The sequence below is a fragment of the Aplidium turbinatum genome, chromosome 16 (assembly GCF_918807975.1).
Source record: "Aplidium turbinatum chromosome 16, kaAplTurb1.1, whole genome shotgun sequence".
In the NCBI taxonomy this organism is placed as follows: domain Eukaryota; kingdom Metazoa; phylum Chordata; class Ascidiacea; order Aplousobranchia; family Polyclinidae; genus Aplidium; species Aplidium turbinatum.
In genome coordinates this window covers 17,561,878-17,615,574 of record NC_137487.1, presented here as the reverse complement: position 1 = coordinate 17,615,574, position 53,697 = coordinate 17,561,878, and the positions used below count along the sequence as shown (strand labels likewise).

At 36.5% G+C, this 53,697-nt stretch overlaps 1 protein-coding gene across 1 annotated transcript; it reads right to left on the bottom strand.

Annotated features, from left to right (window-relative positions):
* Positions 1–14,760: 14,760 nt before the first annotated feature.
* On the bottom strand, positions 14,761–51,414 carry LOC145785274 (uncharacterized). The gene is made up of 38 exons (XM_082596951.1): positions 51,399–51,414; positions 50,617–50,835; positions 49,858–49,998; positions 49,111–49,287; positions 48,643–48,840; positions 48,113–48,298; positions 47,320–47,516; positions 46,917–47,046; positions 45,948–46,076; positions 45,699–45,775; positions 45,148–45,289; positions 44,021–44,166; positions 43,717–43,849; positions 42,208–42,332; positions 40,662–40,857; positions 39,148–39,298; positions 38,449–38,602; positions 36,311–36,479; positions 35,608–35,751; positions 34,789–34,962; positions 34,008–34,199; positions 33,401–33,592; positions 32,367–32,564; positions 32,082–32,273; positions 31,410–31,604; positions 29,516–29,707; positions 28,878–29,075; positions 28,325–28,516; positions 27,992–28,183; positions 27,729–27,920; positions 27,396–27,587; positions 27,039–27,184; positions 26,632–26,764; positions 25,555–25,679; positions 23,861–24,083; positions 16,787–16,940; positions 16,051–16,201; positions 14,761–15,620 (listed from the first exon to the last, which is right to left on the bottom strand). The coding sequence occupies exons 2-38, from the start codon at positions 50,669–50,671 to the stop codon at positions 15,447–15,449; spliced, it is 6,057 nt and encodes a 2,018-aa protein (XP_082453077.1). The 5' UTR covers positions 50,672–50,835; positions 51,399–51,414; the 3' UTR covers positions 14,761–15,446.
* Between the last annotated feature and the right edge of the window lie 2,283 nt (positions 51,415–53,697).

Below are 53,697 nucleotides of genomic sequence, written 5' to 3'. Positions count from 1 at the left end.
TTCATATTTCTTATGCTATCACTCATTTCTATCAGTAGCATAAAGGAACTAAACGTTAATAATAAGCATATGTACTCTCACTTGGCTTAAAAATAACTAAATCTACTGTATTTGAGTGCTTTAACAACGAACAACTGCAACAGCGTATTGAAAGCTGGGTTTGTCTCTGGCAGCCTGTGTACAAAATTCTATGTTATATCGCCTGGAAGTCTATGTCAACAAGAAGTCTTTATACAAACATTACGATAACTCATTATAGGCGATGTTTATCTCATCTTTATATCATATGCTAACCAGTCGTGTCTATTGTGCAGCAGAAAAGATGCGTACATTAATTCGTACTTTTGCGGAATTATGAAGTAAGTACATAATAATTAACGAAAGAAATTACTCAAGAATGTCTTTGTTTCGTGTGTGGTACAAGTTGGATTATCACTCTGAATTAAAAAGCAATCGGAAGTTTCTTAAATTTGCGGCTTGCCATAAAAGAAACACAATGTTGAAAGTTAAAAAAAATTTACAATTTTTTTTCAACCACCATCTGAAGTTAAGCAGGTCAGCCGATGCTTCTGCAACCAAAAATTGGTAAATGCTGATATAAACTATCATGTGCAAAATCACTAGAATTTTAGTTAAACAATTTATTGCAAACGTTAAAAAAAAAATATACTACTAACAATTTATTTTAACATTTACAAGTTAGATCCGTATGATTTTACAAACCAGAAATACATCTTGTCTGTAGAAAGTGAATACCACTTGCCAAGGCCAAGCTCCATCATTGGCAAACGAACCACCGATGACTTTGCCAACTGCGACTCGGTTTTTAATTTTCTCAACATCTCCTGCTGTTCCACACTTAGTAAGATCTAAGAAGTATTTAAAAATATGCTGCTAAGTTATTCGGAATTGCTCAAATCTTGAACTCTTTAACTGCTCCGGGCTTTTCGAAGAGCCCAGATCTTTAAAAAAATCCGCACTGTTTGTGATCATCATAACTCTGGTCTTTGTTTACCAAAATGCACATTGCACAGGTCTTACTTTTTTTGAAAGAGGAAAACTTGTATATTCTAAACATTAAAAAAATTACAAAGTTTGCATTTAATTTTTTTAACTTAGAACATTTAAATCATTTGCAGACATTTTTTTTGTGCAAAGTGAAGTTTATTCTGTTCTTTTTTCCAATAACACATAAACACCACTGTCACAGCGCTTATGTCGAAAGCCTGAAACTGTCCTCACAACTGGCCGTTAGGTTTAACGAAGGTTTGAAGATTTTTTTAGATGTTTAAACTTAAACGAAAAAGATCAAAAAAATGCAAATTGTTTGCAGTGTGTCAAACATTTTAGTCATTGGAAGCATTTACAAAATACATAAAATTTGTGAATCAAATATAGTAATAACTATATTTGATTTAATTCGCTCTGCTTTGCTTTTTTGCTTGGCATTGAGCACTTTTTGTAGTATTAATATTTTTCATTGTTTTAAAAGTTGTGAATATATTCAAAAAGACCGTTATAAATACAACTTTCATGTTGATTTTTTTCTGGCAGTTACCGTTATCAAGATACAGCCAACTTTGGCTGGCATTGCTCCTGCTCATGTCCGTAGGGAAGAAGCCTCTCACAAACTGGCTTTGCATGCAAGACTCGATCCTCAGCACCTTCTCCACAGTCACTCCCAAAGAAATGGACTAGTCAGACTTCAACGCCTATCATCAAGACGCCCATTCCATCGATATGCTACACAGCTTGTGGATAAGAACTTCAGCTGGATGGAGACATGGGCCCAGGAATGGAACGAGCTGCCACATATCCCTCCCCAGTTTTCAGTTATACCAGCACTCTCCATCCCTCCTGGAGCAGACCTCTCAAGAAAGGCATGGGTCACATTGAACAGGATCAGATGTGACGTTGGCTGCACTGGAGCTAATCTGTTTAGGTGGGCGTTGCATAATACGCCGATATGTGTCTGCGGAGCGGTAGAATAAACAATGCAACACATACTTCACAAATGTTCCATCTTACGGCTCCCAAGTGGAATCATTGGTATTCGACAACTGGACCCAACTACCGTATCATGGCTGCACGATGAGGCATTGCCAAGTTAAGCTACCGTACTACAAGTCAAACGAGAGAAGAAGAACCCTATTGATAAAAAACCTTGATAAAAGTTACCAACAGAAAATAATTTTTGATACCGGTTAAAAATCTTTGTTTTAAGACAGTATTATTAATTGAAAAAATGTAAATGACAAAATATATCAAGTGACTCTGCAAATGGACGATAACGAAGAATGTGCATTGAACTTTAGACCTGAAATGTTTTCCATTCTTGCTAAAGGCCGTTCTTCGTTCCACCTTGCAGTATTGGAAGCAATTGTATAAAACTCTCGATCAAGTCTTATGCGGCCAGAAAGAATTCATGTGTGCCTTAAAACTGTTTCATTACTCTGCATTACTCTGAATAGACAAAATTTATATTTATTTTATTTTTTCTTTACTTCTACTGTTAATACTTCACCACAATTAAGTTTATTTTATTCTGATGATAGCTCCTTATGAGAGTCAGACGAAAAGCCGCTTCGAGCAATGATCAATCTTTTTTCCGCTATTTTTAGTATTAGCCTGTTACTATGACATTAAACAGTGACCCCGTAACATCTGAGATCTCATATAATATAACGGTATTACAACTGGCCGATTTGAGTCGTAAAATGTTGCTCTTTTGAATAAACACTCAGTCAATGATGTAGAGCGGCTCTCAACCTTTTTTCTCCCGCAGACCGGTCTTAAAATAAAAATAGCCTCGAAAACCGCCAATGGAAAGAACGAAGTTTGACATCTGGGTTACCTACCGCTCTAATGTTGTATACGTTTGAACACACTTTAACAAGATTCGTAAAATAAAACAGAAAATGTAAAAATTGAGGTAAAAAAATGAAACTGGTTTAGCAGGGGGGGAGGTCTAGAAGTATTGCTTCCCAGAAAATTGTGACTAATGTAGCGTTGATGTGATCGCTTTTTGTGCAATTTTATCCCCAGTAATGAATTTTTGATCAAGACGCACGTCTTGTATTTAGCCAATATCATCAAATTAAAATTGCATTTTTTAAAGTTAAAGTTACTGTTTAAATATATTTTCTTTAATGACTACAGAAGGATTTCAATATATTACAGTACTTGCTAAATGTTTGTATAGCATTGTGCAAGCTGAAAGAAAAATTTCGGAAATCTATTTGAAGTGCCCCCACCTTTCATATAGGCCAACCCTATATCTTATAGAAGGAAGATTTCAAATCATTCCTGAAATAGGTCAATTTAATTGTTAGGTGTTTAACCAGGTGTTTACTTTGGAATATTTCATTAGTATTTTGGTTTTTGAGGAGTCTTTAAACATTTATTGGTGCTATTTTTTAAATTTACAGCTGAAACCATAAGTTTCCAGTGCCACCGGTCGTTAATGAGATGGAATTGAGGCAGAGACAAAATATTACAGAAATGTAGAAAAATGTACTTGTTTTTTTGATTTTGTGGGGAGGTACGTGACCTAGTGCCACTTCCTTGGATTCGTTACTGCTTTAGTGAATATACAACAGATAATATGTAATATTCATTTGTACGAATTTAGTGCATGGCTGCAATTGGTTCCATCGTAACCAAAGATATACTTTCAAACAACTCGCACTCTTGATGGCCATTTTGGACGTGTGTTCTCGCGACTGGGTAATAACCTTTTTGCGACCCGGTGCTGGGTCGCGACCCGGTGGTTGGGGAATTAAATCACTGTAGCTTAGAATTATTATACCAAAGCAACTTTTATTCAACTAGCCTGTTTTATTTATAACTGATTGAGATATTTCAATTAACTGTACAACAGGGTTTGAAAGGAAGTTTCCTTTAGGTGCAAGAGATCGAAGTTCGTTCATTGTTCGATGATTTCTGTGTTGATCCCCAAAGGCAATGACATAAATCTGAAAAAAAAAATACAAGTATAAATCAAAAAATCAAAACTACAGTACATGTGGTTTTTGACACCTAAAGACACATGCAATGAAATTACACTTAGCTGTATCATATTTTATTATTTACAGGTTAGTTGTCTAACCTCCAATAAATATTTTTCATAAATCGATCTAACTTCATCCATTGCAGCTGCTGGTGGGTCTCCTTCTATGTGAGGCCCTATACAATGAAACAACAGGGTGAAGTTAAAGTAAACTTAAATAGAAATCTTAGACATCCAGAACATAAAGTGAATAAAAAAGTATCAGTACGCCTACCCTCTCAAATACATGTAGCTCTACACACAAAGTAAAATTACATGACCTATTGACTCTTTCTTATTAAAAAAAATAATAGTGTCTAAAAAGAAAACTAACTTTGTCTGGAGCCACATGTACTTGAGAGGTTATTGATATTTGTTTATTTACTTATTGATTTATGGCTTTATGCATATCAGTTTGTATCCACTGTGGATCTTTTTGTTGTATCATGGGCCAATCCTATAGATGTTTGCTGGTGCATGCCTTCATTTTCTTTGAATATTAATGCAGAACATAGTTTTAGTGTTTCAGGTCTTTGCTAGAATTCAGTTGTTTATTTTATTTATTTTTTCCATTATTTATTATACACTGACTTTGTCACAACCGTTGTTCTTGTGGATTCATGATTGCGTCTAAGCAGGGCCGTTGAGAGGATAGTTTCGGTTCGGTACCAATGAGACATCCAAAAACAGCGCACTATATTCAAAAAGTACACAGGGGCTTCTTCAAGTTTCTAGGCCCATTGCAAAGGTTAAGGATTCTAAAATAATTCTGTATCCGAGTCCAAAATTACTCCAGGACTTTCCTGTCAACACTCTTGCGTCTAAGGTGAGAATCTTGATTCGAGTAGGACACTTCTTTTAAGCAAAGCAATTTTGTGTAAAAATTAGCATGTTTTATTAAGAGTAACGGTCAAATTTTTACAAATAAGAGTTTTCCTTACCGTTAATAAACAGAAACACATATCTTATTAGGTTGGGGTCGTCAGTAAATGAAGAAGAAAGAGTCGAATTGAGTCTTTCGATTGCTCGGTGAGTATTTCGTCGAGTATAGATTTCTTCCAAAATATTGTCTTTAATAAATTATGATAATTTTTATTAGAAAAGCGTGTAGAGATAGCCTATATAATCTAGGCCATAAGATATAACCTACCGTAATATATAGTGCTTATACATAAAATCGTATGCTAAAGTTTAACTATTCAACTATGTACATTGTACAGTATATTAGTGGCATTGCTCAGATTAGTGTTCAGCTATTATATCAAGAAGTCATACATTTTATTTATACTGTTAAATTTGTCCTCACTTCTGCCAGACTTTTCTGAAACATAACATGAAACATAACGAGATAAATGGAAAACGTTCAGAGGAAATGTATGTTTCAAAATATAAATTGCTCACTTTTCATCAAAAGGAGAAAATCTAGTAAACTACCAGTAGCCTACTGATAAAATGAAATTTCAAAAAATTTTAAAAGTGGCAAATGTACTTGTTTCAAAAAGTGGTCAGAGATTATTTCTTTCATGGATTTGTACATTTTTGTTGTGAAAATGTGCAGTTTAAATGGGAATTCTGCAACGTTTCATCGACTGAAAGATTTATTAAAAAATAGCATGCATTGTCAAAAAAAGAGCTTTTAGAGTACAGAATTATTACAGTAAATGACGATTAAAACTCACTTATTCTACTGAACTTCATAAATAAAAGGAATGCTCTGTCATTGCATCACAAATAACCGCTTTATTTCATCACAAACGTCTGTGTCATAAACTACTTACGGCGATTGGTCTGAGCGCTATTCAATTTCTCTATCGCTTCCTCAGTTGTCGTGGTTCCAAGGTCTAACAACACTGCACGATCTGAAGCAAATGCCGATACCTCGCATCGGATTCTCCCGTTCCTTGACATCTGCAATCGACAGTAAAAGTAAAAATCTTAAACAGTTGCGGTTTTTCCACCTTTTCCGTTTCTTTTTTATTTGTGCCATATGTTTATTATGACATCGTTTCCTTTTTCTTGCATTTCAAAATCAAGAATAAATTGAATTGATATTCAAGAGCCAACTTTGATCTTTACATTTTGCAGTTGGTTGCCGAGTTGTCTTAGGAGAGCATCGTTTCTATTGTATGTTTCATGGTTCATGGCCCTGCGTCAAAAGCCTCTAGAAGAATGCGGAACTACCAGGAATAACTTATCAAGGCTTTGTCAGTCCGAGGATAAAGATTCAAAACCAAACAACCAACCATGGTTGGGTAGGCTGGAGGTGGACAACGTTTAAAAATGCGTCAGGTCTACACCTCCAGCAAGCAAACGTTTCTGTTTTTGGCAAGACACTTATTGAAATGCTTGAAGGTGGACACAAAAATTGGCTTTCAGTCCTTCCCGTTTATTAGTATAACTCTTCACAAACCAGATATGAGCCCAGTTAGGACAAAAAATAAGTCTCACATTTCTTATTCTTTCATGTGCAAATTTCAAAGAATCACGCAATGCATCATCTCTGACATCATCGGATATGTCGATGACGAAAAAAGCTTCAAAGTTTAATGAACTTTGCACTACGATTGACTTCCCAATGGAAGGGACTTCAGTCGCGTGAGTTATTTCATCCACAACTTTATCATTATTGAAAGGATGCTTAGGGTCTGAAAAGAATAGAAATTGTTTTTGACAAACACTTTCTGCAATCGTCGAGGTTTACTCATGAATTCTTTTCTTAATTGCATTGTCATACACAAAACTAAGCAAGTTAACACGAAAACACAATCACTGCATAGAAAAAGCATCTAAAAACAACGCAGTTCAAAAATAAACCGTACTGTAAACAGCTACTTTTGAATAAATTTAAGCAACGTTTGCAAAGTCACAATATATATTGACCTCGTCAGCACGAAATTTTATGCTTGATGTTGGTCTCATTATTGTGGTCCCAAACTATCCCAAGTCACCTCCACACTCCACAGTCTCAAAGTTGGTAAAAGAGAAAGTCCTCTAACCCTCAGACTGGCGAAAAAGGTTTGTACGAAGAAGATTAACTTTACAGCGATATTTATCGATTGTTGCTATCATTTTGTAGTTTTCATGGATTTATATTCTTACTTATGCATTTCGGAGCTCCATCATCGCTCCATTGAAGGAAATAGAGGCATTCCTGTCTTCCATCCCCATACATTGAATAACCCGGATCGCACTGAAACTCAACAAAGCTTCCAACTTCCAGGTTGTTTATGGAGGTGATACGTCCATTGATGGGAACTCCTGGATGCCGGCATCGGATCCTTTCACCTGATTGCAAAGGTCATTGTCAAATATTGTTTCTTTCAATAGCTATAGAAAAGGCTGCAATGAGTAACTAGTTTTTGTATTACTCACGAGAAAGAACAGGCTTAGACCTACAGTATGTTTGATTCAAATATCGTTAAATGAAAACTAGCCAAGTGGAAGCAATAAACCACTTTATATTTGTGGCTGGTTGAGTATGGTCGACATATGTATGGACAATTTTGTATTTGATTTGTCGGAAATTTTAACAGTATTTTTTGAGAGCGATGATTATAAAACAAAGTTTGTTCTAGCCTGACTTCTGATATATTAGTTCACGTTCAGGCATGTGATTTCAAACATGTAGTTCTCTGTCATGGCTCCTTTTACGGATCTTTGTGGCCTTCTTCAAAACTTTAACTTTATAATCTTAAACTGTTGGCCTTTCTCTTCTATGTATTTTTAAATTTATTGACATGTGACTGCAGGATATGAAACTTAACAACATCCTGCATGCTATCCTTTCGTATGAGCTCATAAGTTCTTTTACCATTTCACTGAAATTGTCACAATCTCTCTTTCTAAACGCAAATATCTTCTCAAACGATCGAATTTCATGAGACCATTGACTATAAAAACCTTTGGACTTTGCCTTTGAAAAGCTCGAAAACAACTCGCTGATTTGCTTGGAAGTGCCACCTGCATTCAATTTTGCCACAAACGGCTTGATGTGGCCAGCTTTGCAAGATTTGACAAATCTGGCTGTAGCTATTTCTAGCTAAGTCGAGGTTCAGTTTGATGTTGAGAGGTAGCATTAGTGCTTCGTTTAGTTCTACCAGTGGAGTTTGTTTCAAGCTATGATCTATAACACCGGACTTAGATAACGGTTGACTGCAAACCTAACTGTTGATTGACTGCGCTATACCTCATTACGTAACAGAAAAAATTGCAAACTGAAACAAAATACAGATAATTAATCAAAGAATTTACACAATTCGAAAAACCAAAGTTTCATAACAACATTTTAAAAATAAGCATTTTAGATCCATCTCAGATGATTGTTATGTCCTAGCCTAGTGATAAATTTCTGTCTTTTTCTCAAGTTTTTATTTTTAACAAATTCCAGTCATTGCTTAGCACAACTTTTTTCAAAAAAGTCACATCTTCTAATTGACAGTAAAATTACGTTTCACTGGAGTCTGAAATCAAAAATTAAATCAATTTTTATTGGATATTACATCACTCTCAGAAACTATCTTCTCAAGACAACTTTCCACTTTCACTTTACTACGCTGAAGAGATCGGAACATGGAAACACTGGCCGCTGTCCGTAGTTATCTTTTAATAATGTCTTTTTAGACATTACTTTTAAACAAACATAAAAGAGTTAAAATGTCTTTTTAGACATTATTTTAAACAAATAAAAAAAGAGTCAAAAGTCATGTAAATTTCACTCTGTGTGGAGCTACATGTACTTGAGAGGTTAACTGTTATTTCTTTATTCACTTTTTAAAACAACGATGGTTATTTTGCTGTTGTTTTTTCAATCGAAGAGTTTGGAAATCAAAAACACTGTGTTATTAGAAAAATTCTAAGAAGATTTGTAAATGTTTTTTGGAAACAAATAGCCTAGTCTGCACTTGATATTAGACCCACTTTAAGCTACTTGTATTTGAAACGATACCTCTGTCATCGCATATTGTCAACAATCCACTCCATCTTCCAGTACTCAAACACGTTCTTACTCGTGATCCTAGCATCTCATGTGTTCGTGGACACCTGAATGTAAATGATTGGCCAACACGATACGGACCACGCCTCCAATTGATAACGTCACCACCAGTAGCTTGTATGGAAGGTCTTGGATCTCCGCATGTGATGCCTGGTGAAGTCCAATTGAAGTAAATTCACTTCTTCAATGCCGTTTTGCAAATTGCTTAAAAATTAAAAAAAAAAACAATTCATTTGAAATTTGATAAAATTTACTTTTTTAAGCAGTTTTTGTCAAGACGCAGTTTGTCGTCTCAAACTTTTAAATCTGTGAAAACTAACAATTTATTGTTTTATTTTTTCAATGACAATTTATATCTTGTTGCTGTTCCAATTGAAATAGTGGGTAAAAGTCAAACTTTAAAATCAATCAATTACGTCTAAAGTGGTGTTGTATTAAATCTCGTTTGCTTTGTATTTTTATGGCTTACTTACGTCGACAAGACACAACTTGACCGTCCCACGTGCCACCTCCAGTACACCTTCGAGCAGTGTTGCCAGATTCACGATAAAATCCTTCCCTACAGCGGAAATGAGCTTCTCGTTCTATTCCACTTCCTGTGTATGTCAAGTCTGCGTTTCTGGCTGCGGGCGCATTTCCACAATTTACATCTGAAAACAATAAAACATCAACAAAACGAGAAAATTATATTTAATGCAGCTTACTTTAGATGTTAGAGCACTACAAATACATGATACTAGTACTTTCCACGATGTCAAAGAAATCCACTGAACTTTGAAACAATTACTGTATTAACCTTTTTTTCTACCATTGTTCCACAAAATGAGCAAGTAACTTAACGCTTGCTGAACATTCAAGAACACCGTAAACATCAAGTACTGTTTTTTCTAAACTACTGCTACTCTGCACCACTTCCTAGGTCTAGCAAAGTAAACTCAACTTAGGTGTAGCAGGTGCAAAAAGGAATACGAGAACTATGCGCGGTAAAGCAAAGGTTAAGCGATAAAATTGTAGGAGGCTTACATTACACAGCGGCAAATCAAGTGAAAAATGTTTGAAATAAAGTCGACATTGAGAAATTTTTATGAAAGTTTATATTTATTGTTTTCTTTAGCAAATATGTAAGGTATTGTCTTTTTACAATAACTAAGATTTTATTACCTAGGGTGCATTTTTCAATTTTTCAATCTTTGAATATGATTTGTGCGATATTAGTATATTGTTACCCTCAACTGGTTTTCACTGCTTTGGTTAACAAACAAAAAAATATAAACAATTTCAATGCTTTTGCTGTGGCTCGACTAAAACTCGAATAACGGTGATGTAGAAAATGTGATAAGGTTTTGTTTACTTGGGTTCACGCAGCTTCGAGAACAGTAGCCGTCACATCTGCACTTTAATATTCCTCTGCAATCGTCATTTACTTTGCAACTTTTTCCACATCTCATGTTGTTTCTCCTAATCCCAGAAAAACTGTAGCGCTGGCAAGAAACTAAACATGCACAAATAAAATTAAAAGGTAATTTTTTTGTTTGTTTTGGAGTTGTGCAAGCTAAATCTTAAGCGTCAAAAACGAAACTCCATCAGACAAGCAGTAAAATTATTCAAAATTTTTAGCAGCATTTTCACTGTCTGAGGATTCAGGACAATCAAAATATTTTTGCAGTTAAAAATACCATGAGTAAAGTATAGCAACATACGTATACAAACTGTAGTTCCTGTCCATCCCTGTCTTGAGTGACAAAAATGTTGCATGATAGGAAAATCCTTCTTGTAGCCTGGTTTGCACACGTATTCAGCCACATCGTCATACTTAAATGAGTTGCATGACACCAATATGAGTGAGCCGTTTTCTAATCTTCGTCGTATTTTTACTTCTATAGCGTTTCTAACTGGCTGTGGCGGAGGACAGTCACCGTCTGCGAATAAATTTAAACAATGTTTGAATACAAATCAATATGATGACATCATCATCATCATCATAATTTTCATCTATTCGGCAGTAGGGCACCCGGACGCAACTTTCCAAAAGGTACCATAAAAAAAATTCCCTACTTTGAAATTTGATCAATCAGAGTCACGCTGATCAGTAGGGTAGGCCTTTAACATTTATTACTTTGAACTTTATTTGGCAATTACAGAAGAACAAAACAGCAATAGCAGTGGCGAGAATCAAACCCACATCAATGAAATGACTACTATCGCCCTAACCTTCTGCGCCAAGACAGCCAATGCCAAACCGATGACTAAATTTAGCTAGGATTTGAGTTTTTTCTTTGTCTTCCGAAGTTTTAACATAGGGGATTTTTTAATGGTACCTTTTGGAAAGTTGCTACCCAGACACCAGTAGACTAACGGAGCTCTTTCAAACTGTTTTGCCTTTTATTATGTTTGACTGTTCGTGCTTCTGCACTTCAGTGCTCTGCTTTAATTGGCAGAGAAGAGTTTTTGCTTGCCGGCCTACTTTTCTAACGCCACAGTTTGATTTCCAAATGCGGGTAGGCTATGTGAAGTGAGTTTATGAGGTAACGAAGTGAGTCTATGAGGTAACAAATCTCTAATTTTGTATTTGCGCTTCTGATAAGAGATATGCACTACAAACATCATTATTACGTTTAGAATAAAAATCTTTGCAGTGAACGTTAAGCAGCAAAAAAATATCAAAGTTTGTTTTCTATTTGGCAACACTGACCTCGGCGTACGCAAGAATTGCCACACTCATGATCGCAAGTACAAACATAAGAATCCCTGCAGCGATTTTGTAGAACTGAACTTTTTGGCACGCATCGTCTACTGCAAGGTCTTCTGTTTCTTATTGCATTATTGTAATTTCTGATGCTACATTGCCCTGGAAAGAAAAGGAGCAATAATGACATTCAATGATCCATGATCCAAGAATAATCCAAAATGGATCTAATTTCTGACATACATCGAGCATTATTGAACGACAAATAGAATACCAATTACAGTCAATGCAGTAACAACTTAATACATTATATCCCAATGTTTCAATAGATTAATAATTTTATTTGTGGTTAATGCAAATTACGATTCTAAAATCTGTCTTTAATGTGGCTCGAGATGCTTTTGAATCACGGAGAAAAATAAAGCAACAAGAATAACGAGAAAGAGAACTGAAAATTTAACTTCGGTTATCGTCTGCGTCAGGGATACCTAAACTGTTCTACGTCAATAGTTCAAATTCTTTACTTTAAAAGTAATAAAAAAGAAGCAAAAGTCTTACCTTCAACATAGCATATGAAAGAGCAGATAAAGAGTGCACATACCCAGTAAAAACTCATTAGATTTTTTTTGGTTTGCAAGACAACTAACCTGTTAAAAACTGAAGCTTTCAATATTCTGTTGGCTATAGCCTACCAACATAAGGTATGTAACAAAATAATTGAAAAATTGTGGTCTACAGTTTTCAAGCCACAATGATTGAGGCTGTAATGCACTGCCAAGCTGTGTGATCACATGGTTAGAACTTCGGCATGAAGCTCGTGGAAGGGGATTCAGTTTGATCTTGCTCAAGAGCACGCAGTTGTCTCTTTGGCAAGACGCAACATATGGCATGCTCGAAAGTGAACTCGACGATTAGCTTTCTTGCATTCTGCGCATTCGCTTAATTCTGCATTCTGCGCATTCGCTTTATTTAAAGTCATAAACACCTCGGGCTAGATACGACACAAAGTAACAAAAGATGTATTATCTTATTGCATTGTACGTGAACCAGTTTATTTACCTGCTTTTTATGTATATTTAGACTCAAAAGAACTAACACAAACATAAAAAAATCCTAACATACCGGGCTGTTACAAAATTAAGAGTAAAAGATCATTTTTTAGTTTAATTTTTACAAAACTTGGACCAATAAAAAAAATTCTCAGTTTGCATTAATTATAATGAAATCATCGATGGAACTCTTTGTACAAAAACTACAGTGTAACTCCTGGTACAGAAGCTTGTACGTGTTGAAGTTACATTCAAACTGTTTAAACTAACCTAGCTGTGAGGAGATTGTTATGGTTTAATGTTGTCTCTATCAACAACTAAAATCTGGTAACTGCCACTTTGATTTTTGTTTTGGTTCCATTCACAGTGTTTGCCTTTGTTTCCTCCAACAAAATCTCAACAGCTTTACACAAAAATGAACATAATCGGTATTTTTGGAGTCTTAAGTTTGTGTAACCATACATAGAATTAAATCTAAGCTTATTGTAAAACTAATGTTAGAAATGGCAAGCCCATTGCTCTAGGCTTCCTTACCTTCAAAGCTAGTTAGTTTGATTTCAAAATCGCTGATTTAGACAAGATGTTAGTTTGTTGTTGTGAGTTTTTCCATTAGCGCCTACAGCTATTAAACAATTAATCCTGAGTAAATAAGAAACCACAAAATGCAGAACTGAAGTTATAACAGCTCAGTGGAAAAATTATTGTTCTTTTAGCTGCTGCTTTTGACAGTTTTTAACAACTGTACATTTTCTTATTTGAACTATTATTGATAAGCAAACCTTTTGTGTTTGTAGTCAAAGTTAAGATACTGTATTTTCGAAGAAGTAGGCAACTTCTAAGTGCATCTTTTCAATTGACAAATTTCTCGATCAACATAATTATAGGTTCCGTGTTGTCGGCTACAGTTACAATATTATTTTTTGCTACAAATTACAATGCCAATCGCATACCAGCTTAGAAAGCATATTATAGGCTTACTGTACAACAGTGGCGTACGGTGACGGTTCCCACTTTTTGAGTCTTCACTTTTTTCCGAAAACTTTCAACACACACTAGGTTTGCAGTTTGCTCAATAGCTGATTATATCATATCAAAATAAAGTGGTGTGTTATAAAAAGTCACTTTACAAATCAAGCATGTGTTTGAAGCTTTCTAAAAAATGTGACCACCTTAACCCTATTCGGACTAAGCTATTTTTGTGAGGTAATGGCCTGACGTGTGGACTTATTCCATCTACACTTTCATTTGCTAATAACTTTTGATATAAAAACGTTACAAGGTTGCTTTTTTCGCAAAGTTAAAGCAAAATCATTGACAAACTGGTTAAAATTTTAAGTGGACGCAAATACTTTACCAGTTTTTTGCTATTGCTTTTTTGCTAAAAGTAGTCATTTTTTTTTAAATTTTTCTGATGTCTCCGTCATAATCTCCTGAAAACGCTAATATCTTCGTTAAAGGCACACGGTCCAGTCATGCATGTAATCCGAAATGGTCAGTAGTCATGTAGGTCACGCAGTAAATCTTGGAAGGCACAAAACAATACAAATGTTTGCTAACTTGCTTGTACAAGATGATAAAGTTTTTCAGATGACCTGGCAATTTTAGGAGTAGGGTGTCAAAAACTGCTGATAACTAAAAAACTATACCACATAAAAATGTCATTTTATTACTAAAACAAAGATGAATAATTTTTAGGAAAAGTCATAAAACTTCAGCTAATTTGAGCCAGTAGCTTTTATGTAATCGATGAAAGTTTTAGGTATGGACGGAACCCGTCCACCCGTTAGTCCGAATAGGGTTAAAAAATGGTCACCGTACTCCACTGATATAATTATAGTAGCCTATACAGTGTATAGTACGATAGTGAATGGGTCACCATCATGGGTAGTTTTTGCTTTTGCAGCTACGACACAATCATCATCAGCAACACCTTGAAGCAAAAAATACTTTATTTTTGCGCCAGTTGTAATAAAATACGTTACAAACGCAAACAATAAGTTTTGTCTAGTTTTTGTGTGCCTCTAACAAGCAGTAAAATGTCCTGGTTCATGATAATCATCCAACATGGCTTAAAAGTTAATTCATGCAGGTTTCGCTATGAATCGTTTCAAGTTAAAACAACGTTACTGTGATGTTGTAGGATGTCACAAAGCAACTTCAGCCAATATCTGCACGGCAGAGGAGTGGCTGTCAGTTATAGTGGTCACCATTTAGATTTACGTAGCTTTGGCAACATGTTGATAAGAGAGCTGCATTTTGCATTTTTTTTCTTCTGTGCTGTTGTTTCTACAGTAGCCTACCCGTATTGCAATTGAATTTTATGAATAAATACAGACACGATCCTTTTTCTGCATAGGCTACATGGTTCCCGAATGCTTTGTAGTCATGAACTCTTAAGAAAAATAGCTCAAACCGAAGAGCTCCTAAACTTCTAAGAGTGCCCCAAATGGAAACTTTTTAATACCAAATTTATTGATTTTTATTAGCGCTTACATTTCATAGCTTTGTCCTAAAATCAGCACATGCACGTTTCCTTCAAAACTTTTCAAATCCCATAGATAGATGTTATTGGTCTCATATTTACAGAAGGAGGTCGTCGGCCAGATACAGTGAATTACAGGTTCGGTTCTGTATTTTTGTGGCCAATACAAAGCACAAGTAAAAAACTCATCAGTTAGTGTTAATAACCCTTTTAATCCAAGGCATTAATTCAATGACGTTAGAATAGAACCCAGGTAAAGGAACATTTCGTCCTCCCACATTTATTGTTTGAGCGCATCCTAATCCTGTGCTCACAATTCCTATCTGAACCCAGCAGCTTCCTCCGGTGGTCGGGTTTACAACCTGTACAATAATCACAGTCAGTTGATGAAGAAATTTACCCACTAACCAAAATTACGTTTTCCTGTCGATTCTTGCATTCTAAGAAGCAACGGTTGACATGTAAGGATAACGATTCAAAGTCACGAGTTCAATTCCTTTCTGGCGTACCAACCGCAACAAAATAAGATGACACAGTACTTTTAGTTAATCTTAGAATAATCTCCAATGGGCAAGACTTGCATAACAACTACTGTAAAATGAAAATTCAACCGAAAAGTTCGAACAACATCTAGCAACGCTGAAATTTGACACACCCTCTTCTTGGCAGGTAGTTAGACTTTTCCTTTTACTTTAATTTAACAAAAAACACATTGCATCTTTATAAAACACAGTTTATGCGTTACTAACGAGAAATTTCAATTTAAGTTCAATGGTTTATTTATAAGCCTACCTCTCGTACAAGTGGACTTCCACCGTCAAGAAAGCAAGCGTCACCAGGCCTTGCGTTGCGTGAACTGTCTGCGCAGATTATTTGCCGCGTAAAAGTAAAGGAAGCTCCTGGATACTCTCGAGGTATGTAAACGTTTGCCAAGGTGGCGCAGCTGAAAGTTATATTAGTTTTGTTTTATCATTCGCTCTGCTGTTCTTGTTTGCACGATTGCCAGGTGGCCTAAAACACGGACAAAAACGATAAATTGGCCTTATTTTATACAATGTTTCCGATGGCTAGCAAATCATTTAGACACTTTTTTGTGCAAACGCTTAATTTTCTGTAATATCAGTGCACTGCTGAACCATAAATAAATCATTTTTGCATCATTTGTTGTAAAATGTTCAAATTTCAAAATAAAACTGTTCGAAGTCCTCTAGGATTACCTGCTTGTTTGTTTTCAAATATTTTTTTGCCATCGCTAAAAATTAGTCTTTGAATCATATAATACTTTTCTTCACAGAATAAGTTTATAGTAATTTCAACATGATAAATTCATCAGCCTATATAGATATAGTCAGTTGTCAAACCGACCGTCTCGGCAAGACAGCTAATGGAATGCCATATTAATTGGAGCAGTAGTCTCCGATTCCCAGACCTACAGTAAGGCACACCTTTATTTATTGTTTTGCTATGTTTTTTCTTACTTGGGCTTTCATTTAGCCTACAATGCAGTGAACTAAGACAAAATACTCACTAAGCGATGCTTCGAACTTGTAGAAGAACTTGTTGCAGATACTGTGGCAGTATTTGCAGACTGCCAAGTTCAAACTGGCTTGGTTGCGTGTAACCAAAACCAGTAAGAACTGCATTTGCATTATTGCTCTCTGTACCTTGCAATAGAACATTTCCTGAATAAATGAAAAATTATAAGTCGCGTAAATCACGAGTCTAAGTAATAATGTGATAAATCATACCATAGTATCATGAAGCAGAAAAATATTTCTCGGCTTCTTAAGAGACATTAGCTAATAAAATTTATATGCCCAACCATTATGCAGCTCAACATAGAAAGCTACACAACAAGCAAGATCAAAGTTGTAGAGCAGCTTGCCCATACCAACCAGGCATGATTACCATTCTCCTCCAAGAGACTCACTGCACCTCTGCAGATAGGCTAGCCATTTCCAACTACATGCTAGCCGGGTCTTCCCTTAGCATGAAGCACGGCATCGCTACGTTTGTGCATGAGAGCTTGAAGTGGACTTTTGTCGATCAATCGTCAACTGATACCGAGATTGAGTGGGTGTGCATAAGTATCTCAGACTACAACATCGTCAATATCTGCACTTCTACAGGCCCCCACCCTCGCGAATGTTGCCATCATCTCTTCCAACCTTCCCCTCCCCCAGTCTCTACGTTGGCCATTTCAACTGCTAGCACACCGACTGGGGCTACAACAACACAAGCAGCGACGGAGAATTGCTGGCTGACTGGGCCTCCACAAATGGTCTTGTCATCCTATACAACCCAAAGGAACCTGCCAGTGGCATTGTCCTGAGTGCACCGGTGAAGCGATGGAACTTAAAAAAAAAAACGATTGGAATCAACACAGCCTCTTGACCAACGAATCTACTGCAAATTATCATCACTTGAAAGTTGCAATATAGACAAGGCTTACCAAAACGCATCTGCAATATCATAATAACTGCGACAAAGGCTACAATACCGCGTGGCCGTCAAACCAGCTACACACCATGCTGAAACTCTGAGTGCGAGATTCTCTATCGCTCCTACTTAAACGCCACACCTGGTACTGCTTCCAGCACCGCCGCCACCAGATTACTTGAGCGGCTGGATGCTAAGAAGCTTGAGCGATGGAACGAAGCCATCCAAACTATATCATCCAACCTGCTGAGCTTCGTCACGAACAAGCCACTCTGTCTCTCGGCCGGCGGGTGTTGGAGCCCAACCATCTTCTTCACTCCAAGATTTCTGCTACTTCTAGCACTCTCAGCGACTGGAATCAAGATACCCACTCCTGCCAGCCGCTCAACTTCTGATCAACGAAGCTGATGGACATAGGGTGGGCCGTTTTTGACTTTTTTCGACAATCAAAAACGGCTAGTCATAAAAAGTGGCACATGCATGAAAAAATTACGTGTGCAAAATTTCATCAGTTTGGGGGTGCATCTTCTGCCCCCGCAGGGGGGTCAAACTTTCAATTTTTTGAAAAAAAAACGAGAAATTTAACTTTCTCTTTTAACATAATTTTTTTTATAATTTTTCTACTGGCTAGTTATAAATTGTAAGTGGGATGTACACAGAACTTTCCTATGTAAAGGCATGTTCGAAGCTTAAGGTTTACTGCCCCCGCATCGACGACCAAAATGCTGAATTTTCACCAATTTGAGATGCTATTTTGTCATTGCTCAATAAACAAACTTGTCGCAAAAGGGCGAGATGGTGTTAACGCTGTAGCCTACGCTCATTTATGTTCTGTCCATTAACTTTGCAGGATGATACGAGTGAGGTACGAATATCAGTAGGAATTACAAAAAAAAATGAATAACCTTTTGAAGTGAAATTCTAGAGGTAGGCCTAAATTTCAGCAAAATTTGGACCAAATGAAAGAATCTGCAAAGCAAAATATTTGAAATCGGTTGTTGTAGTTTAAGTGTTCTAATTTTCTGCCATGTACTTGCCCGTAGGAAAATCGTGTCCCTGTTACAGAACAACAGTTCCTTCTTGATCAAAGAACAACTCGCATAATGATGATTGATAAACATAATAAATCGGCCAGAAAATCTAATTTTAAACGTTTTCCGAGGAGAGTCGCAAGATCAGAACAATTCCGTTCTTTACGTGAAGACCCAGGAGCAGGCACAAGTAGCGCTTTGGTTAAAACACCTTTAACTTCTTATTCAAGCTCAGAAACTTTGTCATCTAATGAAGAACGCTGCGAAGATTTTAATTATCAACCCAGTTTTGCCTCGGAAAACCCCAGAAAAAGGAAGGTTACTTCCAGTTTAGTAGTATTTGCTGAATCATGCGATCGTACTGGTATTTCAGATAGGTCTGCAGCACTTATTGCTTCATCATTTCTACAAGATGCGGGAGTTGTAACGGATAACGAAACTCAATCAGTCATAGATAAAAGCAAAGTGAGAAGAGCAAGAAATGAGGTTTACAACTAAAATGGAAAGTAGGCCTATCATGTGCATAAATTTGCAAAGCATATATTTTGATGGCCGAAAAGATAAACCATCAAACAAAATGAAATTGCTGGGCGACTTCGAAAACATTTCACAGTTGAAGAACACATTACTTTACTTGAGGAGCCAAGTTATTATTTCATTGGTCATTTTACTGTAGCCAACTGATCTAATGTGTCAATAGCTACCGGGATTCTTGAATATCTTGGATCCAATAAAATTAGCTACGATAATGTAATGGCAATTGGATGCGATGGAACCGCAATAAACACAGGTCAAAAAGGCGTCGTGATAAAGCTCCTGGAAGATCATTTTCAAAAGCCACTTCAATGGTTAATATGCCTACTCCATAGTAATGAATTGCCTCTTAGGCATCTTATAAAAGATATGGCAATACTAGCAGGCCTGATAGCTTCACTGGGCCCATTATAAAACAGCTAGCCACTGTCACACAACTAGATGTTGTAAAATATAAAGCAGTTCCGGCACCAGAGATGAAAATTGATGAAAATGACCTCAGCACTGGCCAAAAATATCTTCTACACATGTACAGAGCAGTGAAAAGTGGAGATATATCAATTCATTTCACATATAGGAGTCCAGGTATGATGAACCACTCAAGATGGTTGAACACAGCCAATAGAATTCTACGTTTATATGTTGCATCTAACGCGTCAGCTGTATCGGTGGAACGTGTGGACTATATTATGAATGTTTATATTCCAGTATGGTTTGCCATTATAAAGGAAAGCAATTTCACTAATGGCCAAAAACACTTGTTTAAAATTCTACACTCTGCTCAGAAGCTATCGAATAAAGCTCGCAATATCCTCAACAAAGTAATATAGAGGTATGCGTTTTATGCTCATCCTGAAAACATTTTGATTGCAATCATATTTTATACCAAAGAGTATGTAAGGGAACTAGGATGGAGAAGAATTTTCAATTCAAGAATGTTATCATCTCACAGCACTCGTCAGTAAAAATTCACCCTGTCAATATTGCAGTTCAGTTCCGAACGTTACTTTGAGATGATAGACTGGCAAAATATTCCAGTTACGGAACCCCCAGCGATGCGTGGTGTTGACAGCAATGTGATAAAAGAGCACATCAAAACAAAGATGCCTTCACAACAGTTGTTTTCTACGTTTTCTCTGCCACACACAACAGATGCTCATCACATGTGGTGGACAGCGTTGAAAGAGATGGGTAGCCGTGGCCGAGTGGTTAGCGCGTTGGGCTCGCAGTCGAGAGCCTGCATGTTCGACTCCAGCCACCCGCACTTGCTGTTGTTTCTCACTTGCTGTTGTTTCTCAAACTTAACGATAATTGCCTCTACCTAGTGATCGATTTCGAGTAATGGGTAGTACCAAATTTAAGTCATAAGTAAAGTAGACAACCGGAAAACAGACATTGCCGTCGGCTGCAGCGTGGGTCAGGTGTATGTCGGAAGGCATAGCGCTCAAGTCTGCTTTCCCGCAATGCAGGATAAAGACAAACAAACAAAATTAAAGCAATATTACAATTACAATCAAGGAAAAAAAATTTCTAGGTTCCAATCGAAACAAGATTTTATGATTCATTAGACTTCAGCCAGAACTAAATTTGAGCAATAATCTGGGGAACTGGCTAAAAGACCTTGTTGTTTGTTGTATTTTTGACATAATTTCGTTTTTTTTTTGTTAACACAAGTTCTTTTTTATCGTTACATTGCTGTCAAACAAAGTTTACTCTTGTATGTGGTTCTCTAGTAGCCTATCAAGTGAACGTTTAATGGTTTGTAAATGACAAATTTGTGTAAACAAAATCATGATAACAATTCACGTGGAACTGTACAGTACATTTCATTTACGGAACCTGCAGATCATATTGCTTTTATTCTGAAGTAAATTATAGGTTGCGTTTTATAGCTGCAACTGATCAAACGTAGGCTACTATTGCTTTTAATTTAAGCAAGACTACGTCTTATAGTTTGTCAGTTTGTATCATCCTGCAAAGTTAGTGGACAGAACATAAATGAGCGCACAGCGTTAACACCATCTCGCCCTTTTGCGACAAGTTTGTTTATTGAGCAATGACAAAATAGCATTTCAAATGGGTGAAAATTCAGCATTTTGGTCGTCGATGCGGGGGCAGTAAACCTTAAGCTTCGAACATGCCTTTACATAAGAAAGTTCTGTGTACATCCCACTTACAATTTATAACTAGCCAGAAGAAAAATTATAAAAAAAATTATGTTAAAAGAGAAAGTGAATTTTCTCATTTTTTTTCTAAAAATTGAAAGTTTGACCCCCCTGCGGGGGCAGAAGATGCACCCCCAAACTGATGAAATTTTGCACACGTAATTTTTTCATGCATGTGCCACTTTTTATGACTAGCCGTTTTTGAATTTCAAAAAAAAGTAAAAAACGGCCCACCCTAATGGACAAAGCATCTTTGCGGCTAGTTGAGCAGACCATAAATGGAATTCTGAATGGAAGTCAAGTACCACCAGACTCCATTCGTTCATCCATGACGCCGAAACCCGCCCCACCGGCCTGACACTACAAAGATAGGCGTAGGCGCACCTCAACCGTTTTTGTACAGGCGTCGGGCTTGTCCGCTAAACCATGTACCAATGGAGAATGGCCGCTTCCTCCTCCTGTGAATGTGCCGAGAAACAGACCTCAGACCGTTATCATCAACGATTGAACCATCTTCAAGCCACCTAAAGGAGCGGAAGGTCTGCGTGTCTTGAATGATGAAACCAAGGGCTAGCAGCATTCCAGTGTAGTCCGGGAACATCGCAAATCTGAGCTGAGAATAGAATAGACCTTCTGCCCCAGAGGCTCACACAAAGAAGAAGCTGATAAGGTATATCATGTGTTGTGTAGTTGAAATGATGTCTGTAAATTTTGCTTTGGCCAATTATCGTAACCATTAAAGGAAGATTTGTCGTGGAATTGCATGTATAAGATTTGTATAAGATTTGTCGTGGAATTGCATGTATAAGATTTGTATAAGATTTGTCGTGGAATTGCATGTAATACTTCTCGAGTTGAACCATCGTCATTTCATCTGTTAATTTCTTTATTCGTTAGCTATAGACAATTTTTTCTGAGCTACATGGATTGGATTGCCTACTATTAGTTTTGGTGACTACGAAGTAAACTCTTCGACCTCCCCGACATTCCAGTTGGTTAATTCTGTGAAAGAAGAAATGAAAAAAATCAATCGGCGCTGGTCAGACGCTCGGGGTGTGCACTTAACGAATTTTTAGGATAGGCTGTTCTGGTCTTTCGTTGGTTAAATGTAACACTTTTGCCTACAGGGTACAAACGTCTGATTTGATTACTCGCTTGGAATTTCAATCAAATCAGTGCCTTTGTACTCTTCAACTCAATTACATTCTTGCGTTCTTTTCTCAGTACAAATAAATTACGTGACGTTTAGCATCACTTTAGGTGAGTCTAATACTGCAGTGCAAGTGACTACAATATTTCACTTAGACTTATTTTGCCTGCCACTACCTTGTTCTATCCAGTAAAAATAAAAAAATAGCTTTCTATTTAGAGGCACATAGATCATGAAATGATGTACAAATATACAACAATGATTGACTTTGCATCAGTTGTTCAAAGCCTCTGCAAGTAGGCTATTCTAAACTGCCAGCATTGTGTGCAATAAAGCTTTCTTGGTCCGTAAGTATGAATAACTATTGTCACAATCCATCTATCCAATCATAACACTTCATGTACATTGTACAAGCTTATCTTGCCGCAGCAGCGGATAAGACGCTCGCTTTCCAATCATGCAATCCTGGCTCGACTCTCAGCTTAAGCTGGTTGTTGAAAAATTACCGCTCACCTCTACCCAGCGTGTAATAAATTGGGTGGGCGTAGTTGCTGAAGTAAAGGCGACCGAAAGAAAGGAACTGGCCACCCTACTCTCATAAGTGCCAAAGGCTTAGTATAATGAGAACCTTATCTTCTCATCCCTCGATGCTTGGATCAAGTATGGGACTCACCTTTCTTTACCTACATTTAATAAAGAGTACCAGGGTATAAATACAAATTGTCGTATTTCGCTACACATGGTTTTACAGAATAGACATTTTATGGAGTAACAGTATTAGCCTAAGTTATTTTGGCAGCCGATTGTAGCATCGAATAGACAGCGATAGACACGTGTTTCGCCCATGAGGCTGGGCTCATCAGTATTGCACCGTATTCTTGCCACTTGAGTAATCGACCGCCGCTTTACCAGTCAGTTTAACTCTTATCTTTGTGGAAAGAAAGAGCCAACAAAACCAGCAGGTGCCTGGGGTGGGTTATGTGAAGAAAGGCGTTCTTCCCGGCTATCAGCACAAGGCTGATTACTCACTAGCACAGCGAGCAGCAGTAACGCTTCGCTAACCAGAACGGTGTAGCTTCCACGCTAGCCATGAAGAATGGCTAGCGTGGCTACGAAGAATGGCTACGAAGAATGGCTACACCATGGCTAGCGTGGAAGCTACACCGTTCTGGTTAGCGAAGCGTTACTGCTGCTCGCTGTGCTAGTGAGTAATCAGCCTTGTGCTGATAGCCGGGAAGAACGCCTTTCTTCACAGTATTAGCCTAGTTATTTTTTCCACGTACTGTCTCTTATGCAACTTTCTGCTTCTGTCTTTACTCCAGTGGAAACTCCTCCGGACTCTTCTCCAATGCAGCTGCTGTTCATGCAAGGCAAGCATACCGGTCTCACAGAATTTGTAAATTGAATTGTAACGTCTGTAGCTGGACCAACAGAAAGCCACAAGTTTCCCCTTAAACGAGTCAAGCCTGGTCGTACGATCCAACTAAATCTTTGACCAACTTTTATCTGAAAGTAGAAAGTGGCTTCTCAACATTAATTGTTAATCAAAAAGAAAATGAAATAAATTTGATTACTGGTGAAATAAATTTGAGTGTTGATGAAATAAATTTGATTACTGGTGAAATAAATTTGAGTGTTGATGAAATAAATTTGAGTGTTGATGAAATAAATTTGAGTGTTGATGAAATAAATGTGATTACTGTGCAGAGCAATTATGAAGAATAGTGCTGCACAATAAAAACGATCAAGAAAAATGAATTATTACTTGCGGGCTGCATAATCCACAAGTGTTGTGGACTATTGGATTACGTATACAGTATTATATTCAGACGGGAAAAATGAAAGCAATCGTCCTAAAAGTAACCGTCGAAGGAGCATACCACACTATCTCATTGTTGTAGTTAAAACAGTTAATTTCTACTTATTTAAAAGTGAATTAATAAGCCAATAATTATTAACACAAACTGTAATGGTAAAATATATTTAAATTATCACATGGGCCGCATAAAACGATTTGCCTGCCGCATGCGGCCCGTGTGTTGTGCAAGCCTGATGAAGAACTATTCAAAAACTTTTCTAATTATTGTGAAACAATTTTTTGACATCATAACAAACAAGAAACCTTCTCATGCAGTCAATGTGATTATAACTGAATTAGAAACATTACAAAGTACACATCAATGACTTGAACCTTTGGAATTTCTGTGTACGATGGCAAAGTACATTTTTAGAACTGTTAATGTGCAGTAAGCACTTTTGAAAATATGTCTTGCAATACATTGTTACGGATGATGGTAAACAAGTTAGTTCTAATCACATTTTACCAAATTTAAAAGTTTGCAATATCATTTGTTATAATTGAAAGTGAGACATTGGCTACAACTTAAACGTCCAATAACAAATATGTTACGGAAGCTGTCAGTTATGCTAATACAAAAAAAGTAAATTACCCACGTCACCGATCTTGCAATTTATTGGTGTTTTTTGTTTCATTGTTGGAGAATAATGCTTAGCTAAACCAGAGTGAAACTGTTCACCAGGCATTTGATAAATAAAGTGACTTGCGTTCTTCTGGCGACTATAGGCTACTAGGTTACCTCCTAATCAGTACCAGCAAAACCTAGTAGCCTACCGTTTTCAGGCATCACTGCATTATCAATTAAACTGAGCGGTAATCTTGTTGCGTTTTTAAAATCTGATTCTTGCTACTTTATTCATTTCGTCAGTATGTTTTTGTGTTGTGCCATTTGTTGCTGAACAGGTTGTGTTTACGTGTTTCAGCTCCCTTGATAAAGTCAGTCGTGCTGACTGATGAAAAGTCGGTAATAAAAGCTAGGTATCATCTTTAACATCAGGAGGTAACCTAGTAGCCTATATTTTTAAAGCTGTAAAGTGTAAAGGAAAGTTTAAAGTGTAAGAATAACAATTAAAAAAATCGTGTTTTATGGATCAAAAGTAGCATAGTTTGTAACCTTACCAATGCTACGTTGTAGTCATATGTTTGGAGGGAAAATTGAGGATCTGTGATTATTTTATTTGCGCCGAATATTTGGACAGTAGATGGAAGAGTGTCAAATGCGCTCGTTGGGCGTTGATGCATACCTAAATATATATCATGCAGATGATTAGCCGAAAGCATTTACGGTCGATAAAAACCTATAATGAGATCGGCACCAACATCGGCCAGCAGTTAGATATGTCTTAAATATGTACGATTGTACGTGTTAGGCGTCCTCGGCAGCAGAATCGTACCTCACATTGATAAAATCCTCGAAAGTTTACAAGCAAAGAAATTTAATGCCACCTTTTTGCTTTTCGTCCTGTGAACTTTGTTGTTCATATCCCATTATTACTATTTCTGTACTTAATTTATAATTCAGAGCAATTTTCTGTGTTGCTTGACTACGTTAAATTAATTTACATCATTTCATTTTTGTTGTACTTTTGCATGACGCACAAAAGTACATATACTCAAACCTTTTCGACAAGTTTATAATTTAATCAAAAAGTAAAGAGCCCAAAATATAGATACTTAACTCATATTCAGCAAACGTTTTGACAACTATGCTGTCTTCATCTTCATAGCTATAAATGTTAATATACAATTATAGCACAGAAGATGAAAACAGTATAGTTTTCGAAACGTTTGCTGGACATAAGTTTGGTATTATTTTACATTTTGGGCTCTTTATTTTTTGATTAGAATAACCAGGCGTTCCAATTATTTGCTCCTAAGTTTAGAATTAATAGGGTACTAAAAAGAAAGAATGAGAGGAATTTCGATACGGCGTTTATGCTCCCTTCCAAAGTTTTGTCACAAACGGTTCTTCAATTTAGGGTTGTTTGATTTTATGAAAAATCAAAAAAAGAGGTTGCCAGTTCAAATCCCACCCGAAGCATGCAGGTGTGTTTTTTTTCAAGGAGTAAGTTACGTCATGAATGTCATGCTTTCACGGTGGCAGGAAGATTGACTGATACATTTTTCGCCTATCAAATCTAAACTCTTCAACTTTTAAGAATAAAACTCCGACTCCAAAAGAGAAGTAAAGCTTACCTAGGGTTAGGCGAACGTCGTTTATCCATTGTGGGTTGGTTTGGTTAAAGCGCAGAATCACCCGAGCCACCGTCAAGATCCATTTATTGTTTATAATGCTACCTCCACCGTAAATGTTTTGTTGGCTGTATGACTGATAATAATTTAAAGACAAAATATTATTTAAAATTTATTTGCTACTATAGATTATAAATTATGTTTGAAGGTTTTTGAACTCCATAACCCTACTGCACATTTTAAAACCGTTTTTAATCAAAATATACTGTAATTTGTAATTTATAAAACAGTTCAATAAAACATCACATTGCTTGTGTAATATTCTTCATATCATTAAGTTTGTAAATCAACTTCTAAAGGAAAAAAGGGATATTATTGTTGGATATAACCTTAACGTATTGTATTCTTACCTCAACAAAATTTGAGCCTCTCAAACCTACAAGAACATGCCAAGGCCAAGCCCCCGGTCTGGCGTCTTCCCCTCCAACTGCGCGTCGAACTCTCCGTCGGCTTCGTATGTTTCCAACGTCACCAGCTTGCCCACATTCACTAAAACCTTTCAAAAATATCGTCAATGCAAATTCTCTCAGTAGTGCTGAATACTCAAAATGATTTTTATTTTAACGCTAATTTAGAGGTTTAGGAAAGCAATCGATATGTTCAACTGGCATGTTGGGTCTTGAATAAACACTTGATGAATTCCGAACTGATGGACCAGCAACAATCATACGCCATAGTTTCATTTGCATCATCAAAAAATATTTTACCTCTGCACTGTGGAACTCTATTGGACCACTGCCTGCTTCTTAAACATGAAACAGTCAAAGTCCCGGATGGTTGACCGACCATCTCATAACCAGGATTGCAGAAATAGGTGATGGTCTCGCCTACAGGAAGCGAACTTCCTTGGGGTGATACTGATCCAAATGCAGGTGGTTCAGGAATTAAGCAACCTATTACTGTACAATATAAGACAAAAACAAAACTGTTTTAAACATGAATTACCATATTAAAATAAATTTCCAGTCTCATTACCTGCATCTAATGAGTTTATGAAATGACTTCTTTCTGAAGGATTTTCGTTCAAACAACATTCTTACCTCTGCAAGTGGGAACACTATTGGACCATTGTCTGCTTTCCAGACATTTAACAGTCAAACGTCCAGACGGTTGACCGACCATCTCATAACCAGGATTGCAGGAATAGGTTATGGTCCCGCCTAAAGGAAGCGAATTTGCTGAAGATGATACTGATCCGAATGAAGGCGGATCAGGAATGAAGCACCGAATTTCTACAAAACGAAATAAAATTAGGTCTAGGATACTGTGCTGTTTTAAGCAAATCTCCATGGAAATGTCTTACCTCTACATCGTGGAACTCTATTGGACCACTGTCTATTTCTTAGACATGTAACAGTCAAACTACCCGACGGTCGACCGATCATCTCATAACCAGGATTGCAAGAATAAGTGATGGTTCTGCCTACAGGAAACGAACTTGCTCGAGGTGATACTGATCCAAATGCAGGTGGTTCAGGAATTAAGCAACCTATTACTGTACGATAAAAGACAAAAACAAAACTGTTTTAAACATGAATTACCATATTAAAATAAATTTCCAGTCTCATTACCTGCATCTAAGAAATTTATGAAATGACTTCTTTCTGAAAGAATTTTGTTCAAACAACATTCTTACCACTGCAAGTGGGAACACTATTGGACCATTGTCTGCTTTCCAGACATTTAACAGTCAAACGTCCCGACGGTTGACCGACCATCTCATAACCAGGATTGCAGGAATAGATTATAGTCTCGCCTTGAGGAAGCGAACTTACTCGAGATGATACTGATCCAAATGCAGGTGGATTTGGAACGATGCAACGAATTTCTGTATAAAATAGAAAAAAAAGCAAAAAAACAGAAGTAGTTAAGTCAGATTGGCTACCTTCTGCTGCATCCTTTAATAACTACATATTGACCCGACATCGTGGAATCGTGGAACCCCATTGGTCCATAGCTTTTTCAGTAAGCACACAGCACGCAAACTACCCGACAGTTGATCAACCATCTCATAACCAAGGTTGCAGGAATAGGTTATAGTCTCGCCTTCAGGAAGCGAATTTTTTCGAGATGATACTGATCCAAAGGCCGGTGGATCAAGAATTAAGCAAAGAATTTCTACAAAACCAAACAAAATTAGGTCTAGGATACTGTGCTGTTTTAAGCAATTCTCCATGGAAATGTCTTACCTCTACATTCTGGAACTCTATTGGACCACTGTCTATTTCTTAGACATGTAACGGTCAAACTACCCGACGGTCGACCGATCATCTCATAACCAGGATTGCAGGAATAAGTGATGGTTTTGCCTACAGGAAGCGAACTCGCTTGAGGTGATACTGATCCAAATAAATAACCAGGTAGTTCAGGAATTAAGCAACCTATCACTGTAAAAGACAAGGAAAAGTGTTTTGAAGGTTCATTCATCCATAGCTTGTCACTCGAGTGTCGAAGCTAGATAAAAGCATTTTTTTAATGTTTTTTAGATCATTGTCGTCACAGGAAGGGTTAAGGGGATAGTTGGTAAGGATTTGCTTCATCGTCTGATTGTCTAAGGCTTAGACTCTAAGCCATAATCACACATTGGGTCGGGACTCATCTTCCATTGAAAAAGATTGGTTTTATTTCTTCCGATTCCGCAGCGGGCTCTATTCAAGCACCATCACTCTCTTCTCACAAGAGTGGGAGCTTGTTGAGATAAATTACCTTAAAATCAATTACCAGTCTCATTAAATACGCCGATGAAGTTTATGTAATGATTTCTTTTTGAAGTATTTTCGTTAGTTTTAACTGAATCAAATGAAATAAGACTAAAGAATAGTCTTACTTCTACATTTGGGAACTCCATTGGACCACTGCTTGCTTCTTAGACATGTAACAGTTAAACGGCCCGATGGTTGGTCGATCATCTCATAACCTGGATTGCAGGAATAGGTTAAGGTCCGGCCGATAGAAAGAGCATTTGCTGGAGATGATACTGAACCAAATGCAGGCGGTTCAGGAACGACACAACGAGTTTCTAAAAAAAACAAAGTAATATCAGATCTAGTGTATGAATCAAACAATTTAAATGTTTAGATGTAGCAAAAAAGTGAAAAAAAAGTTACACTTTTTGATGAATGATCAACTGGCCAATCTCAAAACGTGTTGTTTTTTTTAAATTATTCTGCAATTTTCCATATCTTATTTTATCGGTTAGCAGTAACAACCTTAAATAGACACTGATATGTTTATGCAGTACTTGGTAAAACCCTTAAAATGCCACCTAACAGCACTAATTTCACAAGTGTAGATATAAAAGGATCTGTTTTAGCCTGATGCTGTGGGCTCGCTGTGATTGTGGCGGTTTTTCACGAGCTTTCGGAACGCTGTTCAGACTAAGACAATTGGTTTGTATCTCTACATTTGTCAAATAAATAATGAATATGTTGCTAAAAACGAAAATTAATTTATTGCATAACCAGCACTAAGTTTGGCATGCACATTACTTTTAAAAGCTATTATTTGAACAAAACTTTACCCAAAGTTGCGATTGTCAGAAAATTAAACCAACTTACTCTAGATAAATAAAATTAAGCTTTATATTCAAATCCGTGCAGTGTAAGGTGCAATCCCCTCTTTTTCTTAAAATTTATATTCAAATGCTGGGATACTGTGTTTTCTGAGATTTAGTAGTGCACTACTTTTGTAGATACAAAACTAGTTTGTAGATGCAAAATTAGCGATACAAAAGTAATGTACTACTTTTGTATCGCCTCTGCCTTTCTGTTAGAGTAGCGGCTGCAGTAGCGACACTACTTTATTCCAATGTAGCGGTTGGGGAGAGGCGCTATATTTCTTTTAGTGGCACTCCGGCAACCCGCTACTTTCCAATTTAAAGTTTAAAAATATGACTTTTTTTGGAGATTTTTATGACAGCAATGCGTACAAAAATGAAAGCAAAAGTTATTTGACAATTGCAGGAAATATCAAGCCTCGTTGATACCGACAAGAATAACACTAGCACTAGTCACAACTCCGAGGATAAATTTCTTTAGTGTGTTGGTGCCATCGCATAAAACGTAGGTAGGCCTACGGAAAGAAACGTCAATTATAGAGGGATTTTTCAGACAGAAGCAAGTCCTTGAGCTATCCCAGTGCCAATTAAAAACGTCTGTTCATTAAATACAAAACTTCCATTTTCCATTTCTTCCGGTGCTTTGATGGAAAGACTCTTCTCTTTTGGAAAAGACGTGCCGAAGCCAACTCGACAACTCGCATTTTGATATGCTCATGTTTTGGAAAAATGCGTGGTATAACAATAAATGCACCCTAGAACGTATTTTCTATAACGACGTTGAAATGGCTGTGTAAATGAATGATATCATCCGTTTTCCAGGTCATGCTTAAATCACAAAGTGCTGTGTCAGTATAAAGGAAAAGTAGCGGTGAGGTACGCTACTTTAGCTCGAGTAGCGGTAGAAGGTAGCGCGTTACTGTTATTGATTGGTAGCGGATAGCGGTAGCGCGCGCTACTTTAAGTCGATAGCTGCAGCGGGTAGCACTCTACTTTTAAGGTAGAGGATGCCCACCTCTGTTATGACGAATTATGGAACTTGCAGCATCAGGCCAAAACAGGTCGTTAAGATCTACATTGTGAAGTACATAAATTAAATGTATATAATGATTTCTTTCTCAAATATTATTGGCATTTTTAAAGAAATTCCGTACCACAGTCTTACCTCTACAACTGGGAACTTCATTGGACCACTCTTTACTCTCTAGACATGTAATAATTAAACGGTTAGACGGTTGATCAACCATTTCATAGCCAGGATTGCAGGAATAAGTCAGGGTCTTGCCCACAGAAAGAGAACTTGCTGAAGGAAATACTGATCCAAATGCAAGTGGAGGCTCAGGTACAATGCAACGAATTTCTATAAAACAAAATAACATTAAATCTACTGTGTAGGCCTAAGTCAAATTCCAACTTAAATTTTTATTGTCAGATAAAAATAAAGTTTCGAGTAATCAATCTCAGAAAGTGCTGTTTTGTGAAAATTATTTTCCAATTTTCAATAATTTACTTCATCGGTCAGCAGCAAAAACCTTGGATAGACAGTGGACACTTTTGTGTACAATAGGCCTACTTATTCAACTAATAAGACTAAGTTTGACTTGTGCGTTAGTTTCAAAAACTATTTTTTCAACAAAACGTCAACTAAAGACGAGATTGTTAGAAATTTGAACCAATATACTGCAAACATAAAAAGTCAATGATTTTGTACAATTGTTGGCTTCATCAGAACATCGAACAGATGTGGTAGGCTACTGATGATTCCCACCACAATCAAACATTTTACGATTCGTGTGCAGGAAAGAAGGAAATCTGCATTGAAATGTTTTAAGCCTACCTCTGCATTGTGGAACTCCACTGGACCACTGTCTGGTTCTTAGACATGTGACAGTCAAATCTTCTGACGGTTGATTGACGATTTCATAACCCGCATTACAGGAATATGTTATAGCTCCTCCTACAGACAGGGATCCTCTTCGAGGTGATACTGATCCGAATGAAGGTGGTTGAGGAACTGTGCAACGAATTTCTATAAAAACATGTCATATTTAATTGAGACTGACAAGGAATGACTTTCTTTACAAAAACTGAATACAGGAAAAGCGATGCGTAAATGACAAACCTCTGCAGGTTGGAATTTCATCCGACCAACCTCCATTTCTTTCACATTCAACTGTCAAACTTGTGGACGACCTTCCTACAATCTCGTATTGGGAATTACAAGTGAATGTGATACTTTCTCCAAACAAAACAAATCTCTCATTTGTTGATACTGTTCCAAATCGTGGAGCGTTAGGAACAGGGCAACGTCGGTCTAGGTCTTGAAAAAGAAAAGCAATGCACTATGTTGTTTTAAAGCACGGTTTCTTATTTAAATTTTTGTATAGTATTTTATTTAGTAAACAAATATTTGTTACACAGTTGGTCACTAATTATCTTATCACTTAGGTTTTAGAACTTTACCTTAATCATTCAGAAGGGTGTCAAAACTGCTCAGCGCACATATAATATGGATCATGACATTTTTCTCACAAGATTTGTTGGACCGAGGTCTAGACTTCAGTTAGATTGAAACCATTTGAAACGAAATAGACAGTAAAACGTCAATTTTTGTCTTGAAATGGTGGCTTGCTAAGACTTTTTTTTCTAATCCAGATTTTATGCCCAGTAGGTAGTTAGTTGAAAATTTACATGAAGTGATTGATGGAATCTTTATGCTCAGACTCACAAAACGTTACTGAAAGTTTAATCCGGCAGTTTCGCCTACATGAAAAGCTTTAAACCACTGACGCAAGCCCGGTCACTGAGAAGTTTTCTTATGTTTTTGTTTGTGAATTATTCTATCCACTACGTGCCGCTGAATGGAGTGCAGTTCTTGAAAATGTGTTTCTCAAGCGTACACTTCGAGAGTCGAACCAGCGCTCTTGGTCCTGCAGTTTCTTCGTTTGAAAATCAGTTGCTTAACCAACTCTGAGCCATCGGGACGGACGGAAAATGCAAAAAAGCTAATTTTCAAGTTCGTCTTCAGGCGTGCCATTATGCTGACTTTTCATGCTACAATCTTTCACATTATGACCTGTCATGACGCTTTAACGAATGCAGATTGATCATCAGAATTGCTTGTCACATTTTGTAGCCTACTACATATATGCTTACCTCGGCATTGTGGGACATCATTTGACCATTCACCATTGCGTAAGCACGCAACAATCAACCTACCAGTGGGTTGGTTGACCATTTCATAACCAGAGTTGCAGGTATATGTTACAACCTCACCCACAAGAACCAATTGACCTTGCTTTGACACAGACCCAAATTCAGGTGGGTCAGGAACTGTACAACGTACTTCTGTAGAAAAAATACAGAGTAGGCTAATACTAGATTTATGAACAATGTTTTTTAAACATTTTCTAACTGTTAAGTAAATTGAAAAAGCAGATTTTACATAGCATTTATGATACTTATAAAGGTAAGGGTGGTCCCATGCTTGATTCAAGTGTTGGGTATGAGAAGATAAGGTTTTCATTGTACTAAGCCTTCGGCATTAAGGAGAGTAGAGTTGCCAGTTCCTTTCTCTCGGTCGCCTTTCCTGCAACAATTATGCCCACCCACTTTATTACACCCTAGGTAGAGGTGAGTGGTGTTTTGAAACAACCACCTGAAGCTGGGATTCGAACCAAGTTTGCATAATTGGAACGCCACGCCTTATCCTTTGCGCCATCCCACCGCTTGGTACTTATGACCTATTAAAAAAACAACAAACCTCTGCAGGTTGGAATGTTACGTGACCACACTCCATTGCTTTGACAAGTCACTGTCAAACTTTGCAATGACCTTCCTTCAATCTCATATTGCGTACTGCAAGAGAATGTGACGTTTTCTCCGAACATGACAAATCTTTCACTTGTTGATACTGCTCCAAATCGAGGTGCTCTGGGAACAAGGCATAGTTGCTCTAAAGAAAAAATGTAATCACGTTTAAACAGAACGTTGTATTTTAACTCATGTTTTCTGTTCAAGCTGAAATCATCACAAACATGTGTTTTTTGTGAATTAGTTGTTACACATTGAATGAAAGAAAACGGAAAAAGGTTTCTATCGCAGTCAGCGTTTGTGATGATGATTGAACTTTCTTTTAGTTACCTTTTTTAAATGCTTTTAAATTAATTTCTGAAAAAAAGGAAGTTCAGATGTTAAATTTTTGTGTCCACTTCCAGCCATGCCTTAATGAGCGTTTTGTCAAAAACACAGCTACACGCTTTTTAGTGATGTTGAAATCGCGTCCAATTGAACATTGAACCAAACCTCTCACAACTCGAATATGCAGAGGGCATCGTTTCGTCTGATCGAAAGGCTTTATATTTTTCTTTTATGAGACTATTTTGCAATTATACTTTATGTATGTAATTCCCAATTAATCACAAAAATTCAATAGCCAAAAGTCTTTCTAACACAACAAAAATGTAACATTTTTCCTTATTTCCATAAGTAATATTTCTGTTGCTTATATTTACCGGAAGGTTAGCTTAACCAATTGTGCTTACGTCGGCAAATCGGTGCCTTTCCGGAATACTTTCTGTCGGATCTACAAGTTCTTTGGTTTACTCCTTCCAAAACATATCCTCTGTTGCAAGTGTGAGTTATGGTACTTCTGTAAGCAAGATTAGCACCGGTGACGAAACCATTCTCAAAAGTGTCTGAATGGACGCAGGGTATATCTAGAAACACAATATATACTCGATGGGTAAAATTTCGGATTAAGTAGCATGGTTCAGCCAGACTCTAATAGCTATATAAGATCTCTGGAGTGAAGATGTGAATGGTAATGAGTGATAAACCAAGTTAATTAACATGTCAGAAGAGGATATTTCAAAACATAACGCCAAAAAAAGTTTTTTATTTGGTTTATGTTTTTTGAAAATAAACTTTGCCACTAAACTGTTCATTAAAATCTTCTTTTGACTTCACTAACGATCCAAAAGGATGTGTAATGTGAATAAAATAATTTAAAAAGTAGAGAGTACTATACTTAATTGGAAAATTCAGTTTATTATTTATGTTTATTGTTGATGTTTTGCTTGCTCTTTGCTTTTAAATCGGTTATAGCAAATACTTCGTTTTAACTTTAACACGCCAAGCGACGCCGCAACATTTTATTGTTCCATCACACGAAGAAAGGGCATTCAACTTTAACACATGCTCGGCAAAGCTGAAGTTGATGTGAAAAAATGGATATCACGTTTTGAGATAAGAACAGACATCATTATGTAAAGTTGCAAGACCAGATGTTAAAAATAAGGCTAGTTGAATTACAACCAAAGTGAAATGTTTTTGAAAGTCAAAGTTTATAAGAAAATACCTACCTGGATTAATGCAGGACATCCCACATTCGTCATCGCATATGCATTGTTTTGAACCTCTTCCACAATCAATCACAGTGCGACAGCGCTTTCGGCATCTTTGACCTGGTGCTAGGTTTGCGGTGTTTCGTTCCTGGCACTGTTCATCTGAACAATGTCGTTCCACAATGAAATAAAAGTTACACGAAAAATGTTTCGCTGCAAACCAGAATTTTTTTTGTTTTATTAAGCTACTGTTCTACTGTAGGCATACTTTGTTGCCACCACAGTTTATCAGTATTTTTTGTCATTGATATACTAAGTATGTAGCGCTAGAGAGCTCTGTCGTCTCTGACGTCACACGTATACGGAAGCGGTGGGCAGATGAATGCGAGTACATATTACATAACTCACAGACCTTAATAGTGAGACAGTGCACTGATGGCAGCAGTTAAAGGGTGTTTCCTGAATTGCTGGCTCATAAGCAAGAATAAAGGAAATAAAAAAAAGAGAAAGAAAACAAAGAAAAGCCGGAAGATGAAGAAGAGAAAGAAAAGGAAACAGAAGCTAAAGAGGAACAGAGCAAAGATGTCACTCTACATTTGGAGAGTCTTTTACAAGTCTGGTTTTGGTAAATAATTATTGTAGTTAGTAAATTAGTGAGACTCCGAAGCTATTAAATCTATATTATTTTAATTTTAGAATCTTCCTGCAAACATGTTCTAACCTTCTAACAGGTTTTGGGAAATCCATTGTGTAAAGGGTATAGTTTTTGAGTAGAATCCTGGAAAGTATCTTTTTGTGTTGTTTTCTATGTAGCTGGTTGCGCAGTTGAGACCCCAGCTGACAAGACCGACCAAAACCCAACAGCTCTCTCCAGTTTCTTCATCAATTATCTGCAAAATAAGGTCAACTAGGCGCCTATGATATCAATCAATCAATCAATCAATCGTTTATTTATCAAAAAACAAAACACAAAAGTGACATAAAACAATAATACATACAATGTTGAGGTTTTGTTATTGATAGGGAGACAACGAAACGACCATACGGTCAACTAGTCAGTTGCCACCCTGGAAAGAATAATTTGAGTTATGAAACTAATCAACAATTTAACCAAATTAGTTACAATCAAAAAAGAAAACACAAACAAGACTAATACTTCGACTAGTAGCTTACAATTAATTGTCAGCTTCATAAAATTGTGTGCGAGATTTTCCAACAAATAGTAATCATGAAAATCAGTGGACACTGGACACCATGACAATAGACATTGTTGAATGTAAGAGCTTAGGCCAAATGAAGACCCACTTATCAAGTATCATAACTTTGCAAAGCTGATGCTTTGCTATGTTTTTTGAAATCATAAAAAGATAACTTTTTGAGATTGCTTGGAACCTCTGACCACACCACTGGTCCAAATACTTGTATGGATTTTTTGCCAAATTCTGTATTAGTGCGTTTAACAAAATAATTATTGTTTGCTTGATATCTAGTGTTATGGTTGTGGATGAGTGAAGAACTTGTGAACAATGCACAGTAGGCAGAAGGGTACAAGTTCATGCAGACTCTGAACATGTGTTTTTTTACTTCCAGTGTACATATGTCTTCCAGCTTTAAGATATTCATTTTAAAATATAATGGACTGGTATGGGCTCTATAATCGCTTTTTGTGATTATTCTTATTATTCTTTTTTGCATTTTTCTGAGAGGGTCTAGAACTTTGTTGCAAGCTTTACCCCAGCTAGTAATGCAATATTGAAGGTGGGAGTAAATTAAAGTATAATAAACGGTTGTCAATGTGTCTGAATTCACATAATCTCTCAGTTTTAATAGTGCCCAAGAACCCTTTGCAACTTTCCCACAGACTTGTTCTATGTGGTGTTTCCATGTTAACTTATTATCAATATAGACACCAAGGTACTTGATTTGATCTTTTTGCTGAATTGGTTTACTCCCAATCTTAATGTTAACATTTCTTATTTGTTTTTTGTTTGTAATAAGCATGTATTCTGTTTTTGTAAAATTTATTGATAACCTGTTAAGTTTCATCCAAGTGAGAACCTTTTCGAGTTCTGTGTTCACATTTTTTTGTAAGTCATTCTCACATTTGTCTGCCATCATTAGATTTGTGTCGTCAGCAAATCTGCAGCATAGCCTATTGTAGTATGTAATACAAACCGCACAGTACAATAAACGTTCGATACAGCAACGAATTTTTGCAATCTGTGAAGCTGTTTGTCAGATAAGTTATCTGAAAAATCATTTTGCTTAAAGTTTATTGTTACATTTTTATTCGGAGATTCAAATCAGTGAATTACGATTGGTAGGCCTACTTATGGAAAAGTTAATCTATATATTAAACTGTACTGTATAATCGGCACATTTTTTGATAGAGAAAATAATCCACGCTTGTTGCATCTAACTTTAAAAGTCAAGTCTACCAAACTGGACCCAAAGCAAATAAACAAGATCTTAACCTACTGTAGGTTTAAATTAGAGTTATTTATTCATTGATCTGAAAGCTATCTGAAAACACTACAGAGTAAAAGTACATAATTGCCAGAAAAAGCATTTACACGTTATATTTAATATATTTTTTATAATAGTCTTTTGAAAACAAACCAGTTTACTGTCCCATTTACAATAAGAAATAAATAAATAAAATTGTAAAAACCAAAATATTGCATTGTAAATTAATACATATTGTATCTTTTTCAAAAACTTGACAAGAAGTGGACGTATAACTGGAAACGTTGGCAAATGTTGCTTTGATATATGATGTTATGTGCCGTCTTGTTGCGTGATTTCGTTAGCTGACCCAAATGGTCTATAAATAAATGCCACAACAAATTGTGTATTAACCTCTCTAACTAATGGGCCACCACTATCTCCAGTACAAGAATCCACCACGGAATTTAACCCACCACCAATGCCACAAGTCATTCTCTCAGTGAAGGCTACTCTCTCTGGAAGTGGAGGAGTGTGACGGGTCATCAAGTCTCTGTCTCGACTACATCTGCAAAGTAAAAGTGGCATACTTATTTTCAAAGCATTAGAATGCATGGACAACATGCTGTGCTACCTTAATAGAGATTCTGGAATTAGACGTTCAAAAATTGAGCAGGCAAGCGGAGCTCAGTTGATCACGTGATTGATGCAGATGTCTTGTTTATGAGTTATGACACAAAAATATTCAAAACCAAGTTCGAGATTTTATACACTCACACCGCCGAGGCTGCATTTTCATTGTCACGTCTCTGCACACCTAGTTACAAACGTTACATACTTGTAAAAAAATCGCAATCTTTTTCAACTGAACAAAAATATGTATGACAGTTTAGAAGTGATTCAATCGTGATGAAGTTAAACGTAAATTAAAAGTGAGATATTCATCATACAGCAATTTTTCCTTTCTATTAGTGTTGCCAATGTCTTGTGGTTATAATAGTAAACTTACCAAGATTATCTAGTTAGAAGCGATTGAGTTAGTATAAAATTGTTTCCCTAAGCTATAGCCTACTAAGGTGTCCATAAAAACGATTAAACTACTGGTAAGCTTACCTGTTTCTGTTTCGTAGGCGGATTAATCCTTGTTTAAGATGATTTGAAGTTACGGGCTCGCTTTCATCAGTATAACCAAAACCAGTCACCGCTGTCAGTATATTCTTTTCTTCTATGACTTCACTATCGCCTTCTTGTATAAGCCATTCTCCTGAAAGTTCATAGACATCAGTGGTTCAATAACTTTTTTAGTTTAGTAACTTTTTTGTAAGCTTGATAAGAATTCCAATAAACATAAATCTGTTATGTTTCTCTGCAGACTATTGTAGCAAGAATTGACAACGATAGACACCTTGTTTCGCCCGTTAGGCTGGGCGCATCAGTATCGCACCACTCAGTAATTCTGACGCAGACTAACAGCTACCGCCTTTATGGTGAGCAAATCGCAATTGCTCGCTGTACAAGTGAGTACTCAACTACTCATCCTTGTGCTGATGGCCACAAAGAACGCTTCCCGAGGTTGCACTATGTTGAAATTGCATTTTTCTGCAAAAAAACGGATTACGCGACTTGGAAAAATTAGCAAATTTGTATCAATATTGTTAGCATATTAATGTCGTATGATCTTTCATTTTCGTCGTACCCAGATAAGCGTTCGGAGTAAATAATTTGATTAACATAAACCAGACAGAAAGAAAGCTAATCTTTGTGCCAACCGTCAAACATGAATTTAAGTTTCAAACAAAATGAAGGAGTGTACCAGCAAACATCTGTAGGGTTGGCGCATGATACAAGAGAAGGATCCACAGAGGATACAAACCGATATGCATAAATCAACAAGTGAATAAGATAACACAAGTGCATGTAGCTCCACACAAACTGAAATTTGTATGACTTTTGACTCTTTTAAAAAAAAAATATATAATGTCTGAAAAGAAATGATTAAAGGCTACTAGAACTTTTAAATAAATAAAAAAGAGTCAAAAGTCATACAAATTTTACTCTGTGTGGGGTTACATGTACCTGAGGTTACTGCTATTTTTTCCCTTATAAATTTAGGTATCTGCTTAAATGCAAAGCATGTGATTTCAGTAAGTGTCGAGTCAACGTCTTTAGAAACGTATTGCATGGGCTTTCACTGATCAGCAATGCAGTCGAGAGTTGCAGTGGATAATTTAATTTAAACAGTTTTTTCAAATAAAGCTTAAAAAATTGTATATGATGCAGTAAAGCAGTATAGCTGGATAAGAAAATTTATCTCCGATTTGGGTAAATTTCAAGTTCCTCGGAGACAAAAACTTTGAACTGAAAAAAAAAATGTCTAAGTTTTAATTGGCTGAAACGGACAACGGTGAAGATTTTTTCAGAGATAATAAAGAAATCGGCGAAAATTGTGTGAAAAGTCGATAAGACATTTTTACGAAAATTGCCTTCAAACTTGACAGACAAACTCTTGAAGATGATTTGCTATGAAAAAGTATTGGTAAAAAAAGGCATTTGGGGAATTTGCAAGACAGTTGTGGGAAAATTTATTTGGCCGCGTCTGGCAACACTGCACTGAAGACATTGTTTACCTTCAATTCGACAACTTTCTTCTTTTCCTTCGTTGCCATTTAGCTTTCCAATTTTTCTCAAATATTTTCCAACGCAATTGTTCTCAGTGCAAGGCAAACAAACTCTTTGTATTCGTTTGCTGTATTCAACTCTGCCACTCTGCTGAGAAGGAAGCCAAATGTCTCCAAACTGTATCTGTTCTTTGCCAAGTTTAACCTGAAGGAAATCAAATTTTATTGTGTTAAAATTATACATGGTAGAATATTGTGATTTCTTATCATGACAGTTAATCACGGTTAACAATGAATTTCACCTCCACTTCCGCTCGGCAAGCGTGTATAGACGCGCGCGCTTTTTGCTTGCGCCCCCGGCAAGCGTCTATAGACGCAAATTCTTGTTGCTTAACTTTGGAACAACATGTACGGTCGTATACAACTTGTATCGTTTCGGTGAATACCCTAAAGCTTCTGTTATCTATCAGAAATAGTTTGGCTTCAATAAATCATCGTTATAGTTTTGCTTCGTAAGGAAAAAGCTGGTCTGTTTACAAGCAGGTTTGAGAAATTCAGTTCAAAATGGCTATTCAATGAGTCTTTTCACGTTGATTCAAGGCCTGGACACGTTGAATTCATGTAAAAACTGCTGATTACTCCACGCCCAATGAATTGCCGAAGCTGAATACGTTTCGCATGAGTTCATTTGCCTTTTAAGGAGTTTCAAAAGCAGGTCAAGATTTGTTTCATCACAAGGGTTTTTGAACAAGTCATTTTACATTTATTGAAGGCCTGAATACGTTGAATCTATGTAAAAGAAGCTGATTTACGGTTTGAAGAAGAAGATATGCCATTTGGAGTAGTTTAAAATGAGTTAACAAGCCCATATTACAGCCGAAACGCTGGCGAAAAATTTTGCAAAAAAAAAATAAAAAAACGCCGTTCGGATGGCACCATGACGTAAGCGAAACCGCCGATGGGAAGTGGTTGACAATGTCGACAGTGTAGCCTATGTACTGTAGCTATTGGTAACCCAACTGGCTAAACCAATAGGCTACATATAAGGTTTGGAAATACACATTATAATATTGATTGAACCAATGCCTATGAAATTTAAAAACATAATAAACAATGAAAACTATTAATACTTCAAAAAGTGCTCAATGTCAAGCAAAAAGCCAAGCAGAGCGAATTAAATCAAATATAGTTATTACTCTCTAACCCCTTGACAGCGTGTTTCACCTAAAAGGAGGATCATCTGAAGGTCCTTTTTTAAATAGAATCTATTTTATTATTCTATTTTAATAATTCTATTTTATTTTTGAATAAAAACCTTCATTTTTTATGATTCTATTTTATTTTTTGATTAGAATCAAACAGAATGTCCTTATTCAAATAGAATCTATTTTAATATTCTATTTTAATAATTCTGTTTTAGTTTTGAATAAGGACCTTCTGATGATCCTCTTTTTAGGTGAAACAGGCTGTCAAGGGTTTAGAGAGTAATAACTATATATGATTTAAAAACATAATAAATATTATTGTTTTGTGTGCTTGTTTGTTCAAGAATTACCAATGCAATGTCGTAGTCATAAGTTCCTTCCACGTAGTTCTCGTGAATGATAACGCGCTCAGGAAGGAAGACACGCGTGTGAGGGGAAAGGTCAGAAGATCTATTGCTTAGCAACCGAGTTGTTCCTGCGCATTATAGCAAATATTTGTAGTCGATTATTCATTTAATGTATGTTTTTCTTAAATTCTTCTTTACGATTTTACAAGTTGATTGCTTCAAATTTTATATAATTTAATTTACAATTACGGATTTTACAATGTTAATGCTTAAAAATTAATTGCTTAAATAGGCTACTTCTATTGAAAAGCTAACATCGTCGACTAGTTTTGTTGTTAAAGCAGAATCAGCAATTCAATAATGTCTTCGAAATACAGAATAAAATATTACAATACATAAAGCAAGGTGGTATGAGAGTCAATGTATGCACAGAAATCTTTTTTTTTTCTCAAGCAAAAATAGAGTTAATTTGCTTTATTTTAAAAACAGACATTTCAACATTCAGAGAGGATACTCATCATTCTATGGGTCAAAGATACGATTTTTTTATCTCGTTACAATTTTACTTTCGTTTTTTGACGAGAATGTGCATCGTACAAGCAGTTGAATGTACGGGCAGTTTGCTAACATGTCAATCTAGAAGCAACATACAGGTTTCATTATGTCACACTTTGTACAAAAACAGATCGGTTCTGTGTCAAAGCAAGTCTAACAAAGACTTTAATGCCAAGTTTGTGTCGCCAACTTGCTTTTGCCAATTTGATTTATCCAGAAAGTTAGCAATCACATAAAAACCATGCTATTGGTTGAAGGTCTAATAGATCAATCAATCAATCATTTTATTTTTCGTCATTAACGCGTCCGGGACGAAAAAGATACTAACTACAAAAATCGATATCAACCTACCAGCATGTTAACGAACGAGAAAAGGTGGAAAAACCTTGAAAGGTTTAAAACCTGCCTGAATGAAAAATTATGTAGTAGGCTATATATATCAGTAGTTAACACAGCCACAAAACCAAAAAAAACAAATAGCAAAAAATCAAACAAAAACAGAGAGAAGCACACATGTAGTAATGAATGACAGCCTAATAAAAAAGTGTTGTGGATTGAATTTGCCAGTTCCAATATTGATGTGGATGAGCAGTCATAACAATAATAATAGGATGGAGAAAGAAAACCGGACATAAAAGAAACCCACCCTCAGGCAAAAGCCCGTTTCAATGTGGCCCAGGAGAGCTGCTGTTAGTTGTGAAATAATAAATGTTTGCGCTTTTGGATGTATGACAGTATCGGGTAACCAGAATGATTTACTTTTAGGTTTAAACATTTTTTTGCTTTTGTTGGCTTGCAAAAGCAATTTTGGGTTCTGTCCGATTTGGAGCCTAAAACGTAAGGCAGACGATCAAAACTAAAAAAAACATTTAAATTTAAATTTGCGTTTTTAAAGCCATAAATGAAACAGATGCAGTAAATCATAATTTTTGTGATTTATTAGCTTCTTATTCTTACCCAAAGTTAGAATAATATTCTGTGGCCAATTTGGCAACTGCCGTGCAATAAAAAAGATATGCGCTGCGGTAATAACCCATTCGTTATTTATCAAAGATCCGCCTCCAAAAACACTGATCGGAGAGTTGTATGTCTGTAAGAAAAATAATATTAATTCATTTTTAACTTGTCAAAGATTTATTCTACAAAACCAATGCTTTTTTTAAAAGTTAAAAAAAATTCCTATAAGTTTCTTCAAAATAACAGCAAACATCTGGAATCCTATTTTAAGAATTCCAGATGCAAAAATTATCAGCATTCATACCAAGTATATGCTTTGTCGACGATATGCAAACGCCACTTGCCAAGGCCAAGCCCCATCTATTGCAAACGATCCTCCAACAACTTTTCCAACTGCAACTCGATTTTTAATTTTTCTAACATCTCCTGCTCTTCCACAGTCACTGTAATCTTAAGAAAATGTTAAGAAAATGAAATGAAAAAAAAGAGAAAATGTTTCATCTTCATCCATATTCAGCAGAAAATGCTTAATAAACTTTTTTTAAATCTTTTTTATTTTGGGCTTGGTCTAACTACTGTATTTTGACATTACAGTTCACATTACAGTTTCTCTAATACAGTACAATGTTCGCCTAAACATGTTTTCACAGAGATTCACAGACTTTCGCATCACTATAACAACCAAAGTTAAATCTTTGTTAACGCAGTTTTTGTGTTCAAAAAATCAATAATTCCGTTAAATTTGCGTGTTTCTTGGCCTTTTACATTTGTGGTTCAAAAAAATAATTTTTATTTTCCTTCCAAAGTACTGCCATACGTACAAAAAAGAATAACCTTTTACAATAAAGTATTAGCTCCAGTTAGCGATACACCAGCATCAGAATTCATTGGGAAAAGTAGCTAAATGCATTAGATATGAAACGTGCATAGACAACTTTTTTGGTGTACAGTAGTAATGTAGCCTACATGTATGCGACTAAACGGCCACAAAGCTTAATTGTATCTTACGATAAGCCTATGTTATCAGGTTTACTCACTGTTAAAGCAATGCTTTAAAAAAAATTGCCACGGAACGCGCTTTAGCATGAAAAAAGTCTTGCGGAACACCGAACGAAGCTTAAAACATTTGTATTATGATCTAGCAATTTCATAAACTGAACTCTTATTTATTTAACTACAAATATTTTGGCATTTTGTTAATTTTCTGCTTTTATGAACGCAAGTGGATTATTTTTCTATATGTAGTTAAGTGTACTGCATACAACAAACTACTATAGTCTGCAATCAGAGACAAGTGAGGCTTTTACTGTCTTAATTGTACAAGCAAACTGTTTCGGTAATTGTTTGAACAATGAAGAAAACGATAAAGAATAATTAGATATATGAAAATGAAATTGGAAGTAAAATTGTAACAATTATTAGTAAGAAAACCTGTTTCACTTTCTCCTGACTGTGAGGTCAAAAACAGATCTGCAGGCGGGTTTGGGAAGAAGTTTCCTTTAGGTGCAAGAGATTGAAGTTCGTTTAATGTTTGATCGTTTTGAAATTCATCTCCAAATGCAATGACGTAAATCTGTAATCCAAGTTGATTTTGGAAGATGTCTTTCTACTGTATTACAAACGTTGAACTAGGATTTCATGCCTCGCCTGACGGGTATACTGTACGTAACCTACTTGAAAAAATCCACATAGGCCTACACAAATCTACACAAAGCAAAACCCCTTGATCTGTTCTATAATGCAAAACCACTTAAACTATACGCAACGAAAAATCTCTGATAGTGGAACCCACATGAATTATCCGTTTGATATTAATTTTGCATCGATAGGACTGTCATAGGTATATAAATTGGCAAAAAGTTGGGGGACGTGAACTTAGGCTATATTAAGTTAGTAGTCATCTTTATACTTGAAGGGAGAACGTCTGATCACATAGCCTCAAACAAAGAATACTGTAAAAGTATTATATCTTCAAAACAAACCTCAAGTAAATATCCTTCATATGTTGACCTGACATTGTCCATTGCAACATTCGGTGACTCCCCTTGTGTGTGGAGTCCTGAAGTAGAACTTCATTGAATTTTGAATCAAAACCGGTTGTGCACAAAAACAATGAAAAATATACGGTAGATAAAAAGGTAGTCAAGGTAACTTTAATTTGCATGAATTTACAACAATAACAAACCAAGAAAGAGGTTTTCTGGAATGATTGTGGAGTTTCTTTCTCTCACCTTTGACAAACAGAAACACAAATCTTGTTTTGTCTTGGTCTTCAGAGAACGAAACTGAAAGCGAAGCATTAAATCCTTCGATTGCTCTATAGGTGTTCCGTCCAGCACCGATGCTCTCCAAAATGTTTACTGAAAATAGCATCGTCATTGCTTCATTTTGTTTATTCACCAAAGAGGCAGAGAGAATGACACATTCTAGCAAAACGTAACAACTAAATAAGTCAGCAGTTCTCTTGCAATCCATCTTAGGAAGTAAAGACAATAAAAGTCAATTTTAATCGTTTAGTTATGACATAGTTACGGCAAAACGCGCGTGGTATAATATTGATCGTTTTATCAATTTGCTGTTGTTGGGGAGGTTATGATTTTATGCAACGCAATAAAATCTTGTTTTCAGGTGATAGCATTTTGTTCAAAGGAATCTCTCTTTTACATTTCTTGTCCAGAGGCGTTTCGCTTCACAGTTTGTTTTCAATCTACTTGATGTGGAAGCAGTTGTTGTGATTTTTTGAAAGATATTTTACAGCTCTTTAAGTCTTTGCTTTGAGGAAGTTATTAAGTAACAGACACTGCACAAACCTCCCCTTGTACGAGCGGAGGTGTATAATTGTATATTTCTACTTCAGTACCGGCATATGCCAAGTTTTGGATTCTTGACAATAGCTAGATGTAGGATAGCAGAAAACGTTCATTATTTTTTGTTGTTTTGTTTACACCTTGGTGAATGCATGTTCTTGCATAGTCAATCTGTTCAAAGCAATCCATCTTCTTATTCTTCAACAGATTAATCATACTTGATTAGCTGTGGCCTCCCATACGAACTCCCTCCATTTTTGCTCTGTTTTTTGTTTTTGCTAGTACTTCTGGCATACTTTTTGTTCCGTAATTTGTTTGATGTTGCCAAAACATCCACGCAGTGCAAATTAGGTTAGTTTTATTTATTTCTAAACTAAACTTAACCAAACTCACGTCGATCTGCTTCTGCGTTATTTAAATTGTTTATCGCTTCTTCAGTTGTCGTAGTTTCAAGGTCTAACAACACTGCACGTTCTGAAGCAAATGCCGATATCTCGCATCGAATTTTGCCGTTTCTGGACATCTGCATTTAACAACAAGAGTTGTAGTTAAAGTTTCAGGAGTTTGGTAATGCAACCACAACAGAGAAATCAAGAGAGTACCAGAAAGCGCAACTTATGCCATCTTGGTTTTGGGAGTAGAATGCCTTAGGCAATAGCGTTGCCAAATCTTCTCTAACTCCGGACAAATAATTATGCTGTTTTTAATCAAGTAGCTTGAAAGTAAACGAATACTTTCCAGTCAAACCTAACTATACAAAAACTAAACCTTTTTCATTTCAATCTACCACACTCACATTTCTTATTCTTTCTTCTGCAAACTCCAAAGATTTACGTAATGCCTCGTCGCTGACGTCATCCGATATGTCGATGACGAAATAAGCTTCGATATTTAGTGAACGCCGTCTCGTGATAGTTTTTCCGATGGAAGGAGCCTCAGCAGTTTGCAAGAGTTTATCAACCACCTTCTTGTCACCGAAAGGATATCTAGGATCTAATGATGAAAACTTGTTCTTAGATAGCGATTCAATAAACGTGTGAGTATGGCAGATCCATAACAAAGTTTAAAAACATGAATTTTTCGATATAAAACTGCTTGATAAATACTCACTTCATAAAAGTTCAAAGTGATTAATAAACCGACTCGTTAACATTTTTATTTTAGAATAAAAATGTGCATTACATCGTGTGTGTTCATTAACATACTGTAGTAGGTGCCTTTAGCTGTACGAAGTTATAGTAGAACCATGCAAGTGACATGCTACAATATATTTAATGCGCATACATTTTTTTACCGTGTATCATTAAATATTTTGTCGGTTTTTGTAAAAAAACATGTGCCAAGTAATTTCAATCGCTTCCTGAAGCTTTAATAGCAAGTCCAACATTAATTCATCAAAAGCTTAGTCAAGCGCTGAAGCAAATTGTCCGTTCAAGAATCAATACAAATCATAAAAAATGACGGTTTTGATTCGCAGTATATCGACAGAATTAAAAAAGTTAAATATTTTATGAAGTGATTCATATTTACTTGTCATCACTTGCTACTACTGTTTTGTTTCGTAAGTTAACAGAACATGATATTCTTACTTATGCATTTCGGCGCTCCATCATCGCTCCACTGAAGGAAATAGAGGCATTCCTGTCTTGCATCCCCATACATTGAATAACCCGGATTGCACTGAAACTCAACGAAGCTTCCAACTTCCAGGTTGTTTATGGAGGTGATACGTCCATTGATGGGGACTCCTGGATGCCGGCATCGGATCCTTTCACCTGGTTGCAAATTACATCATGAACGTTTCAAGCCACCAAGTTATCTACAGAGAATCCACGATTTTAAAGTATTTGTGCATACCTTCAAAACCTGACAACTAATCCTATAATAATTAACACATAAAGAGTAGATACAGGTGTTGAATTGCTTTATTTTTGTTATTATGAATCCGTATTTGCACTCTATTCATCCTTTATAATAAGCATATTAATTATGTTGTGCCCATTGCAAACTCAATAACTTGATGACCTATTATTGTAAAATCTTTTTGAAGTTTTCATTCCTAGTTTTAAAGTGTTCCTAGTCAAATGTACTCTACATCTCTGAATATCTGAAACGTTACCTCTGCCATCACATACTGTCAACAATCCACTCCATCTTCCATTACTCAAACAAGTCCTCACTCGTGATCCTAGCATCGCATGTGTTTGTGGACATCTGAAAGTAAATGATTGGCCAACACGATACGGACCACGCCTCCAATTGATTACGTCACCACCAGTAGCTTGTATGGAAGGTCTTGGATCTCCGCATGTGATGCCTGGAATGACTCTTAAATTGGGCAATAGCTTTGGCACACTGCTATTTTTTCATAATCGTTGATACTCTATTTCAAACTTCTTCTATGTTTTCAATCAAATAAACCAAAAAAGTTAAATAAAAGTCTCCGAAATTGCTTAAAAGAACTGGTTTTCCATGAATTAAATTATTATTATTATTATTGTATATTATTAAAAAGGAATGTTTAGATGTGTTCCACAAATGCACAAAGCAAACAGAAGTTATACCTTGCACCTATTTCATAACTTACGTTGACAAGATACAGCTTGGCCGTCCCACGTGCCACCCCCAGTACATCTTCGAGCAGTGTTGCCAGATTCATGATAAAATCCTTCCCTGCAGCGGTACTGAGCCTTTCGTTCTATTCCACTTCCTGTGTATGTTAGGTCTGCGTTTCTAGCTGTAGGCGCATTCCCACAATTTATATCTGGGTGCAGAAAAAAAAATTGCAAAATAAGAAGAAAAAATGTTGGTGAAAAAACATGTTATTGAATATATCATAATTGATAGTGCTGCATTAAAATTATAATATTGTTGTTGCTGTGCAACACCTAAGGTAGGCTATTGGTTTCTAGCATCCACTCATTTCGTATCACCCTAACCTATGCTGACTGGTTTGGTCAGTAAAGAACAGAGTATAAAAAGGTTTTAACATGTTTTCACATGGAAGCGAACCAAGGCATACAACAACCAAGGGCTGCCATAATAACCAATCAGCTGGATGCTGTTTTGTCACATCCAGGCTTACGCTCGGTGGCCGAAGATTTATATGAAGTAGACGGGAAAGCAATGAAGCCAATTTTCGAGTGCGCTTTCAGGCATGCATTTAAGTGTCTTGCCAAAAACACAGCCACATGCTCTTGAGCGGTGTCGAACCTGCGCCCCCTTCGAGTGTCGTTCCATGGCTCTCACCATTCGGCAATACAGCCAGCTGGGAGCTGAAAACCGACAACAGATGAACTTAAAATACGCAGAAATATAATAAAGCTTCATGTACTTGGATTCACGCAGCGTCTGGAACAATAGCCATCGCATCGGCACTTCAATATTCCTCTGCAGTCGCCATCAATCTTGCATCGTCTTCCACATCTCATATTGTTTCTCCTAACTCCAACAAAACTGTATCGCTGGCAAGAAACTAGATGTACATGAATAAAATGTGGTTTTATTCGGAGATGTGGTTTTAGAAAAAGATTGATGCATTGATAGTAGCTTAAAAGATATTAAATGTAACAATATTTTAAATATAAATACAGATATTGTAATTGTAAATGTACGGAAAAATGTTGATGTACCCTAAAACGGTTTTAAAATATCACCACGTCAGAACCGAAATTTGTTCATTTGACCGCACCAAGTTAGTTTTCATTCATTTTGTGCAGTCTTTTGTTTCACAAACGCAGCAATTGCAAATGGACAACAACAGCTACTAAAATATTATGAGGTGTACTGTATTGCATCTTTTGTTTGGAAAATAGGTGTTTGTTTGGAAAATAGGTAAATAAATATCTAATAATAAAATAAATAAATAGTATTATTAATATTTTTATAAATATTTTCAGATTCCTGATGAGGGCTTAAGTTAAGCCGAAAACGTTCGACTGTTAAAACTATTTTTAAATAATTATGTAGAATATATTGTTATAATGCTCAACTCTGTTGTATTGTTGTATCTTGCCTGTCTTTGGGACAAGAAAGAAAACTCTCTCCCGAAACTATAAATAGGTAAATACACCACGTTACCATGTGGACTTACGGATACAAACTGTCATCCCTGTCCATCCTCGTCTCGCATGGCACAAATGTTGCATGATTGGAAAGTCTCGTTTGTAGCCTGGTTTGCACACGTATTCAGCCACATCGTTGTACTTGAACCTGTTGTCTGACACCAATACAAGTGAACCGTTGGAAGATCTTCGTCGTACTGTTACTTCCCTGGAATTTTCGACTGGTGATGGAGGTCGGCAATAATTCTCTATATTTCAAAGGTTTGTTTAAGACAAATTAACATGAAGTCGATTACAAAGCGTCTTCACAATGCAGCTACTGTTAATTTCATAAACACGTTGAATATTAGGTCAAGTATCAGCCAAACAAGATGTGCTTATTGTGACCAAAACACCACTAAAATGCAAACTGTATTTTTGTGTTAACATGTTTTTACGTTGCTTTACTAACATAAAGCTTGTGTTTTCAATTATTTGGCTTATGAAGAAAGTCAAATCAATTGTAAAAGACTGTATTCACAGCTAGACAAAAGCTACTACACAACAAATAAGTTTGTGTTATCAAACCAGTTCCTAAATTTTGAATTATTTTTTTTCCTAACAGCCCTAAAATGAATTATATTACTATTACTGAAAACGTTTGGCAGCACTAACCTCGAGGTACGCAAAAATGCCTACAAACAAAAGAACTACAAACAGAAGAAGCTCTGCACTCTCTGCAGCGTTTTCGTGGTTTTGAATTTTTTGCCACGCATTTATCAATTAGATGCGTTTGATACCTTACGTACTCACATTAGTTGGCAACACTAACCTCGAGGTATGCAAGAATATCCACACTCATGATCACAGGTACAAACAAAAGACGGTGAGCAGCGGTACTGTTGAACTGAACTTTTTGGCACACATGACCGTCTGCAAGGTCTTTTACTTTTGCTGGCAGCATCTTGATTTCTTGCATTACACTGTCCTAATAAAGATAGGAGCTATGATTCTATTAGCATAATGTTTGTAGCCTACAGTTGTATTTTTTCCAGGTAGATTCACTTAACCTGTTAAGTGCGTATAACGACAATTGTCGTCCGAGACAGTCGCTCTTGCTGTGCGTAAGACGACAATTGTCGTTTTCGTGATCGCAGCTATTCATGGCGCTTTTAATTTCGCTTTCTTCTATTCGCTTTGTCTGGAAGGCGCAATTATGACGTGTGAAGAAACACAGATGCATTGTTTACAATACAATGACGATTGCAGCCTGACGGAAATTATTAATCCTTAAATCTCTCTATTACAATATTAGGTAGCTTCTGCACTCACCTACAATATAACCACAATTGCAAGAATAAAAAGATTTCATCCTAAATGTGTTTTTTTTTCGATGAGGGGAATGGCTCATGACATGGATGTGAGTGAAAAAACCATGAGAAGAATTGTTAAAACTGAGTTGAAGTTATCGCCTCTCAAAATGCAAACCTGCCAGTACCTCACGGATCTCCAAAAAGAAAAACGATTGACTCGAGCGAAGATTCTCTTCAACAAACTGAAAGATGGTACGCACACAGATGAAACAGTGAACACAAATTCTTACATCGAGTTGATTTTGACTCTGGCACTTCAAGAGGCCAAGAGACACTTCAAGGAGAGGCCATTCACATTCCAGCAAGATGGAGCACCATCACACACGTCAAACAAAACCCAGAAATGGTGTCAGGACAATTTCCCAAGTTTTTGGAGCAAGCAACTTTGGCCCCCCTCATCACCAGATCTGAACCCCACGGATGTTTCTGTTTGGTCCATTTTGGAGGCAAATGCTTGTGCTTCGTCTCATGGGTCTGTGGATGCTCTGAAACGCTCCTTGGAAAAAGCATGGCTCAAAATACCCCAGGAAGCCCTGTGTAACGCTGCTAAGAGTTTCCGTAAGAGACTTGAACTTGTTATTCAGGCGAGAGGACGTCATATTGAATGAAATTTTGTAAATATGTTGCAAACTGTCTTCTCTAATGCATGTTAAAATTTTATCTTGTTTCATTAACTTTTAAAAGAATTATTTAATTTTTAAGTTGTCCAAGGACTTTTGCCGCACCCTATAATGCAATAGACACAAAAGGAAATTGAACAAAAGCGTATTGTGCTGCGTCGTGGGGGTTCCCCAACATCCTACCAAGCAATAATGCGACGAAAAATACTGCGAGTGATCAAATTAAATACGCACAGTAAGGAGAGTTTCGAAAAATTAATTACGCACTTAACGGGTTAATTGCATTTTAGGAAATACATTAAACTTAAAACCTTGGCCACCTCTTATTACAGCCTGCCCGTATGGGAATATGCCAAGATCACTATTCAAAGATATATATCTTATTAAGCAATCTTTTCACAATCACGTTACATTTGCTTTATTCTCACCTTTAGCACAACATACAATTGAACAGAAGCAGAAAAGATGAATCCAGCAAAAACGCATGAGATTCTTCTGTAGTGTAACTTATAAGACAAGTGATTAATCCTTATAGCAACATATCCAAAAAAACAACGAAATAGAAGAATTTAGTCTTTATCTCTTTGCCTCTCCCCATGACAATTTTCAACGTCCGTCATCAACATGACAACATTTCATAGATTGTTAACAAACGTTAATATTTCGAACAATACAATAGTTAGATATGTAGCTTAAGGTGCAAGTCCGTAACATTGACATGGGTTCCATGGGATACTTTTGAATCCCGAGACCGGGATAATTTTAGAGGCCCGTAACTGTATCAAAGAACCCGGGAACTCAAAGATGTCTGTTCATTGGATAGCTAAGAAGAAGCTTCAAGATGAAGCAGTGCTGGTTTGACTCTCGGGGTGTGCGCTTGAGCAACGTACATTAAGGACTACTCTCCATTCAGCGACATCTAATAGATCGAATAATTCCCTGGCAACAACACTTCAACAATTGGAAACTTCACACTGCCAATCTTGGTAACCGGCCCTGCGTCAAAAGCCTCTACAAGTACTGTATGCGAAACTACCAGAAATAACCTAACAAGGCTTTGTCAGTCTGAGGATAAAGATTCAAAAACCAAACCAACCAACTAGCCAAACCAAACCGACGTAGTGTTTTTTCTTAGAAG

Bases quoted from the DNA above. Each gene is read 5' to 3' on its own strand.
- LOC145785274 (XM_082596951.1), bottom strand. From the start codon at position 50,671: ATGCAACATTTGTGCCATGCGAGACGAGGATGGACAGGGATGACAGTT. The intron at 31,605-32,081 runs GTAGGCTTAAAA...TTTGTTTTATAG, and splicing joins TGGAGTTCCACAATGCAGAG to AAATTCGTTGCATTGTACCT. The intron at 29,708-31,409 runs GTAAGACTGTGG...TGTTTTTTTTAG, and splicing joins TGAAGTTCCCAGTTGTAGAG to AAACTCGTTGTGTCGTTCCT.